Raw genomic sequence first — 69681 nt, forward strand, 5'->3', positions numbered from 1 at the left:
TGATATCTAGAAATTTTCAGAATTTCTTAGCATTAGGATTAGAACATAATTTACCGTTTAGTCACGTGTCAATTGATATCATGGCAGAGTTGGATAAAAGTATTAAAGATGTATTAATTAAAAAAGAAGATAAAAAAACTATAAATGATAAGTTTTCTAATTTGTTTAAAACAAGAATCTAACATAGTGATACCTAAATATATTTGGAATTTCTTAGCATTGGGATTAGAATATAATTTACCGTTTAGTCACGTGTCAATTGATATCACGGCAAAGTTGGATAAAAGTATTAAAGATGTATTAATTAAAAAAGNTTTGGACAATGAACATTTTGCTTTAATAAGCAATACAGAAAATCCTCCTTAACTCGAACTCGAATTGTTCGAAATCCCATTCGTAACTCTTCTTTTGTTCCGTGGATACAGAAATTTACATTATTATCTTCGATCACTTTAATCCTGTCAACAGCTGTTTATGGTGGATCACCAGAATTTGATAATTAAAATAATTGAACAAGTTAATAGTCATAAATATATAGGATTAAATAAAGATCTATATTGTGAAATTGAAAAAGAATTAATTAAAAAAAAATAGATGAAATATGTAATAATAATTACATAAGCGAACAAAATGAAAAGTTCATACTTAATTTTAAAAATAATAGAGTACCTAAATTGAACATCAGGTGAGGAGGAAGAAAAATACAGACCAATAGTTGATTTTCGGTTTACAAAATTGTATAATTTGAAACAATAGAAATAGAATATTCACAATTTTCTGTAAGAAATGCAGATGATGTAATTAATAGAATAAGTAAATTAAAAAAAGGAAATTCAGATAGATTAAGTTTAGATGTTAAAAATGTGTTTCCAATTATAGAATGGAAATGAATAGAAATGAATTTGATTAACTGATTGCCCCTGGATGTCGGCTTCTTATAGAAACACAGCTTCCCTATCATCAAATGTCACGGCACGTCCCTGCTGATGATTATTTAATAATATATGATGAGAAACAAATAAATCAAATAACTATCTTTAACTATGTAAATAAAATTAATAGTGATATGTAGTTTTGTATAAGAACTAGAAAAACACAAAAAATTGAATTATTTAGATATAACCATAGTTAATGGATTAGATAAATTCACTTTGACTTATAAGAAATCATGTAATGTAGATAAAACTATTAATTATAAATCATATTGCCCAGAAAGTATGAAAAGGAATGCTTATATTATGGAATAAAAAATCATATATGTTAGAACGTTTAATGTTAAAGATAGAATTTAAAAATCTGGATATAAAATTTACATTGAGTGATTATCCGAAATTAAAGTTAAGAAAATAACACAAACAATACTTAGATAAGTTTTTGTTATACTTATTATACTAAACAATATAAATAAGAGAAAAAATATCATTCTTAGACAGAATAAGATATGTTTATCCCCATCTCTGACAAATCAAATATCACAAAATATATGTAGGAAAATTGATGCCAGTGATAACACGAATCATAAAAATGATCTGAAAAAGAAGGCACTGTTTACAGGTAAGAATGTACTTGTACTAAACCAGAATTCTATATTGGAGAAACAGGCCATATATTAGAAAAAAGAGTGAAAAGAATATGAAGTGGCAATACATCTCAAATATATTCAATCACCGTGGTATGTGAGCATTCAAATTTAAATAACTGTCAAATTAATAGGAGGTAAACCAATAAATTAGGATTATACTTAAGAGTATTTTAGATGTTTGGTTTATATATATATATATATATATATATAATTCTTTTTTAAGGTATTATATTATTAGTATTTGAGTACTATGTTTGGTATTTTGCCAGAACAACATACAAAGTGTACTTTATGTATACTTCATGTCTTAGGTTGTGTACTGATAGTTTCAAATTGTAATTCTCTCATATATAAGTAACTGTTATTGCAAATTTACATTGTGTAGCACAGTATATCATAATTTATTGTAATGTTTTTTTAAACAGCACTGAAGAGGAGCTAAGATAATACATTAGCCTGAAATGCACATGTTAATTTAAAACATGCCACAAAAATTATACATCATTAAATCTAGATAATGTTTGCTGTGGAAAAAATCAATCTAATTAAAAAGGATTAAAGTGATTGAAGATGATAATATTAATACAGCACCCTTACAAATAAAAGAAAAAAATGGTTATGAATCAACTTTCCAACTTGCTACATGAAAGAGTATATGTCCTGTCATTTTAGGGGTCATTTCTAACCAGTGTGCGGCGAGATGAATTAACAAAAATCAACAAATTTTAAAATTTGTAAAAACAACTATAAAATGTAATTCTACATCTCATCATTAACTATATTTTAGAAGTATTTCTATGAAAGTTTACTGAAATAAAAGTATTAGAGCTTTGAGTCTACTAGTCAATCTAGTAAAATTTAATAATAGTGTGTTCAAATTTCACACAACTCTTAAGAGTACTTGTAAGTTCAAAAAGATTGGAAACCACCATTTTAGGAAAATCAGAGTTGGATCCTCGGGAATTTTGTATAATGGTCTATTCCGTAGAGTTGAGTGGGGTAATTGTAAATTGATTTCCCACTATTTAAATTTTTTGCAACAAAAAGCACAATTGATTTGTTTTAATGGCTTTTTACCCTATAAAAATTAAACTAACAAGGAATGTCAAAAGTTGCTTTATGGCACTTTTTAATAAAGTCAGTAATTATTCACATAAATCATGATTAGTAGCTAATCATTAACAGTAATCTTGTAGATCTTGATATCCTTTATAAGCAGGTAAAGGTGTTCATGTACGTAGATTTTCCTTTTGTATTGCCTGTTTATAAACAGGCAATACAAAAGGAAAATCTACGTACACATGCTTTTCGGGCAAACTAATTACATAAAGGCCAACTGCAGCGTGGTGCGGTCGGTAACACCTGCAGTTCCTGACAGTTCCTTTTTTAAAATATAATAATAAACCTTATTTGATTATATGCAATATAAATTTAAACAAGAAATATAACTTAACAATTCTTTTATTTTGCAGTAGTTTTGTCTCTAGTTAAAATCTAACTTTCTATATTTCTAGGTTTCAAATCTTTGCTAATTTAATTTGTGAATTATCAAAAGTATGCCTACATGTGAAAAAGCAATTAAATACTTGCCAATCTTAGATTATGTAAATGAGATTGACTTGATAGCTAGGGAAGGCTGATTCTGAAATGCAAAAGCCAAGAAATAAAAACACTCTGTAGAAAAATCTTTGACAAAACTTGCAGTATTAATAAGTATTATATAGAAAAGAAATAATTTCTTACACTCCATAGTTTAGAGCAGTGGACCTAAACTTCAGCCTGCCAAATTGTAAAGTTGGCCACAAATATTTAATATATTCCACATAAAAATAGTAGGCCCACTACTATTTGTATATCATTTATAAGTGGTGTGTCAAATGTATTCACAGGCCAGATTTGACCAGGTGTTTGCACTTTGGCACCACTGCCCTAGAGTTTGTGATTTTGTCACGACTTATCCAATTTGAAATCTTTCTCATAATACCAGAGCAGAAAATTTCATATATAGCAATTTTTTAGAAGAAACATTAATTTTTCATAATTTAATCAAAACTTTAAAGCTGCTGTTTAAATTCTCATATATGTGTGGCATATTCTCTGAACTGTAAAACATTGCAGATTGTTAGGACTGCAATGCTATACGTTTGAATGCGCTGGGCTGTGAATAAAGTGCAGATAGAGAGAATGCATATTGCAGAAATGCAAATGTTGAGATAGATGAGTGATGTCACAAGGAAAGATAAGGTGAAGAATAGTTACATCAGGGGAAGCTTGGGCACCACAGAGGTAGAAGAAAACTTGAGTGAGAATCGACTGAAGCAGTTTGGACATATGCAATCCCAACAAGAAACAGCTCCAGTATGAAGTGTCCTGGGAATATCAGTGGAAGGAGTAAGAGCTCTACCTAGAATGACACTCTTAGATGTGATATGGAGGAATGCTGTATCTCTGCAGAAGTTGTTTGGACAGGACAGAATGGAAGAGAAAGGCCACATAGTAGTAGTATGGCAATGTTAATGTTGGAGAGTGGACAATACAAACAAACTTGAATTTTTAGTATTCATTTGTGAAGCTGATACATTTAATGTTATTTCAAAAAAGTAGAGATTTGTTAGCTCAGGCTGACATGCTGACAACTGCTTCCAAAGACAGAGTTGGCAACTATGCAATTATCATTGTTATTTTATCTTGTTAGATGTAAAAATACAAACATGAGATAAAATAAAAAATAAAAATAGTGGATTGGACTTTAACTAGGGAAAATATTAAATTTATAAGAGATTTCTCCTTTACTTATGTCACAGTTTTATTTCAGAATGTCTTAATAGGGTATTAATAGTTAAATAGGCATATTCATGACTGTCACTATAAATACATAAACAGTATGAGATTTGTATTTATAAGTATCATTTACAATTACTCTTTCCTTTGCTTTTATAACGTAGTGTAATTGTAATTGCCAAATTCCGAGTTAGAAACTCGGAATTTGGCATTTACAATTACAATAGATATATAAGAATTCTACCTTAATGTAGTGTTTTACTAATTAATACAAAAATGTGGCACAAAATCTCGCTAATAATGGTAACACGCGCATGAAAAATTCTACCAATCTTCCTAATTTTTAAACCAAAAATATGGATAACTCATGTTTAGTACACAGAACAAAATTTTAAATACAGGACCATAAATAATCTCTTGTACTTTTAAAAAATCTTCACCAGATTTTCAAATTGAGGAGACAAATATATACAAAAATGGCAATGCATACAGAATATGATATTTATAAACTGTCCTCTCTTTAAAATTAATCCCTTCTCCATTATTAAATGCCCTGTAGATCTCAGTGGTCTCCAGATATTTAATGTGTGCCCTAACATAAACCCTGTATAGCAATCATGTCTCCTGTAGACCAACACATACTGTACATTCTCACTTCTGGCATGTGGCTAAGGCCATGGATGAAACTTTCTTTCTGATTGATCTTGAAGCACCAATATACGAACATGAATATACAGCTCTCCCTTGATAGTCCGACGTTTTCTAATCCAACATGCTCAGTAGTTCGACGCACCTACCATCAAGGTACCTGTCCCCGTTACGTGTCTGCTTGCACAGAAGCATGTCGGGAATCTCCCCATCCAATTTTTACACGATGACACATTTCGTGTGTTTTCTGTGAGCAGTTCTGTTCAAATAGTTGGAGTAGGGAATATTGTAAGCTACTGCTAGCAAAACAATGCAAAATATGTAATTATTTGCAGTAATCCAGACACTTTTGGTAATCCAACACCCCTTTGGTCCCATACCTGTCAGACTATTAAGGGAGAGCTGTACTATCAGAAATTACCATTCTCATAAAATGCCTATACACTTGTCTATGTTGATGTCATTGTATTGTTTATGGAGTAGACTCTAGCCTGATAATCTTCCGCTGATATCTTCTGGAAAAAATTAAGAAAACGCAGGCATCAGAATTGGCAGAATGTGTACCATCAGCTTGGAAACAAATCCAAGAAAGAAACTACTGCAGCACTCATTTTAAAAATTCCAGCAAGGAGTTGCATAACTTTCCCAGCAAAAAATTTAAAATTGCTTGTGGCACCATCTGCTAAAAGTTTATTTTAATAAACTCTCGTAATAATATCACTTATTACAAAATAGCAAAATGCTTGATTTTGAGTAGAGATGAGTTTTATAAACAATTCTAAATGCTAATAACAAGTAAAATCTTTAAATCCAACACTACTCGAGATAGAACATGTGACCCCTTCGACCTTTAACCACTAAAATTTAACAGCAATCCCTCCTAATATACAGATCTCCCTGAAAAATTTCAAAAATTTTCAACAAATATATATGAAAACTGTTATTAAATATCAAAACCCTGAAATAATTACTATAAATAATGCAAAATACAATATATCAAAAATCCAAAAAGCAAATATACAAAGCTTTCCCAACAATTGGAGACTTACAAGTTAAACTACAACTGTCTTAGAATTATCTCCACAAAAATCGATAAGCAAAATACCAGAGGATATCGAAAAATCACAATACTCCAAAAGTTTTTTTACCGCAAAGAAAAACCTTCCTCGTTTTGTAATGAGTCATCAGCAGACTGGGTACCAACATTATACATGGGGTATGAGAGTGGCCACAACCCAACTGCATATCAGGAGTGTTATGAAAGAGCACAATCACACAGCCAATTGTAAGATAGTGATGGACCTTTTAAAGATTTTGTAAACTTTCATTTGTGACGTCAAAATCAAATAGTTTATGATGTCACCAAATTTTACTTTAGGCCACGACTCTCGGTCTACAAGAAGATGCCGGCTTTGTACGAATCGGCACCTTGACATAAATGAAACTCTCTCTTCATATAAAGCAGTATCTTATCTTGTCCGACTGCAAGAATACCCTGCCAGAAAAGCATTGTTCATGATAGAAAAATACTGCAGTTGTATTAAGTTTAAATTGAAAAAAAGCTCTGCCAACCTGTACCAATACAACAAACCGCATGCAAGCTAAGCAAGCAGAAGCTAGACCACAAACATGGCGAAGGGACAAAGTAAATGTGCGACCTTGCAACCTCTCTATATACACCTCCAGTACAAACATGGCACAGGAGGTGGAGCGATGACGATTTGGTCACATGAGATGACGTTCGTGTAAATTCTCTATTTAGATGTAAATATGATCCTATTTGAAGGGTGTGGGAATTGTACAAATGCTCCTTAAGTAGAGATGTCCGCTATTCGGAAGTGTCCGTTAATGGATGGTGTAAGAAGTCGACTCCGACCCATTCTATTTTGTTTGAGGAGTATTTTTAGTTCATTATCCTATTTATTTTGGGCACATTTTATTTCATTTGGGATTCTATCATTTCTGGGTTTGAGAGACATCTCAGGAGTGGGAGAATTCCACGGGAAGTTAAAAGAATAATCTCCCATCCCAAATTGGCATCGGAAACACAATAAAAAAAATTATAAAATAACTCATAAGAGCGATGACATGTATTAACAAGACAACATTTCATTCATTCTAGCAATCTAACGATTAAATATGTAAATAAAGTCGAGTGGGCATATGCATGTAAAGTCATCCCAACTGCACTTTAAGGAAGTGAAATTAATGTTGCTCACCAAAATAACATAACTTAGCTATTTGTAAATAAACGATGGAAATTATTGGTTTATATTTTAAAAATACACACCTTTATTTATGTAAATTAGACTGGAAGGACAATTAATTCGAAATTAATTTCTAATTCTTCCACTGCTAAGCGATTACATTCGACCCCCTATAACACTTATGATTTTTCTGTTTTATATGAATTCCATGTTGTACGAGTAACTTAGAGTTTACAAATACATGAGCCGTTCACAGCCCGGCACATGTATCTGTAAAATGTAAGTGACTCGTACAACATGGAATTCATATAAAACAGAAAAATCAACAGTGTTATAGGAGGGTCGACTGTATCTTTGCAAAACACTATTTTTCACCTTTCGTTTTGTTTTCTTATTGTTTGCTTGTAATAAATATACCATAAAGGTTGATAACTAGTAACCAAATGTTATTGCTTACCTGAAATAAAATCTTCCATTGGAATTTTTCTGGTTAATTCTCGAGAGCAATACAAATTGCCTTCGTCGTTAAAGCTCCTCAGTTTGGGGTCCTCGATGATAAATAATGCAGGAAAATAAAAACTGACGTTCCCTTGTTCTCGAGCGAAACAGGCATTACACCAAATTACACAACAATTCACCATAATGCTGTTCGCGACGAATAAACAACACAAGAACTCCAGCTAAAGAGCGCCTAAACACAAATAAAACGTAAACAAACCACAAAGATGGCGCCGGGAAAAACGCGCAAGCGCAACACGTACATCCGGCACTTTAATACGTCACATGCAAGTTGTCTATGTAAATGATGAGGATGTTTGTTTGTTGGTTCGCTATCCACTCCTAAGCCGTTCGACCAATTGCTACGAAATTCGCCTGTTACGTTTACATATTTCTAACCTATATAATGTCGTAATCTCACCCCCAAAATGTCTATTGGATTTATGTAAATGTACACGTAATTACATATAACGCCATCTGTTGATAATTTTTAAAGTAAACTAAATTAAATGTAATATTTTAAAGGTTTATCACACCGAGTGACATTTTAAAAATTCTTTATTCCTTTATTGTACACAATTCAATTTTTATGCGCCGTTTAGAGTGTCCCGTCCAATCCATTTGCTATTATGTATTCAATTAAAATGAGATTTTTACAGTTGAAAGAATAATACAGTATACACTGTATTTATAATTATATGCGCTACGTATACTATATCTCTGATAGAACATGTACCGATGTTGGTGACATCGATATTAAATAAATCAGCAACGAGTTGCTCGACTTTCCCGGCAACATTTAAAATTTTGGTAGCGCCATCTTTTAAAAATATATTTTATTAAGAAAAACTTTATTGGCATTAAGCTCGCCGGGTTGGCAACTCGACCGATTCCATTAACCGGAAGTCGAGTGACGCTACCGGAAGTAGCTAATACACGCGGCGTGTCGCTTCTAAGCGCTTCACGCCATTAATTTATTGCATATGAGAGGAAAAATGTCATAAGACAATCGATATCCACCCCAACTTATTATTCATTTAGTTCATTAATTAGAGAAGAGGAGGAAAATACGTGAAATTCCTACCCCTTAACGAAGTTCGACGAAGTCACGTGTTTGGAAGTCCATACATTCTTACGCTTCCCCATTAAACTCCGTCCAACCCTCGTCTAAGCTAATATTTTTTTTTTTTAAAAGCCACGTGTTTCTCACAAATACAAAACTTTACCGACACGTAGAATACGTGTCAAGGGCACTGCAACCTTGACTTTTTCGGGTATTTTTACAAAAGGGGGAAGGAAACGGGCAAGTATTTTTCATATTTTCTAAACGAAACGTCGACTCGAAATCAGAGCCTACAATTTTGTCGATGAAAAACGACCCGGTTCCGTTTTATCCATTGTTCATCACTCGGGTAATTTGCGGTCGACGAGAAGAAACGTTTATCAAAAACACACGATTTACAGTTTTCCTGTATACGGATCCATTGTTTCTCCTTTACGTAATTGCCGTCTTCTCCCGAACGTTACGAAGGGGGGAGGAAATTAACATGAAGGCATTCTTCCCCTTATTCCCCCTCCAATATACGCGTAATTACCGTATACAGCGCGCCGCCGCGTTTGGGGGTGATTTGCGTTGACCGTTCCCGGTGTCATTCGAGAAAAACGAGTTCCCCACTAGAACGGAGGTTATCGCCCTCGAAAATGGAAGAATATTCCCGAAGTGGAGGTAAACACGTGCGCCTAACCAATACCGTGCCAACGAGTCGCTGCAGGGAGTGATACTGTTGACAGAACGTTACTAAGAACACTACGAAAATATCCGGGACCTTTGATACTCGACCCGTTCGAATAAGGAAAAAAACACAGAAAATTCCCTAACAATACGACCCGATTTCGAGGAATGACCAGACGACCGAAGTGGGCCACTCACGTTCGGTTATGCCCGGCACGTTTCTTTACGAAACACAAATAAAACAATTGGAAAATGGCGGCGCGATTTATTTATTTATTTATTTCTCTGGACGGAAGAGACACACTCGAACGGTTTTTATCATACTTTATTGTTCATCGGTGAGCGAATACGGTACATCGAATCGAAACAAATAAAAAAAAAATGGCGTACGCCACTCCAAATCTTTGGCTGGAAACGTGGTAAAAAGGGGGAGAGCAGGCCAAAGTAGGAACTCCATTTTAAAAAAAGCTCTACAAAAATTAGCGAGACAATCTTCCGAATTCTCGATTTAAAGTACATTCAAAAAATATTTGGTGTAACGTTTCGACATTTAAATACAGACAAACAGACCGATTACGGATAACCAAAGCCAATCGTACATATACTGTATATAATAATAATAATAATTATTTAAAAAAAAATCAAAATGTGATATTGTATATTAAATACTGTATACGAAATTATAAAAGATCAAGCTTTGAGCTATTCAAATTCACACCATGCAATTTGATTTGAGAGAGAATTCTTCCAAAAAACAATGCAATTATATTTATATATATATTTTTTTTCTAACTGGCCGACGGATTAGAAAATTCCCGAAGACTTTCCTCCGGGGGGGTTTCTGATCTTCACGCAGGTGGCTGGATTTTGGGTCACGACGGTTCCTTCTCCCGTGATCGGATTGCCGACGACATCTGAAATACGTCGAACAATACGTCACAATACGGTAACTATACACCCGTGTGGTGTCCGCTGTTAAAAACACTATTCTAATCGTTATTTAAATCTAAAACACGCAAATGAAATTTTAAAAAAGTAAGAAATTTACAAATACAGTCAACACGGCCGCTGATGCCAATATAAAAATGGCCGCCGTTTTTAGAGTTAGTTGTATTTACAATACTAATAATATTCAATACACGGTTAAGCCAGCATTGTGGTATTAAAATGGTAGTAAAACTTCCGCCTTTACTATCATTTTTACTTGTATGCTGGCCTTCTGTATGATATACAGTAACGTGACGTAAAACGGCCCGTTTTATGAAGTTCGAAGATACTAATTACGTCATAAATCGAGGGATATAATCTATATAATAGTAGTAGTCTAAGGAATATAAACTAGTTACGTTAGAGGAGTTATTAATAAAATTTTATTAGCGTTAAGGGGTTGTGTGGAAAACGAACACATACCACCATTTTCGTTTTCGTGACCATTCACACCGTTCTCTTCTTCCTCGTCGTCGTATACTTCGCCAGTGATGGGGTTACGTCGTACTACAAATATATAATTCATGCGCATGCCAAAAAATTAAAACGACAACAAAACGGGTGTTAAACAAAACATAAAATAATTATTTTCAATAAACAAAACAAAAATAAAAACGCCAATTAGTCGCACGAATTAAAACGGGTTAAGAGGAGGTATTAATAATTAAAATTAACGAAATAAAAACTAAAAGAAAGGTGCGAAGGTAAACAATAGAAAAAAGACTCACCCTGTTTCTTAGCGCTATTCGAAGGGCTAGTGTTATTGTGGCCCTCATCGACAAATATATTTGATTTCATTCTATCTACGACTCTTCGAGGACTGGATTCTTCGACCGCCCCTCCGAATAATCTAGCTTGGGTGTCACTATCCCTCCTACCTGTGCAATTATGATTATTGGATGAAGGTTCTTCGTTGGCGAAGATCGAAGAAGACTGTTGGTGTTGCTGTCCTCGTCTCACGTTCTGTTGATTGGGGCTGCTGCACGATCCGAATATGTCGCTGCATTCTCCGCCCGGTGGCTTCAGTACTCTAAAAAAAACCAAAATTTTCACGATTTACAACAATGCAATGTGGCAAATTCATGTATCGAATCGAAATTGACACACAGACCCTTTGGGTACACATGGACAATCTGCTCCAAAGAGGACTACGGAAAATCGACCACTACTTACAGAGAGGGCTCCGGAGAAAGGCCCCAATATGCATTTTACCCCAAGCCTCCCATTAGCCTCAAGGAGGCCCTACATATTTAGATGTTAAACGCGAAGAAAACCCGGAAAATTCCAAGCGACCAAGACATGAACACGCTATCAAACTATCAGGTGTTCAGTGGTTTTATCCACTCGGTTACTGGCGGGGGCTAAGTAAAATTTGGCCAAAACGTCATACATGCCGTGTTTTAGCTGCAAAACATTCCCAAAAAAGGAAACAATGTTTACCTTGAATTAAGGGTGGCATCAGATCGCTTACACAACAAACACCCCGATTGTTTACTAAACAACTAATTTTACAAAATTTTAACACCAAAACTATAATTTAAGGCGAGTATAGATGATAATTCATTTATTTAATTGTTGTATAAGAAAAGAATTATTGGAGTTTGTAAACTTAATTTACATCAAAGCAATGCGCCCCTCCAAAAAAATTCACAATTTAATTATTACACGTGAACAATAAATAAGATAATGCTTAGCTTCGATAATCAGCAAGGCATTAGCATTAAAAATGAAATTGTGTCAAGGTATTTTTTGCCACTGTCTTATTAAGTGGTCGATAAGTCACTCATTTAACACTTCTTTTTTTGTGCCCATTGTTTATTAATTCAAAGAAAGGCACGCTCTAAATTAAGATTAAAAAAGAAATAAATTCAATTTTTGTCGGTTAGACACACTGCAATCGAGCAATATTCTAATTAAATATGCGCATGATTTAGCAACAATACGCACGCCAGACAATTGCAAAACACAGAATGTGCCAATTAGAAAATGTCGGCAAAGGATTCGAAGTTTTTAAACTAGTTCCACTCGATTTAATTTTCGTGCCGCGAGGTCACGAGTTAAATAATTAATCAACGAGAAAATTAAAATCGAATATGCCAAAAAAGGAATGAAAAATATTCTAGAGATGGTGGTGGAGATACGCGGATGTTAAAAATGTGTCGAGACCAATGCCACGGAAGTGGGACGTGGAAGTAAACCTTCACCTTTGGATCTGGCCCAAGAAAAGAATTTCGCATCCCCCTTTTGTACTTTTAAAGGAGGTATTTACAAACACTGCCTTTTCTACGGAATTTTTACCCGAAAATCTTACTTTGCTGAATCAAAACGAAGCGAATCGTGGCGCAGTTTTTGCGAGAGTTCAACGCACAAATAAAAAAAAACAAGCAATGAAATATCTATTGTTAGCGAACAGCACAATTTTTTTTGAACCCATTAAAAGATAAATACGTCACAGTACATTACGGTCCACGGGAGGGCAATAAATAGTCTTTCGCATTGTCATCAATTACAGTTTTATGTGCATTACATACTAATTACACCAGAATTCAAAACTTGGCCCATTGTTAATTCTCGCGTATTGCATCGATGAAATCTCAACTCTGTGCGATGTTCCGAGGGGATGACACCCGGGAGGACTTTCTATAGTATATATAACACCTAAACTGGGCCCAATATGTGGGAAAAAAACTCGTAAAACACGTGGCCAGCCCGCTGTTAGTCAAGAACCCACGACCTGTGTTCATCACTGGTTTTACCATTCGGTCAAACTCTTAACAAACGTTCGTACAAAGTGTGTTAATCGTATTCACATTTCTCGTATGAAATTTAAGTCTCGAAAACAAGTTTTTTTTTTTGTTTGTTTTTATTGGAAAAGAATCGGGTTAAACTGAAATCAATCCTGCCACATATCATATCTTGCGAGTGTAAAAATCCGATCACTGTTAAGAGCAAGGGAAAATATTGTGGATTAGTCACTAACTATACACACTACACCCACGAATGATATCTTCTACGCAACAATAAAGCGTAGTGTTGTCTAATTGTGAGTCATTGACGCGATTGTGAGACAAGGAGGAACTGTGGTGTAACTGCAATTCTCAGAAAAAAAACAAGCGTTACTTTAATGTCGGCAAGCCGATTTAAATGGCGGAAAAAAAAATCACGTAACAAATAAGAATTTCCAAATATTTGGAATCTTATCGAGCAAAACGTGATAAGAAGAAAATTTTATTTTCTAAATATTCTAAAACAACTTGCAGGAAATAATTTCTCATCCTAATTGCATGGCTGATGATCGGTGACTGAGGATAAATGGTCTGCTGCATACTAAACTCGAAAGTTTACAAAAATAAAAAGAAGACAATACATATATATTTTTTTGATTATTTTATAACTGATTTATACAATAAATAAGCGAAATTAGAACGAGAATATTTTTTATAAGTACGGTTTCAAAGTGAAATTAGAAAAGTAAAATGGCGGCACTTTTACAAGAAAACACAGTAGAACTTCCTAACGACGGCCACACGAGAATTTCTATCGATACAACCTCCAAATAGTAGCCACTCCCCGACAATTTACGTGGCCGTCTTACGGAGGTTCGACCGTATAAACTTTCCACGAACGCTGAGTCACCCCGATAAATTCTGAGAGATAAGAAATGACTCATAACTTTAATATTACAAATTCAAAACAATGTCTGGTCGATGATGCAACTAATCCAAGTCCCTTTAAAAATAGAATAAAAGACACAGCCGCGTAGAATAATAAAGTTACCATACCCCCCCACGTATGTTCCTCGTTAAGGACTTTAAAAAAGAAAATCAGAAAGAAAATCACGTGATTAAAACCTCACCTCTTGCCTCGGCCGATGTTATCTGTTTCGACGTGTCTGAAATCTAAGATGGGAGCCATTTGTTCTCTAACGGTAACGCCAGATTCAACTGGACAGCCCTCATCCTACACAAGTTTATATAGGGCGAACTCCGACATCTCTCATTGGTGTGTTTATAAGGCATGACGAGTCTAGTTTCCGCTTAACGTGATGCTGTTAGATCGTTTCCTTCAGCTGACTTTTCCTATCCCCCCTCAAAAAATACCATAACTAGAAGTATAACCTTTTAGCACAGTTTAGAACCGAGTCTCGAACGTAGCCCCCATTTCGGGTTTTCAATTAAAACGAGCGTAACGGAGAAATATGGAGGGGGCCCCTTTTTTCCGGTGCGAACTGGCCCCTCGAGTTACGATTTCCTAAATAGACGGGGGGAGCCCTTTTTTTCGTTACGTACTGACCCGTTACGTCTCCATTAATTCTCTAATCGTAGTTAACCATCTCGCTGCAAAAACTAGAAATCTTGGAGATGGGGCCGTAATCGAACTTCCCCCTCCCCCCGGAACACTCGACACCTTCCATAGATAAGAGGCCCGCGTAGAGGGTAAATTTGGCATGCCTCTCCCTAGAAGGAGAGGTCGAAGAAGTTTGAACTTTGACACGCCACACACGAGGCAGAAGACATAACTCGAAGCGACTTTCTAAATCATCCCCCCTCCCTGCTCTTTCCTCCCGCTTGTTTCGGGGGATAATTAGAATATTAATATTAATTTTCTTCGTGTAATTAGCGCACCGGTGCGTGAGAGCAGCGAGAAACGAAGTGTTTAACCTTGTGTACGATAGAGAGAAATCCTTCGAAAACACTAGGAAAAAAATTATAAAGAATTTTTATTGTTCGTTGCTGCTAATTAATAATCCGTATGCGACCGATTAACCGTACGTAAAATAAGCACGATTCATATAATTCGACGATAAAGTTTCGAGGGTCTTCACAGACCGGTTTTGAAGAATGGTTTACGAGATTAAAGAAAAAGCCACTGACTTAGCCCCTTTTGTTTTCGACCCAAAAAGAGCAACGACCCGAAAAATGCACATGTGAAAGAGGAATTGAAGATTAGGCAATGCCGCGAATTGCTAGCAAGCGACTCAACATCCGGACGGGCACAACCCTACGTGTATATATAAGTGGCACACAAAAAGGAATTTTAAAATTCCGTTTTCGCAGAAGCCCAGCTCGAGAAATGAGTAACGTTATTCCGGAGTCGTCTTCTCGCACGCCGTTTTCTTTTTTTTTTTTTTTTAACCTCGATGTAACGTTTTAAAGCCGGGGTAGGGGGGAAATGCCCGTTTAAACGAGAATGCTGGGAATGGAATCGTCTCGTCGGCGATATCAGAAAGATAAAACCGATACATCGAGCGGGTTTTCAGACAGAGAGACAGACATCTTTTCAATTCTCATAAACACTCCTTCTGTAAGGTGAATAATCGCTGTACAGTCTGCGCAAAGGGGAGGAGAGTGGAGAGACTAGTCATCCGCCGTATATCGTTACAAAATTGTTTATTCGTAACGGAGATTAACGAATGACCGTGACAAAGTCCTCTTTCATTTTGGCATCTGCTCGTTATCAAGAAGTTGGGAGGATTTTTAAAGAAAATCGAATGACACTAGAAAACGAGAACCCCGTAAGAGGGGGGTGGGAGACGGAGATGTGACCTAGTAGCGTGTGTGTGCACGCGCGTGTGAAGCGCGAGCAACAGACGAATGCGTCTCCTCTTTAAATAGATTTGTGACTGATGGATTCGGGATAGAGAACTCGAAGGTGTACAATTTTTCTTTCTCGAATGGACGTTATCGTTTCATCTGTACTTCAACACCGGTTGTCGCGAGTTGCGCGATTGTTTTTCCTCATTTAATGACGACAGCCGATGAGAAAAAGCATATGCTTCGATTGAATTACCCCCAGACAACACTCCATACTAAAAACCTACTGTGTCACACGGGGGTTATCCAATACGAGAAAAAAAAAATCGATGAAATTCGGGTCAAGGTTAACATAGCATTGCTTTAATAATTTTACTATTAACAAGTAATAATTAGCAATTTTAAGAATATGATGAATCACCAACTAATTCTTGCAACACCCATTTTTCTTGTCAATACTCAAATTGACAGGAATACCAGAAAGCAAAAATATGTTTTCTGCTAAAAGATATATAAAAAAAAAAAAAAGGAGGAGGAGGAGGACAGCATAACTGATACTCTGGGTGACAGAAATATTACCGGCAACAAAATTATTTATTTTGTCATGGCAACAGATACCTCAACCAAAATAGAATTAACTAAAAGGGAATAGAAATAACTAAATCTAAAAACCTCTCCCATTAAAATCTATTCTATCAATGCGCATAGAAGTGGGATAAACTGTTAAATCGGGCAATCTGCATGCTGTTTAAATGTAGATAAACTTTAGAAAATACAATTCTACCTTGCAAGAAAGCTATTTCGCCGCTTCGAATGGCAGACATTCCACAGTTTTATAGGAAACAATTATATAAGAACACACTTAAAATACAAACTAACTTAAATTTTTTTGAAAGAGGGAGGAAAATAGCTTTCATCTTTAGAATTTCTAAGAATAGTATGGCTGTGAAATTTAAAGGGATGAAGTTTCTACAAGTTCATACTTTAAGAAGAAAAAAAACTATGAATATTAGAGTAAGAATAAACTTGATTATTCATAATTACAATCAATTAATTTGGCAAATCTTTAAATACATTTTAATTTGTTAAAAATATGCTTTGGTAAATCAATAACTTGACAACTTGAAAAGCAGAATTACTAGTAGATATCAACACCAGTACCTTAACAATACACAATTTGCAATATTCATGCTGTGAGTGACTGACACACCGAATTACATATCTATGTTGTAAAACATGGGTGTATAATTACGAAGGGAATGACCCGTCGGAATAGCGTCAGACGGGCGATTGCTAAACCCCGAATCAACTGCCAGATAAAATTTATTCAAATTATTATCACTGCGAGTGGATTTATAAATTATTATTATTAACACATTTCAAAATTTATCCTTAGAATAATTAATAAGTATTACATATACATTTTTATTGCATATACTACTTTTTCCACACACACAGCAGACTTGTTTGACATAAATTTGTCTTTCTTTTCCCAGATATTTGTCATTCATTTATATAAATAAAATTGCTCCTAAAATTTAAGTTACTTATACCTTTGTTTTGTGGGAAGAAACAATGAATGCGTTATCATAACAAATTGTCTCAATGATTTCAATGCTATACAAATAATTACAATAATAGAACTAAATTTTATCAAGTACAGATTGTTCTATTGGAAAGAAAAAACAATAGATTTTCAGAATGGATTTCAATAAAATTATAAAAACTTGCAAATAAAAAGGTCTTGGACGAGAGAGAAGAAATGATTTATTGTGTTGCTATCTTGTATCGTCAGAAATGTATGACAAACCTCTTTTGAGATCATTATAAAAATCATAAAAGCATTTATCATCTTATTTAATTTGCACCATTGTAAATCTCCGCCGAAATTATGTGGGTGATCTCATCTTTTTTGACATCATAAATTATGTACAATAATAAATGAAGATAATTAACTTAAAAATATAGCATTAAGCAATTAAACTATGCAAGTAATATTGTAGTTTTTTTTCAAATATTTGATGTGACTGATCCAGACATGCGTAACTGTTTGCCGTAAGTGAATCACTACAGTTCCATCAAATGTTTTTCCACATTCCATAAGTAGTCATCATTCAGAGGGAAAAAAAATTTCAGAAGATGCATACAAATGTGGGAAATTAGTCAAATTTATGACATTAACACTACTTAATAAAAAAAAAACACACGACCGGATAGCCAAGACAATTGTCTTAGCCTATAGTTCTCAGGAATCTGGGATTAAAAAAATACCAGGGATTTTTCAGAATCTGACATATTGCCCCAGCAATATGTCAGATTCCATTCCCCACTGTCCCACTGCCCTACGTGGACCCGGCAGGGTTCGACCAAGCAAATTAAATTTAGTGCCCACAGAGCAGAGTAAAAAAAATGCAGCACCTATTCCAGATCCAAGTTTAACTAATTTTCCAAAAAAGTCATTGGCACATTTTCAAATTTGCAGATCTAGAAAACAAAACAGTTAAGTTTGTGAAGTCCTCCATAAATAAACTAAGATATAGGATGTCATAGGTGAACTTACAGCAATTATTATTACTGGCAAGTCAACCTATGACGTCTTAAAATTAGCCAAACATCTTATAACATTACAGATTACGTGATCTCCTAATCTTGAGAGATTCTATTGTAATGACAAGGATAAATGGGAAGAGAAGCAAATGTTAATCATCTTAAGCCTCTTTGTAGCATCCCAAGAAAACAAATTCCAAGAAGGTAAGCACTATGCAGTCAACAAATGGAAATACTACTGAACTGGAATTGTCGGAATAAAAGTTTTATGCCATTAAAACAAACATTTTTATTAAAAAACACCCTCTGTGACGGTATGTTTCTTTACTAGAACTTTGAAGATATTTCTACTGCAAGGAGAGAAACATTTAAAATAAACGATCTTTTTATAAAAGGATGAATTTCGACACACTGTATCCACATATTGCTGTTTTGTTTTGATAATGGCATAACTTAAAACTGTTAATTTTGTAAAGGAAGCTGAAGATGTGTCAGCAACAACAACACTGGCCTATCTGCTCTCTGACAGAGGGACGTAGAAGTACACCATGTAAAAACATGATATAAGTACTCTAAAGGGTTGATTTATTCAAAAACAAGCAAAATCAGTTGTTTTTTTGTTGTGCCACTAATAAAACAAAACAATAATATGTATACAAAATATAAAAAATTTTATTTTTGACGAACTTCTAACCAAATGCATGTGAAACAAAGGAAACTCTACCCATAATCCAGTCTATTTACATACATAGTCAAATCTCCGAACAGTGGCCACCGACAAGAGCATAAAAAAGTTGTGGTCATTGTTCAGGTTATTTTGTGTGCATTTCAAAAGGAAACATTCCTAAAACACTGGCTGCTGTTTATAGGTGGCCATTATTGGAAATTCACCTATATTTTCAAATATATGAAAAATATTTTACATAGCATTTTGATAATATGTGACATGGATAATATTTAATTCCAATGATGATCAATAGACTTTGTTATAATTATAAAAGATATCAGGACAGTTAATTGTAAACTTCTAATATGGCTTATCAATGATTTTTATTATTCTATATATTAAATACTTTTAATTATTAAAACTTTAAATTTATTATTAGCGAAGATAACTAAACCTTCGATACTACAAACTGCAGAAAAATAAGCACTACTTTAAGCTATACACCATACATACATGCATGCATAATACATACTGTATATACACACAATCATGCGTAATACAAGCTGTATATATATATACACACAAACACACACAAATCATCAGTAGAAGTGAGAAAACAGCATTCAGACCTTACATTCCTACACATTCATAAGACTTGTTCTTGAAGTTTGTAGTTCATTCAACCTGTTTTTCAAGTACATCTGCTGTTCTTTAATTCTTCCCCATTTCATTCACTTTGGTAACCACACCTCTTTCAATTTTATTTCTACAATAAACAATTCATATTGCATCTTCAATTATCTTTTAAATTTTTTTTTTTTTGTGTTTGTGTGTGTGATAGCAACCATTTTAAAACTAAATCCGAGATAGCTAATAATGTTATCTCGCAGAATATCTAAGATGTTCATGTTAAAATAAAGGCACTGACACACATTCGGCGAGATGAGATTTTTAGACCAAGGTTTAATGCATTTGATCTCGACCACAATCATTTTCCTCGGTTATCCAGACAATGATTCTGGTAATCTTCGACCAAAGATCTTTTGATACTACCGAAAAATTAAGTTTAATATCACTTATCAATTTTTAAATATAAATTGTTAAATCACCATGAATAAAAAAAAATACTGTTTTTTTTGTAGAAATTTTGCTTTTAATTTTATTATTAAGTGAAATTCTATAATTAAATATAGGTTAAGACTTAGTATGAGATAAAATTGGAGTTGAGTAAGGGGAAAAAAAAAAAAAAAAATCACTCAGTTTCAGGAGCCAAATTATTTTATGAAGCTTTGATTTAAATCTGAAGAAAGGACAAACAGAATATGAATTTTTATAAAAAGATTTATATTTTCTCTGTTTAATTTGGATCTGAAGTATGCTTGCATAGGAATGTAAGGTCTAAATGCTGTTTTCTAATGATTTCTGTATGTATATACTGAACTATAAGATATATATACCATGTAAGCACACATAATATACCTTAAAGTAATGACCCTTTGAGATTTTTACATTTTTGGACTTGGGACCTTCAAAAACATCGAAAAATGCAAAAAAAATTTGGGGTTTTCCCATGTACGTATGGATGCATGTGTGGCACAATTCCGTTTATCCTCTTTGAAGCTTAATAACTCCTATGCTTTTTGTCAAAAACTTCTAAAATTTTGCATGGAGGTTTGTATATTATGGGATTGATGCTATTAAATTTTGGCAGTTAAAGGTCGAAGGAATGGAAAGATGGCGGTCGTGTGTCATATCTTGAGTGGGGTCGGACTTAACAATGATTTTACTTGTTATTAGCATTTACAATTTTTTTTTATAAAACCAATTCCAACTCTTAAATTAAGTTTTTTACCATTTTATTAGAATTAAAAATATATTTTATTAAAAACAAAAACTTTTTATAGCAAATGGCATCACACATGCAGTTTTCAATGTTGCCATGGAGGTTAAGCAACTCATTGCTGGAATTTTTCAATTCGTGTATTGTTGGTTACGTGAAACTTACGATACAAATTTCATATGATATTTGTATTTTGCCCTTTTTATTTGGATCCAAAGAAGGTACATTAAAGCTAGGTTTACATTGTCATATAAATCACTACAAATGAACACTAATAAAAACTTTGTATGCCAAAGGTATACAAACTTTATTTGTTGTTTATTCCTTACAACGTGATTGGTCTCTTGAAACTGAATAAGTAATTTTTAGTTTTCTTAGTATCGAATAAAGGAATGAACAGTCTCTGCATTACACATCAGAAATTATTAAATCACTGTATTAGTCATTAAACAATGATTTAATATAAATTTATTACATTTAGTAGAGTATTTCTATTCATATTGTAATGTTTCATTAAAATTATAAATTTGAAGTTATCTGCTGAATAAATTACATTACATATACTCAGAATTTACTTATTGTAATCATAAATAGTGTTGTTTGCCATTTAATGTTATGTCCCAAAACATGTTAATTAATTAATTAATTAAGTATAATAAAATGTTAATTAATTAACATGTTTTGTAAAACATGTTAATTATTTAAACATGTTAATTATTTAAAACATGTTAATTAATTAATTAAAATGTTTTGTAAAAGTATTTTGTATTAAAGTATTAAAATTTTGTAAAAGTATTTTATTATAATCAAAATTTGGTTATAGATTTAAATTTTGTTAGTAAATTTTAAGCTATAACTTTTGCATTGTTATTAGACTCCATACATAGCTGATAATATTTAACCTTTAGATATTAATTATTTTAATTGTTACTTGCTTTCAGTAATAGTATAAATTTGTATAAATTGTTAGCATTTCTTACTTCAACCATACAGTGAACAAATTACTACTAGGCACAGTTAATACTACTGTCCAAACACGAACACTGTGCATGCTTATGGTAGCAATCATATATCTTTAAAACAAAATCATAGACCATTGATTTTTATTATACTTCTAATTTCCTCAACTCATATATTATATAAAATGACAAAGCTTAATCAACTTTTGAGAATAAACTCAATTCTAAAAATAATATAGAAGAGGTTTTAGTAATGCTTTGCCTCAGTAAATAAGACAATTAAAAGTATATAGCTTGAAGATTTAACATGTTAGTAATACCAGAATTTTCACTAACTGCAACCTTATTTACTTATCCTGCTTAATATTATCGTAGGGTTATTGTTACCAGTATCGACAAATCCAAAAGTGATTACAATAAGTATATTCTAACGTACAAGTACATTGTAAAAATGGTAACATTTTAAGTAATATGAATGTTTACACTGCATAATATTTTTATATTAGGATATTTTAACATCTTTAAATTAGTATACATTTAAGATTTATATTAATTATAGAAAAAGATTTCATCCTATGTAAAATTTCATTAGTTATTAGTTACTTTATGGTGGTATTGTTCTTCCAGATTTGTTTTGGATGTCTGTAAATAAGTGTGTACATATTTTCCTGGTCACGTGTACAATGCATTTATTTGGAAAAAGTTCAGATGTTTAAAAATCCTAAATATAAACATTAACTGATATTCATGTACGGCTTAGCTAAAAGCATGCATTAAGATATTAAAACTACTATTTAAGAGACTAAAAGCTAATAAAATTCATTTCTCTGTTAAAGGTTAGTGTTTATTTTATAGTGCTATAATTCCATAATTAACAATCCTCATTCTAAAAGAATGTTTTAACAATGTGATAGTAAAGTTCAAAATATAATAAAACTTGATTAATTATAATTTGAATGCATACTGCATTTATTGAAATACAATATATTGTACTACCCATTGACAAAAATCATTTATTTCTTTTATAGTAAACAAAATATGGCTCAGGGCCTTATGCTAAAAGACTGAAATTTAAGGCTTTGCAGTGTAAAATTTATTGTTATTTAGTATGGTTGGAAGAGCCTTTTATATGCTATAATTAATGACTATAAATATATTATATAGGATGATTCTAAATTAATGTATCAATTATGCAAAGTTGTTCTAAAGAAACTATTGTTGAAAAACATGTGAGCCATTAATAGATAGAAAAACTCAGTTTATTTACACCACAAAAATTTACAAACATTCTACATAGGAACCACGTCACATCCACACAATAGTCAAGTTCTTGCCATAGGTGAGCCAGCATGTTTGCAACTATGGATTGGATGGCAACAGCAATATGCTGCCATAACTCTGGCAGATTTTATAGCAGAGATAGCACATTGACAGCATCATTCAATATCCTCAAAAGAAAAAAAATCTCAGCACACACTATCCTGAATGCTCACCATTTTGAACAGCAGTGCATCTTATCATGCAAAGAATACATAAACATGTAAAGTACTGATTTAAACTAATAAGTTTTTTATGCATTGATGGCTCTCATATTTTTCTATAATAAACAGTTCCTTTGTATTAATTATGCAAAGTTGTTCCATTCATGTAGAATCACTCTGTATTAAAAAACAAAATTATTCCTATTCAGCCATCACAGTTATAATCTATATTCTACAAATTCTTCATATAAATACTGTATAATTTGGACCACAGTCCAATAGTTACGGAAACAAGAAATAATTTAACAAGATGTTTTCATTATGGAAACAACAAAAACATCTACTCTATTTTACTGTACAATAACTGTATTTTTAAAAGTCAAATCAGTATATTTTTTATTTGGAAGTTAATCTATACTCTACTAACAATGAAACAATAACAAGTTCAACAACATTGGAGGTATAATCTAAATTAAGCATGTTTGCAAGCTTATTACTACAACATATTGTTTTTAATTAATTAAAAATTGATGTAAATAATGTAAAATGTATAAAGAAAATTTATAGAATGCTTAGTGGCTTGAATTTTGATTGTTTTAATGCCTTTAATTTTTTAAAACAAAGTAATCACTCGCTTTGTATGATGTGCAAGATAAATAAATAAAAATAAAATTTCTGAAGTGTGTAAGTGTGTAATATATTTAATTTAAAATATTTACAAGTAATAAGGGTACAGCAATTCATTCCATCTCAATTTAATTCTTTCTTTTATTTAGTTATTTTTCTTCTTTATTTCCAGCTAGTTTCTTTTAACTTGTTGCTTTTTTTTCTTTCACACCAAAGAAGTTATCAGTTACTTTGTCTAGTTCTGACAGTTCCTGATTGCTCTCAATGCATTCCTATTTTTTTCTTTCAACTGAAAAATAAAAGTAACATTAATTATATTTACTTGTCAGAATATCATCTGATAATGTGACTAACATAAGACAGAATATGTCTACACAAATTCTCAATTTTTTCATTATTAAAAGTTTACAAATAATATACTTAGTAACTTGATATATTTCTGATATGATTATAGCTAAGCTAATTTAAAAATATCAATAACTAAATCATATAAAGCTGAACAAAACTTTTTCTTCCTTCCTAATCAAAGTTATAGTAAAAATGATTTGTTCGTAAATTATATTGTAATACACATGATATGATTTGTTCGTAAATTATATTGTAATACACATAATTTTCATGTGTTCTTTCACATTGCTCTATCACAGACGTTACTGGAAGTGGATTCTAATTAACGTCTATTGAAAAAAGTACCCAATTTAAAAAAATGGTTCTAAGAATATACAAAATAAATCCAAGTTTTTAAAAATTAAAAATGTATCACTTGTTACAAGCAGATAATTCATTTCATTTTTCTATTATTTCAAAGAAAAAAACTTTATCAAAGTGTGACGATGCTTTATCAGAAAAACTATTGAAATAATAACCACAACAGTTTCAAATTGTTTTTATAGTATGTTCTATAGATGAGAACTGAAATAATGATGTAGTTATTTTTAAAAACTTATTTTAATAATAAAATAAAGTGTGCATTTAATGTTATGCTGTTATATTTAATTTGATTTGTTTATTTTCCTGTTTTAATTTATTTTTTTATAATTTTAACTTTCTGTATAATTCTAAATTTGAAAAAGTTTGTACATAAGACACATTCTATCTTTCAAATGTATTTGTTCTAACACACTCGATAATTTTCACAGCTGATAACGTATTTATTAAATTAAAAAAGATGAGAGAAAAAATGCTTAACGTTAAAAATTCTGATTATAAGTTGTGTGGATTCTGTTATTTAAATTTACACTAATATAAAACAATGTATTTCATTCATTAAATAACTAATTCTGATATAACTTTATTCCAAAATCTTTTTAGAAGTCATTTATATAAAACATATATGTGAAAACACAGAACTTTACTAACCTGAACACTTAATATTAATGGAAGAACTTTCATTTCCAATTCAAGAGATATAATTAACCCAAATAAAGTTGTTCTTTAGTGAGGAAATTATTTTTTCAATGATTTTCAACTCGTAATAATTTATAAATCAAAACTGTCTTCTTTTCTACCATTTCTTTTTATTTACATATCAGTGCTAATACAAAAAAATCAAATATGATAAATTAACAAAAATTAAAAGCATTTAAATACATAAAAGAATTTTATTATTTATTAATATAATTTTTTCTTCATTCTAAATTTAAAATATTTTATAAAAATGTAAAAAAACTGAATATATTTAAATAAAAACATATACAGTTAAACCTCTAAATAACGGAGATTTTTTCAGAAACTTTTCTTTTTTGAAATTCGTACAGAAAAATGCCCGTTATTTGGAGGTTTTGTTTGACAGTTTGACTGTATAATCAAAACAAACATAAATACAATAAAATAATATTAAACTTACTTTTATTTTATTCCATTATAAATTTTTCGATCCATTCGCATTCGACTTATGACAATTCTTTGCTCTAAATCTGTTCGAACATTGCTTCTTAACTGTTTTCCAGTTCTCCAATGCTTAATTTTATACTTCTTGTCAATAAAAACAATCAGAATTTGTTCTGTTGTTGCCATTATTTGTTTATATTGGATAGGAATTTACAGTAGATATTTTTTACATTTTTTTTTAAATGTTCTTGACCACACAAAGACTTCTGATTACATTTGACTTTACATAAATACTACTGTTATAATTCAATTTTGTCAACGTTGAATTTATTAGCCACAAATCCAAACATCTTTAGCAATGATCAGTATTTAATTTTACAAGATAAATTGTTGTAGACTTTGATATTATATCATGAAGTATGCAAGTGCATCAGAATGTAAACTGTTTCAATTTTAAGTGAGATGAAATTGGTTGTGGTGTGTTAACCAAAATTGTCAGATAGTTTACATAATAAAGTTGATTGACAAAAGATTTTCATTCAAAGTGATATGATACACAGACCTTTCACACTTAAATTCCTTCCTAATCTAATGCTTAGAGAAAATAATCTCTTTGCAGAAAAAACAATTATGGAACAAAGCAAGTATTTTTCTGTTTAACCTTTGAAGCTCCATTTACACTGTCACACAAACGACTATAAATGAATCATAATGAAACGTCGCATCATACTATGTGACACAAATTAAGTTAGGAGATGATTAGTGTTTGAAAGCTTTTTAACCAGTTGTGGAAAGTTGATGGGTCAAATGAACTAAAAGGTTGGCAAAAGTAGATACACACTCAATGAACTGGTCAAATATCATCCAAAGAGGGCAAACTCGCACTTTGTCTGGCAATGCAAACACAGCTTAAACAGAAAAATACTAATCTTTAACTTAAAAGGATAATTTATTAAAGATACTGTTATTGATTCAAATATTTTTGACGCCAGAATAAATGTATTTCAAATTCTTCAAAATGTTTTCATGTATTAAATTAGAATTTCTTAAAATACTATGATATTCATAAAGTTAAACCATTAATGTGAAATAGAAACCATTCAATTCATTATATCAATAGCAAGGTTGAAGTCGAAGTTTTAAACACGAAAACGTGTATGTCGAATGTTCAGTGTCGCTTTCCTGTAAGCCTAGAAGTTTGACAATGGTGTTTGGATAGTCAGTGGAATCATGCTTGACATTCCAAACACCATTGTCAAACTTCTAGGCTTACAGGAAAGCGGCACTGAACGTCCGACATACACGTTTTTGCATTTAAAACTTTGGACCCAACCTCGCTATTTACTTTAATAACTCCTGAAATTAAAGACTATGCAGTATTCTCCCAGGACTTTTATAATGGGTCCTAGGAGAACACTACATTAATTAGCTGAATATTCACTCAGCTAATTAATTTAGCAAATTGACATGACAATAATGAACAAGAATTTAAATATTTATATTTTGTATATATTTAATATATATTTTTTATAAACAAACAAAAAGAAACTAATGTATTTTATGGCATATAAGATGCAACTTAAAAAGCACATTGTCTTATATGTAAAATTGTGATTTTCCATAGGCTAATGAAATACCCAAAGGCTTCAGTAGGCTACAGGTAACTTCTACCTAATCTAACTCTAAACAAAAACATTTTTAATATTCTTCTTAGTCTACCAACAGACTTATTATTATTCCAAACTTATCAAACATTCAATAACAAGGACATAAATAGATTAACTCATAGAAACAACTTAGAAACGTTTGTGTAGAGATGAAGTTCTAGTGAAAAGTAGAGTAGTAAGGAGAAAGAAATTTTCTGCATTTGTAAAGTTATGTAGGAATACTAGTTTAAAAAATGGATTGGTACTAAGGAATTTAATGTGTTTTTATGGTTTTATTGGGTTTTAAAGACCTAATTGTAATGTCTTTAGTTATATGGATTCCAGTTAAAGTTCTTATTACTTTAGTCGACGAAGTGTTTTAATTTTTATAAGGAATGTTATAGAATTCATAAGTAAAACAATTATGATGGTATTTGATAAAAATACACATAAATGACTGCCTTCAGTGTAAATTCCAGCTGATGAGAAGTCAGGAAGACATGAAATGCATATTAGGAAACAAAGCTATTTCTTTGAGTTGATTCACGTATGTCCTTGTTATTGAATGTTTGATAAGACCAGAATAGTAATAGTCTGTTAGTACAGGATATGTTAGATAAACTAAATATATTTTCCTTTAAATATTCTATACTAAAATGAGGTGTCAATCAAAATAAATTATTATACAATGTTGATCATGATTCAGATGGTCTTATTTTAAGTGATTTTGAAATATAGTCTTATCCTACCTATATTAATTATTATAAAGAAACTTCTATCTGCATAAAATATAGTATACGAAACAGCTATTAATTATTTATATATCTGTGTTCCAAGGACCATGAATGCCCGAGTAATCACAAAAAATCCTTCAAATTTTCATGTTAGATGTGCAAAGATTTGTTCATACAGGCAATATGGAAATGCAGATTAAAAATATTTTGTTATTTCCCAATTTGCCATTAATCTTAAAACTTTTAAACTATATCATATAAAAAAAGTCATATTACATATCCATTATAAATGAATGTAAAGATCACATTTCCTTCTCTACAAAAATAGCAGTTTAAAACAGAAAACCACATCTTGAATTCATTAAATTAATATTTTATGTCCTTCATCATACTCTTAAATTTATCACAAGTTTCGTTCTGATCTTATTATGATTAATCACCATTTGTATATGCTTGAATGCTTCCTGAATTATGTTTTAACTTCATATTTAAAAAAAAAAATTGTTGCTAGATAAAAATATCAATGGAAAACTATTTTTTAATTATATACGTTTACAGTCAACCCCCTATAACACTGCTGATTATTCCGTTTTATATGAATTCCATGTTGTACGAGTCACTTAGATTTTACAAATACATGAGCCGTTCACAGCCCAGCACACGTATTTGTAAAATCTAAGTGACTCGTACAACATGGAATTCATATAAAACGGAATAATCAGCAGTGTTATAGGGGGTTGACTGTAAACGTATATAATTAAAAAATAGTTTTCCATTGATATTTTTATCTAGCAACAATTTTTTTTTTTAAATATGAAGTTAAAACATAATTCAGGAAGCATTCAAGCATATACAAATGGTGATTAATCATAATAAGATCAGAACGAAACTTGTGATAAATTTAAGAGTATGATGAAGGACATAAAATATTAATTTAATGAATTCAAGATGTGGTTTTCTGTTTTAAACTGCTATTTTTATAGAGAAGGAAATGTGATCTTTACATTCATTTATAATGGATATGTAATATGACTTTTTTTATATGATATAGTTTAAAAGTTTTAAGATTAATGGCAAATTGGGAAATAACAAAATATTTTTAATCTGCATTTCCATATTGCCTGTATGAACAAATCTTTGCACATCTAACATGAAAATTTGAAGGATTTTTTGTGATTACTCGGGCATTCATGGTCCTTGGAACACAGATATATAAATAATTAATAGCTGTTTCGTATACTATGTTTTATGCAGATAGAAGTTTCTTTATAATAATTAATATAGGTAGGATAAGACTATATTTCANAACTATCATCTGTACAGTATGTAAATTAGCTACCGTAAGTCTAATACATTTGTAATTTAAGTGTAATTTTATACATTTCTTGTAAAAGAGACATTTCTTATTCAACGGCGATAAAAATTCTTTATATTAATGATGTCTCCGAAGTTCAACGAAGTTTTCGCAGAAAAATAAGTTATCAGAAAACTTTCGTCATTGCTAATGCTTGTTTTCGTCGCGGAGGGACGCTCCGTGACGAAAACAAGCATTAGCAATGGCGGTGCACACTCGGTAAGTAATCCTACAATTTTTTGTTTATAGCATAGTTTATACGGATTATTCCCAAAAAAATATACGTATTTTGGAAATGTTGAGTCGGATTAGTCTAGAATCGATTAATTTTATGGAAGAAAATCTTTCAAACAGCCGTAGTCCGTAAACTTGACACGTGTCGGGTTGTGATTGGAAGGATTCGTAAGAAATCGGATTCCTAAAGAATGGAACGTATCTCTATCTTNGATCAGCATATATACATCGTTATCTATGATCTGTGCAAATTTCATGAATTATTTTTGCCGCGAAAATATTTTATGACGATTTATTAATTAGGTAATTAATCGCGCTATTGTTTTTTATGGGAGTTTTTTAATCAAATTAATTAAATAGTTCTAAACTTCTATTTGACTTCGGTAAAATTTTTTAAAACGCTATTGGATGTCTTTTATGAAATCAGCAGGTTTTTTTTTTTGTTTTCTGTTCAATAGAATTTTTTCCCCATACCTTTTTTCGGTTCCCTTATAATTTAATAGCATTAAAATTGACAATATTGTGTTATATTTGAACAGATGCCTAAGTTAGCTCCCCTCTTGCTTTAGAGTTTATACCAATATTCCCGAGACATAAGAACTACCCGGGAAAGCGGACTCCAGCTGTTCTCAAGGTCAACCAGTTTGTAAACAATGTAGACTGCACATGTGAAATTTCAGGCCTTGTTAAACGAAAGAATAACAATCCTTACAGCTATATTTCTCAAATAAAAGCATTTATTTTAAATTATTTTTATTTTTTTATCTACTTTTTTTGTAAAAACACTTTTTGGGGGGCTTTATTTCGCGGGAATTATTTCCCGCGAATAAAAGGAAAGCTGAAGAGAAAGCTATGAAAATGAAAATGAAGACTACAAAGCAACGAAAGAAGAAAATGAGAAAGAAAGAGACATCATCAGAAGATGAAGGTTCTTGGATTCCCTCGGATGGTAGTAGTACAAACAATGTTACGTTAGATGTAAAAGACACTATGGAAGATGAAGAAGAAGAAGACGACATTATGCAGTTTCAGGAAAATATTGAACCCCCTTCAAACGAAACTATTGGACCAAGTTCAGCAATTAAGGAATCAAAAGATACAGAAGAAAGGGGAGAAAGTATTGAAGGGACTTTAAATTGGACTCGGAGGAAGGATATGTCCGAAAGACACAGTCGGAATACCATTGAAAAGGAAAGGGAATCAAACATCCTGCATGAGAATGATTTTGTAGTTGCCACCTTGTCTGGTAAGAAAAGAAAGTACAAATGTGTGTGCAAAATTACCAGTTTAATCAGTGATAATATCGCAGAAGTGATTGTGTTTAATTCCATAAATAGGATGAAAAGCGTATTTGCTAAAAATGAAAAAGATGTACAAACGATAAATATTTCTCAAATTGACTTGAGGCTTCCTAAGCCTCTAATTTTTGGAAGAGAGAGTCACTGTCAATTCTCGAAAGGCATTGACATAGATAAGTAGTTCAACACAAATTAACAATGCAACAATATTTCCTTAAACTATGCTGACGTTAATATTTGAGTTCTCCTAAATGTAACTTAGAACCCAGTTTTATACTATTATTTTTAAGTGTTTAATATTGAGTGTAACAATAATCCATTCCAGTATGTTAAAACTGATCTCATTTATTTCAACATTTGTATTCGTTAAGAATAATGTAACAATAACAAAATAAGAAAGTTTCTTATACTAACTTTGTAATGTTTTATATTTATGTTTCATAATACTTATTAGTTCAATTTTCATATAAACATTACAAACTATACACATGTAATTTACATTTGTACAATTTGATATTTTAATTAATTTAATTAAATTATGAGTTGTCATTATAATTAACACAGTGTTCTTGTTCTTTATAGTAAAGACTGTCAAATTCTGCAAGTTGTGAAAAATAAAAACGATTTCATCTTGAATATAATCATTTCTATATTCCTTGTCCACTACTGGTGCAAATGCCTGTCCATTACTAAATATCTCAATTTTTTCAATGTCCACTACTGAAACATTTTCAACCTTACAAAATAAATTAAATTAAAATGTATTCGACGAGACTGACATAATTAAAATCCTTACAGTGAGTGAAGAAAGATTTTGTCTAACAGACAATATAACTTTTAAGCCATAAGGCTTCCAAATAGGGGTCCAGTTTCAAAAAAGTCGAAAAATTTTCCTTGAAGTGTCCACTACTGGTGCGTTTACCTTATTATAAAATGGCAAAAACCTTAATTTTGAGGGTAGGGATAAGTTTTATAAAAAAGCACAAAATGTTAATAATGAATAAAATCTTCATTAAGTGCTACTCCGAGACACATGACCTTTTCTACCTCCCCACCCTCTCGACCTTTCACCACCAAAATTTAATACATCAATTCCTCTCATATACAAGTCACCATGCAAAATTTTATTTCTTTATCTTCACCCCACCCTGAGATATTAAGCAAAATAGACACCAATGCACACACACGGAATTTTTTTGCCATTTTGGATATGGGAGGTCTCAAAATGTCGAGATTTGCAAAAAATTCTGAGGGTCAAATCTGACACGATTCCAATACTTTCCCTTGTTACGTATACATAATAGCCNATTACTATTAAATGGCAAAAAGCTTAATTTTGAGGGTAGGGATGAGTTTTATAAAAAAAGCACAAATGTTAATAACTAATAAAATCTTCATTAAGTGCTACTCCTTTTCAGATACATGACCTTTTCTACCTCCCAACCCTCTCAACCTTTCACTTCCAAAATTTAATAGCATCAATGTCTCTCATATACAAGTCACCATGCAAAATTTTGTTTCTTTATCTTCACCCCATCCTGAGATATTAAGCAAAATAGACACCAATGCACACACACGGAATTTTTTTGCCATTTTGGATATGGGAGGTCTCAAAATGTCGAGATTTGCAAAAAATTCTGAGGGTCAAATCTGACACGATTCCAATACTTTCCCTTGTTACGTATACATAATAGCCAAGAAAGTAAAAACTACAAAGTTCTATCATTTCTCAATATGAGTTTTAGTAAGTTTCTCTAATTATTTTTATTTTATGGCAAAGCATTAAGTAAATGAATCTTGTGAAAACTATCATACACGGTAAATGGTATAATTATGCTGTCAATGTATTTTAATGCATCAATGTCCCATATGGCTATTCCTCACTACGATCTTGTTGCAATTTGTAACGTAATATCAGTCGGTTAAAGTTCTTATATTTGATTCTTCCAAATAACAGTTGAACATTCTTTAATTTGATATTAAACTCCTGAAGACAGTCTATAAAAAAAACCAAAAATGTTAGTTTTAAAAAAGTATTTTGCTTATTATTTGATATACTTTATTGACTATTCGAACACACAAAGAAAAGTACTCTTTATAATCTGCATTCAATAGTTGTTCGATTAGTGAAGTCTCAGTAAAAGTAATATTTTTCATCTTTGAATTTTAAAATTAAAAAAATATTTGTCATCTTCTTAATTCAGAGAATATTAGATATAATTATAACTTCAGTTTTCTTTTAGTTTTAAGTTACTCGTAATTTCAAAATAGTTTAAAGACATGCATAAAATAATTAAGTTGATGTAAATACTATTATTAAAATTAATGTTCTTTAGATTAACACAAAACAAAGATACAAACAACACAAGCTAAATGAAAAGAAACTAAATTACCCGACAATTTTTCTTATGAAGATAAATCATTAAAGATTATGGTGTGAAACATATTGCTTAGATAAAATGAATTTTGTTTACTTTCTCGTTGTGATTATCAGAACTAACAAGGAAGTTCAATGATACTAAGTTAATAAACACAAATGTTTAAATGATTAAAAATGAAAATATGTGAAAGTAAAGTATTTTTTTTTTTAACTTAACATTTAAATGAATGAATATAACTTCAAAACTTAATTTACAAATCAAATTCCAATGTAATTCAAACAACAGAAGAGCACAAAAGTTACAGATAAAGCTATAAAATTAATAGCTTGTCAACTTTATCTACAATTAATATTTTATTTGTGTCAATGTGCTTATATCAGGTTCCATCCCTTGATAATTAATTTATCAACAGATGGAGGCAATAAGTGCCTACCTCTAGACAAAATTAGCATTTAATTATCAACATTAGCCATATCCTAGCCTGATACAATTTGTTAGTTTGTTTGGCATTTACCACCTTTTCTGTATATACTTCCTTGTCTTACTTTCAAAATTATTAGAAAAATATGTGTATTATCGTAACACCCAAACAATTGCAGATCAAAGTATACTGCATAATTTATTATTATTATATTATAAATTATTTGTTTGTTCTTGTTTCTACAGCATGGTCCAAAGTCATGTCGTCCCAAGTTTATTTGAAGTTGTAGATTTAGATTTCATCATTCGTTTCAAATGGATGACACAAGTTCTATAATAAGGAAGAATAGCTTATTGCAAGTGTATGGGCTCACAAATCTCCATAAACTGTAAAGAGCATGAAACATGCGCAACAGGACTTTATACCAAGATTTAGTAGAGATTCTCCTAAAAACACTGAGAGAATATAAGCTGTTCATGACTCAGTTTTGGATAAGAGGAAAGGATGATCATCTTTGTGACAAGAAATATGCTTTAGTTACGGGATGACGAGACTTTCGGATCACCCCGTATATTAAATTCATCCTAACTGTTATATGCATTAGACATACTAATGCCTAGAATAAAGAAATAAAAACTATTAGAATCATCATCATTTTATCAATTCTATTTATTTTACAAATTTAAATATTTTATATAGGTCTGTATCTAATCAACAAATTTTAGATAAAACATTATCAATTTTATCTAAAATATATTTTACCGAAATCAATTTTGTGATAAATGTCATTATTTACATAGGATTATTAATAGATTTTAAATTAATAATTAAATATTAATAAAATCCAAATTTGTATTGGATTTAAAGTTACACTATTAACTGGACGGAAACTCTTAAGATGTGTCGCCATCTGTTGGTAACATTTATAGATAATTTAAACTGACGAGACAAAAAATAGCTCATAATACAATTCTGACATATATTTGTTTTGATTTTTTTATCAATTAAAAACATCAATTATTTGTAATTAAATCAGCATTATTTGTATCCAAATAATTTCTAATCTAGATACTTTCTAGATATGATAACTGTTGTAGATTTTACAAATATTTAATTAATATTTTAATGTAATTTCATATCAAATTAAGTGAAAAAGCATTACATATTCAAGCTATAAAACATTAAAAAGATCGTAAACAGCCTGAATTATAAATTAAATGATAATGAAGGAGTCATCGGACCATAGCTTGGCTAATTAAATATACGGTAGAAAAAAGTAATTTGTGGAGAGTGGCCAATATGGTTACATCTTCAAAATTAATTAATTTCGATATGAAGATCGGACAGAGGTCCGAGTAGCATAACTGGCAACAATCTCTGCAATTATAAGAGTTTGAGTCTTATCCGGATTGATCTGTTCTACAAGGATACTTTTAGTTAATTAGTTTAATTGTAATTATCAATTTTAACACAAGATTGTGGCTTAATTGCCTCTAACTCAAGTCTAAATTATTTTATATCTATAGTTAATTAGCCAAGTTATTGCCCAATGACTGTTATGATATTAATTAATTGAAAATACCACCATATTGTGATATTGAGAATTGGTATATCTAAGGCGTCAATAATATGAATATTTAAGATTTAATACTTCAATTTTGAGACTGAAATGTTTTTTATTAACAAGATGTCATTCTTAATAATAATAATTTCAACACAGTTACAGTTTTAATTATTGTTTTACGAGATGACACAGTATCTTAATATAAATTATGGAGGAGGAGGATGTTTTAAATATTATTTCAATAAAGTTTATTTTGAACATCTTTGTGTATTGGAAAAAACAGGACAGAAATTAGAAAAGGAGATAAAATAATACATACCAACAACACTTATTGTTAAACTAGGAATGAAGTTTAATATTAGAAATCAAATAGTGTACATATATTATTGTGATGTCGTCTGAATGCTGGGCTGCAATTTTTAAAGAATACGTCTAGCATAGACCAAAAGTTCATATATAGTTAATCAGGGCCCCTGGCCCCCAAGCTTTCGAAGCCCCATCTGATCTCTATTTTCATCTAACTCCATTCTCCAGATTAATGAAGGACAAACAGACAACAGTGAAAATTTATAGGACAATTTAAAACTTTCAGACCAACCAATTAATTAACTATTGGAATTAACAATATAATATAAAAAACTTGAATATAAAGATATGCTTCAGAGAAAAAAAGTTCTGATAGTTGCAAAGAAAAACAACACAGATATTGCAATAATATATGGAGAAGCTATATTAAACACAAACTGAATGAATTTTTATTGGGAAAATCTAAATAGTTTTCATAATGAGTTAGAATGACAAAGAAAAATAAAAAGAATGTTAATTAATATTTTCCATTTTGTAATTGTAATATGAATGGGATTGAATATATCTCAATACTCTTATTAATCAGTTGTGCTTGTTCATTCAGAGATGAGAATTTAATTCATGTGAATATTATGCACAAACAGTATTTCAAGACAAATACTAAAAGTACCCGGCATACTACAGAAGAGGAAGACAACGGATCCAAGTAAAGACCTTTAAATATTAAGGCAGCTATATAACATCCAGTAGCAGAAGTGAGAAAGAGGTAACATTGAATATCTCAAGGATAAAGTGCATTTGATAAAAAGAGTCTGGCATATCCATCAAATACAAAAATATATCATTAAGAATTAGAAATTGGATACTTTGTCAAAAGGAGAAAAATAATTGATTGACCTGTGAATACAAAGCACAAGTCACTCAATTATTGCAACACTGACCACAAATTATACATTGTTATAATCCAGTCATGCATATCATCACAGGCAAGACATTTGGTTGTAGACTACCTTAAACCTACAAGCTAATTGCTAACATGAGTATTTCTCAACAGATGTACAGTACAAGACTGCATAATATTGTTTGTAACCTTGTGACAAACTTCAATTGCTTATAGCCTGCTGTTCAGAAGGAATTAAGATTCTTTGAGAAAGGAATTTAGGGACTAATAGAATATCTTCGACAGGACTAACAGAAATAAGGTTTGGAAATCATTTTATTGGTTAGAATGATTTAATCTTCTTTTTTTTATTCTAACAATCATAAATTAACAATGTTTGTTCATTCAAAACATTCAGTAAAGACTAGATCAATTATTTCATCCCTTAATATATTTTTATAAAAACTATCAATCGAACCAGCTATTGATTTCTTTTATAAAATCCATAGTTAATTTTCTATTCTAGTCTGTTATAAAATTTTAATATTTGATGCATTATGATCTGTCAAAATAACAAATATACAATGGATAAGTTTCGTTCAAGNTATTAATAAAAATACAGTATAATGTAATTACATATTTTTTTTTTGAATGAATTTATTTACAATTAAAAATTAAAAAATAGATTTCACTAATTATCAGTAATTTAGCTGCCCACAGGGCACCCTATATGTCTGTGCCAAAGGTAGCAGTCTGTTCTCCCCTAGTTATGACACAGCTCTTCATGGATGTAACAAGTAACAGTTATAATGATGAAATCTTGTCGGTCCCCTAATGCTCGTTATAATTGAGTTTGACTGTATATAAATAATAAAATGTTATATATGCACGTATAGAATTTGAAATAACAAAAATACCTGAATAGAACCATTACAAGCAATTATTTTATTCTTTAAATCTTCATTCCATATACCCAAATTAGTTAGATCATTCATTAAATGATGATTCACAACCTAAAATAAAAACTGAATATAAAACTTTTTACTTTCTTTAACAAAGGCCAATAAATCAAAATTTGTACCTGAAATTCCCCCGATAAAACTCTTCTTACATAAATATTACTTGTGTAAGGTTCTATCGATTCATTATTACCAAGAATTTGTGCAGTAGAAGCAGTGGGCATTGGTGAAACGAGCAAACTATTTCTTACACCATACCTGAAATATAAATTCATATAGTAACTTTTAATATATATAACATAGACAGCGAGACAAATGTGAATTCAATGTACTACAGTATTCAAAATAGTTCTAAGAAGCAGATAATGTTATTTTCCATTTGAAAATCATTCAATTGAGTGAAGTATTAAGTGAATGATGAAACTCAAATACAATAGCTAATATTTTGGTCATTAACAGGCAAAAATGGACATCAGTTAAAGCTGGTCAGCCTGTTATTTCAGCAAACTGTATGCATTACTAAACATATGACAACTGCCATTTTTAGCCATCAGACAGTCCATAGAATGTCTTTTGATTTGTAAAATTGGATTTTTTGTTTGTTATATTTTGGTGTTTTCTTAACTAAATTTTAAGATTTACATAAAAGTAAATATATATAAATGTAACTAATTTCAAATTAATTTTACAAGTATGTGAACTGTATAATTATAATGTATGGGTAAATATATATATATATTCGCTACGAGCTTAGTTCAGCAGTTGTTTTTGTTTACTTTTACGGCGGGTGGCGAAACACTACGTCACAATTACGTTTATTTTATATCCCCAGTTAGATTATAAACATAAAAATCATTTTTTATTTGCCGAAGGAACGTTGTAGCCCTTATACAGGGGGATTTTGGGGAGCGTAGTGCACCCCTTTCTGGGGTTTTTCTTGAATAAATCCGGGTACCTCGCGTAGTAAAACATTTTGTAAGGCATATTGTTTCCTTTCTGCATCCCTCTAGAGATTTATAGATCTGTATATTAAGTTAATATGGTTTATATTTGTAAACTAGAATACAGTACGACGTACAGTACATAATACAAACTGATAAGTGTGACGTTACGTTCGCGTTACTGTAACTATAAGTGACGTCAAAATATGCACTTTTTTTTATTAAGAAGAAAACGAACACGCCCCGTATTAGACGGGCATGTGTTATAACAGTGAACGTAAGTACGTATCTTTATTTTAAAAACCCTTTCGGGGGGAGTAAACACTCGCGAAGATAAAGGGTAACTAAAAGTTTTGCTGCCGGTATTAAAGGGGAAAACACGGAAATAATGCCATTGTAGAAAGGAGGAAAGTAATTTCGCCACCTTCGATCAATGAAAGCGCAAATTATACTCCACACCCAAAGATAAATATCAATCGCTGCGGTTTAAAATAGATGATAGCCTGCACTTAACGCGGTTTACACGAAAGAATGTATTATATTTTTTAAAGTATAATTTAACAGACGCATCTGTTCAGGTATCCCTTAACGTGTGGATAAAATAAATGACAGTTCTGTCCTTTAAATGTTCAAGTATGCCGGTACACGTGTACTGGTTAAATTTGACTATTTCATCCACACAAAACCTCTCCAAATTATGCCCAGGATAGAGAAAGGAGGACGGCATACTCGCTGGTTGAACCAAAAAAGATTGCAAGGAGGTACCCAACTTGGAGGTTTCGCACGTGTTAGTGATTTATAATCACCAGAACANTAATTAATATTTTAATGTAATTTCATATCAAATTAAGTGAAAAAGCATTACATATTCAAGCTATAAAACATTAAAAAGATCGTAAACAGCCTGAATTATAAATTAAATGATAATGAAGGAGTCATCGGACCATAGCTTGGCTAATTAAATATACGGTAGAAAAAAGTAATTTGTGGAGAGTGGCCAATATGGTTACATCTTCAAAATTAATTAATTTCGATATGAAGATCGGACAGAGGTCCGAGTAGCATAACTGGCAACAATCTCTGCAATTATAAGAGTTTGAGTCTTATCCGGATTGATCTGTTCTACAAGGATACTTTTAGTTAATTAGTTTAATTGTAATTATCAATTTTAACACAAGATTGTGGCTTAATTGCCTCTAACTCAAGTCTAAATTATTTTATATCTATAGTTAATTAGCCAAGTTATTGCCCAATGACTGTTATGATATTAATTAATTGAAAATACCACCATATTGTGATATTGAGAATTGGTATATCTAAGGCGTCAATAATATGAATATTTAAGATTTAATACTTCAATTTTGAGACTGAAATGTTTTTTATTAACAAGATGTCATTCTTAATAATAATAATTTCAACACAGTTACAGTTTTAATTATTGTTTTACGAGATGACACAGTATCTTAATATAAATTATGGAGGAGGAGGATGTTTTAAATATTATTTCAATAAAGTTTATTTTGAACATCTTTGTGTATTGGAAAAAACAGGACAGAAATTAGAAAAGGAGATAAAATAATACATACCAACAACACTTATTGTTAAACTAGGAATGAAGTTTAATATTAGAAATCAAATAGTGTACATATATTATTGTGATGTCGTCTGAATGCTGGGCTGCAATTTTTAAAGAATACGTCTAGCATAGACCAAAAGTTCATATATAGTTAATCAGGGCCCCTGGCCCCCAAGCTTTCGAAGCCCCATCTGATCTCTATTTTCATCTAACTCCATTCTCCAGATTAATGAAGGACAAACAGACAACAGTGAAAATTTATAGGACAATTTAAAACTTTCAGACCAACCAATTAATTAACTATTGGAATTAACAATATAATATAAAAAACTTGAATATAAAGATATGCTTCAGAGAAAAAAAGTTCTGATAGTTGCAAAGAAAAACAACACAGATATTGCAATAATATATGGAGAAGCTATATTAAAGACAAACTGAATGAATTTTTATTGGGAAAATCTAAATAGTTTTCATAATGAGTTAGAATGACAAAGAAAAATAAAAAGAATGTTAATTAATATTTTCCATTTTGTAATTGTAATATGAATGGGATTGAATATATCTCAATACTCTTATTAATCAGTTGTGCTTGTTCATTCAGAGATGAGAATTTAATTCATGTGAATATTATGCACAAACAGTATTTCAAGACATACTAAAAGTACCCAGCATACTACAGAAGAGGAAGACAACGGATCCAAGTAAAGACCTTTAAATATTAAGGCAGCTATATAACATCCAGTAGCAGAAGTGAGAAAGAGGTAACATTGAATATCTCAAGGATAAAGTGCATTTGATAAAAAGAGTCTGGCATATCCATCAAATACAAAAATATATCATTAAGAATTAGAAATTGGATACTTTGTCAAAAGGAGAAAAATAATTGATTGACCTGTGAATACAAAGCACAAGTCACTCAATTATTGCAACACTGACCACAAATTATACATTGTTATAATCCAGTCATGCATATCATCACAGGCAAGACATTTGGTTGTAGACTACCTTAAACCTACAAGCTAATTGCTAACATGAGTATTTCTCAACAGATGTACAGTACAAGACTGCATAATATTGTTTGTAACCTTGTGACAAACTTCAATTGCTTATAGCCTGCTGTTCAGAAGGAATTAAGATTCTTTGAGAAAGGAATTTAGGGACTAATAGAATATCTTCGACAGGACTAACAGAAATAAGGTTTGGAAATCATTTTATTGGTTAGAATGATTTAATCTTCTTTTTTTTATTCTAACAATCATAAATTAACAATGTTTGTTCATTCAAAACATTCAGTAAAGACTAGATCAATTATTTCATCCCTTAATATATTTTTATAAAAACTATCAATCGAACCAGCTATTGATTTCTTTTATAAAATCCATAGTTAATTTTCTATTCTAGTCTGTTATAAAATTTTAATATTTGATGCATTATGATCTGTCAAAATAACAAATATACGATGGATAAGTTTTGTTCAAGATGTGTATTTTTGATAAAGCAAGAAATAAAAAATTTTTAAAAACTAAATTAATTAAGTATTTTCTAGGAAAACAAAACTGAACTATGCAGTGTAGAAAACAGACTACAGAAGAAAAACTAAATATAAAATTAAAAAATGTCATGAAAATCATTTAAATTAACAGCAATTAGAAACTTTATTGACATGTAAACACAACCAGTAATTGGCCCATAGACTTTATACGGCAAGTTTGCCTTGAACATCTCAACCCATAGACTAAATTTCAAAATTCTGACTTCATCATAACATTGGCTTTGCCGAGTTGTACATGTTTGCAAAAGTCATGTTTAGTGGTCATCGCGGTTACTTTAAACTTCGATCACAGACAAAACACTTTCTGACCTACGCATAGCTCCACTCAATTATTAATATCAATCTACTTAGTGTTATAAGCGACCATGTAAAAACAACACACCCACAACCAAAGCCATGTTCAGTAATGAAGAGTTCTTGTTAAATCTATTGTGCTGCTGCAATCCTGAATTTGTTTCTACCCAATTTCTGACTCTCCGTTTCTAATTCAGTCAATATACAAGTTTTTATGTGAAGACACAGGAGCGATGTTATCTTTTCTGTCAACCCTACTCATTTGAAAGATATATTTATACCATCTTAAGTGTATTTAAGCTATGCTTCTTTTACTTCTTCCACCATTTTAAAAGACAACCAGCTGACAACCATTCAAAGATATTCCTAACAATTCTTTACTCCGCCCTCCTATTCAATTAGATTTCTTACTTAGCATTCTTTTTCAGATTAGTTCCAATTAATGGCATGGCTCAGTTTTTACCCTGCCTAAGACTTTGTGACCAACAGCAATTTCATTTATAACATAGAATAAAATGTTGCTTATAATATTTGCAATGAAGTTGATCAGCACAGACAAAAACAATTTGATTCATACTAACTACAATAAATACCAAGGATATGAATTAAATCCAAACAGAGATAGATTTGCATGGTACAGGCTATCTTACCATAGAGGCTTGATACTTTTGAATTATGGCACTGTTATCATATGATAATACCAGAAACAAAAATTAAAAACTTCCATGTGATTCAACAGAAAGCAAAAGTATAATAGACACAATCCAGAAAAATTATGATCGAGTATTTAATATGATATTCAGAATAAATCAAAATAGAAGAGAGAACAAAAGAGAAACTAGGTCAAGAACAAATCAAGACCACTAGACCATAAAATTCTTTCTAAATGGGCAATGAATGTATGTAAATATTATATATGCATTGCTTAAAAATTCAACAAATGTTACACTGAATTTTATATTTATTTTGAAGATAATTCTGTATGCTGAAACAAAACATGTGTTTACCACAAATGTCTTAGCTGATTCATCACTGGCATCAAAAGAAATTAATGTGTTGTTAACTTGACTTAACTAATGATAACCAAATTTAGATAAAATAAAATGATGATAACGTGCGTGTGAAATAAGTCAACAGCAAAGTACAATATATAGACATATGTACAAATATGACTAATTTCAATTCAAATTCATTTTGAGAAGTTTATTGAAACAGAATGAATTAGTCATAAACATACGAGTCCATACAAGACATTATACAAAATCATATACTTCCAATATTACGAAATTTAAACACATCATTCAACTATTAATTTCATTCTATATATATTTATATAAAACTACTTTCCCACACACCATAAACCAAAATGATCAAGTTCCATTCTCATTAAAAGTATAAGAAACCTTTCAAGTCGCAAGCATCAACTAAAATTATTATTGATTGCGAATGATTACGAAGCACTAATAACACATCCCGCTTCTTCGTTTCGATGTACCAAGAAGCGAAACGATTTCTTTCGAATTGAGGGGGAAAAAAAAACTTTTAGAAAAATCAATAAATATTTAAAAATGTATTATACCCGGTGACTCGGCAACAATACCGCAACAGAGATACGAACTCTTTTGTTACAAAACAAAATTAATACGATAAAGCACTTCTCGTCTAGTTTAAAACATATTGGCGAGCTCGATAACAATTAAATTTTAATTTTTTGTATCTTTCTCTATTAATAGGACTTATTATTATACAGGTGTATTACAGACGAAAACAAAGATAATTTGCTTTGTTTTTTCTGAATACATTTTCCTCTATTTGCAAAACTATACTGCACCAGTGTAATCAGTCCTGTTAATAAACAAAGGCAAAAATGAATTAATTTTATCCTTGGATATTAAAATGATTTAAGCTGCTGCAACAACAATATATAAACAAATAGAAGCATTTACTGCATAGTTGTGCTTTACACTGCAAAAATCGATTTAAATGCAAATTTTTTGAATTATTTTAATTATTTTACACAGAGATTTCCTTAAACAATACTCAACTAAAGGGAAACACAACTAAACAATTGAAATGGAACAATTGAAATTTGAATTAGAAATTAATCAATTTCACAAATTTAAAAAGGAAGATGAAAATGCCGGTGCCGATATCGTACTTACTTGCTGGATGACTTCTCACGATCGCTGAAACCTACGCTAAATTCGGTTGAAGTCATTTTTTATTTAAATTAGGAATATGTATATAAATGCCGGATCCGTTGGAGCCGAACCACCTATCCCCACAGAAACCAAAGGAAGAAGCACTTACTCCCCTCTGGTGAGCGAAATGCAAAACGTCGATGACATCACGGGAAAATTTAATGAACACACAAAACAAAAGAAAAATGTCGGCACTGAAATTTGCATATCGTCGACGAAAAGTCGATAGTTTTTTTTTTTTTACTGGTTAAAAAAAATTTAATAATAACAACGATATAAGATTGTAATCGCTCGTATGATATTATCGATTGTACGGTTTGCTATTGAACTCGATACGGTGGAATCGGATAATGACACTGCCCTGTATTTTCGTGTCGCATACATCATCGCCGACCCAGACGTTTTTCTCATTTATATATATATATATATATGTATAAATTTCCCGGATAACCGCGAAATTTTCGCCATTACCGTTTTTAATTTGAACGTTCTCTCGTTTATTATGATTTCACCTTCGGACGTCATCGATTAAATTAATAAATAATGTCGACATGTTGGCCTATTTTCGAATACTGTTTATGTATTTATTACTATTCGGTTAAAAATTAGATTTTCTTCTGTGGTTCGAGAGAAATACTCTTGGCATCAATTCTAATAGTCCGGAACTTCACAAATTTGGATCCCGAACCACATAATTATCCCACTGATGGTCGAGTGGATAAAATCGCTAAACACTGAAGATTTGTGCGAGATTTCTTTCTTTTCTAATACCCAAATATCGCTATTTCCTATAAGTTCGGTGCTACAAAGTAAGATTAATTTCCCGAAACACAATTTAAGCTATGTAACACCGCACTGAAATGACCAATAAAAGTAACAGTTCGTGCGGTCATAATAAAAAATTACAATACGGTAGTCTGTACTGTAATTTTATATTATGACTGTATAATTTTCTATTAAAATACTACTGAAATGTACTTCCAATATTCCTATAAGTATAGTAAGTAATGTACATTTCAGTAGTAAATACGATAGATCCTGGACCAATAGTTCTAAATAACGATTTACTGTACTTCATAAAAGTTCTTCCTCGATGCGTAAATATATTTTTAAAACAATTATAAAATAAATAAGTTGAAATGCGTAAACAAATTTGCCATGCTTATTCATTGAATGCATTACTAATCACATTTTACTCTTTACTTATGAATACTTCGGCCATTTCTACCCTCGCCTTAACTCGTTCATTTTTTCCAAAATGGCGATAAACAATGAACGACTTGAATAGCTCATCCGCAATTTAACCCTATATTTTAATAACAAAGAAACGTACAATTTTAAAAAATTTTGAAATAGTATTATGAGTCACTCGACTCGTTTTTGACTAATGTTGATGAATCAGCATTTTGGCCTGTTGATCCATACACGACAATGGTTAAATTTGACTATTTCATCCACACAAAACCTCTCCAAATTATGCCCCGGATAGAGAAGAGGAAGGCAGCTTTAATAGATACTCGCTGGTTTAACCAAAAAAGATTGCAAGGAGGTACCCAACTTGGAGGTTTCGCACGTGTTAGTGATTTATAATCACCAGAACATGGTTATTTTAATAATTTTCGGTTTTAAAAAGAAAAAGAGGAATTTTTATTCTGTAAGACAAATTCTCCTGAAAAGAAACAAAGAGTTTAAATTAAGCATTTACGCAAGCGGTTCTTGCCCTCCGGAGTGCCAACATTGAACTCTTGCCAAGACAAATTCGGTTCTTGGCATCTACTTGCCATCATTTCTCTTGTTTTTTTTTTGATAATCTTCTCAAAATGGATGTCAACAATTGCTCAACAATTAGTTCGATTCGGGAAATTGTTTTATATTATCTTAATTCTTGGCTAAACTGCCCGTTTCCCGTTTCCTATCCCCTACGTTCGCCCCGACCCGGGTCGATAACTTTCTACTTTTTTTTTCTACTTCTCTCTTGATTAATTATATTTAATATTAGAATTTTTATAGATCCGAACCTACAAAATTTCGATTAGAAGCTGTTAAATTCAATTTTTATGTTTAAATTTTTATATTTAAATCATAAATCACGATCAATTCGAGATATGCAATCGTAAAAATCGAATTAAATAAGAGTCAAAGTATATAAAAATTTTTATAATATTCTACAGCCAAATAGAAAGTTTAATTTACAGAATTTTATTAAAATAATATTAAAGTTTTTATTTAAAAAAAATGGCGCGGTTATTTTTATTTTACCCACTGTACTCGATTTTAATTATATTTTTATCCAGCAGATGGCGATAAGTAATTTTAATTAAGCAAGATGGCCGATTTACAAGGCTATTCGCCCGATATTATAATAAATTAAATATTTAAAAATATATATAAAAATTCCCCCCAAAAAAATGCATTGAAAATAATTATAAGCGCCTATAAATTACATAAAAGTAAATATATATATATATTCGCTACGAGCTTAGTTCAGCAGTTGTTTTTGTTTACTTTTACGGCGGGTGGCGAAACACTACGTCACAATTACGTTTATTTTATACCCCCAGTTAGATTATAAACATAAAAATCATTTTTTATTTGCCGAAGGAACGTTGTAGCCCTTATACAGGGGGATTTTGGGGAGCGTAGTGCACCCCTTTCTGGGGTTTTTCTTGAATAAATCCGGGTACCTCGCGTAGTAAAACATTTTGTAAGGCATATTGTTTCCTTTCTGCATCCCTCTAGAGATTTATAGATCTGTATATTAAGTTAATATGGTTTATATTTGTAAACTAGAATACAGTACGACGTACAGTACATAATACAAACTGATAAGTGTGACGTTACGTTCGCGTTACTGTAACTATAAGTGACGTCAAAATATGCACTTTTTTTTATTAAGAAGAAAACGAACACGCCCCGTATTAGACGGGCATGTGTTATAACAGTGAACGTAAGTACGTATCTTTATTTTAAAAACCCTTTCGGGGGGAGTAAACACTCGCGAAGATAAAGGGTAACTAAAAGTTTTGCTGCCGGTATTAAAGGGGAAAACACGGAAATAATGCCATTGTAGAAAGGAGGAAAGTAATTTCGCCACCTTCGATCAATGAAAGCGCAAATTATACTCCACACCCAAAGATAAATATCAATCGCTGCGGTTTAAAATAGATGATAGCCTGCACTTAACGCGGTTTACACGAAAGAATGTATTATATTTTTTAAAGTATAATTTAACAGACGCATCTGTTCAGGTATCCCTTAACGTGTGGATAAAATAAATGACAGTTCTGTCCTTTAAATGTTCAAGTATGCCGGTACACGTGTACCCGAATTAATACTTTTAGTTGTAATTGTAAACAATGAATCACCAGAATATCCTTGTACCCATGAATTGTGTCCCTAAGCTATAAGAAATTACAGGCCCTTTCCCTCCACACATATAAAAAAACGCGAGGCCCTAAGCTACAGCTTGTTTATCTTATATGCAAATTCGTTTATGGAGCAATACGCAAAGTACTTGTTTATATCGATTTTAACTTAATGAAATTTATTTTCCAATTATTATCCACGTTGTATCGATTACGGGACACGTGTTTGCTGTGTTAATAATACACAGTCATCGTCTTAATCACTGTACAAACCGAAGATATGTATAGCGATACCGACGATATTTTCAGGATAATTGCTACGAAATTTCTTACAAAAGGTAATAACAATTATCTTTTTTATCTCGATAATATACATAATTTCCTCATTCTTATAATAATCTCGTTATATAAATCACTCGCGGCGGGTAACATTCCCGACATTTAACCTTTCGCCCCCATCCCTTTCATTAACTTGCGCCATTTTTTTTTAAAGGAAGAGCGCAGTTAATCCTTTCTTGATCCTAAAGATAATCCTCAGATAATCCTCAGGATCAACCCGGATTTTCTTTAGATGGACGGTGTGTTAAATGCCAATATATCGACGTGACGAATGGCGTGATTCCAGGTTAGCAGGGCGCCATTTTTATTTCCATCCCCCCTTAATTGCTGTAGAGAAGCGACCAACACCCTCATTGGTCGGAATCGAAACTTAACTTGGCATCGTCACACTTTAAAACCAAATACAGTAAACTCCCCGCCCTTTGACTCGTGGGGTTTAGAAGATGCTAAATAGTGTCTTGCCACGAACTCGCGCCATTTAAAGTTCGACAAGTCGTCACGTTTTCGAAATTAAATTTATTTTCCTTTTATTAAATATTATAATTTTCTTAATGGGGTGACTTTATCATAAACACAGACAAAAAAACGATGATGATGAATTAAAAAAAAAATGTCGCCCTTATTTCTAATGGCGCCATCTGTCGCTCGTTTCATAAATCATTTTTCGTAATGTGTTTATTGTAAAAATATACGAAAAGGGGGAGTGAGGGGAGAAAAGAAAACCGGACGGGCCCTTCTCGGCTTGCTCAGAAGATAAATAAATTTCGAGTGTAACCGACGGGGGAGTAGGGTCCCGGCTCTAGATTCCACCCCGCTCGACCTTTGACTCGTATCTGCTTACGTCCATACCACCGCCGTCACCTTTGACCTCCCTAGTGCTAGGCACGAGCGTTGGAAACACCTGCTTTTCCATCACGCCAAGTTTCTAGTTACAAGCGTATTTTCTTAACGAAAATCGCCACAAGCCAGCGATTGTATCTACACCCCAAGCGAAATTTCTTCTCGTCTCCCCCTCTTAGTTACGCAACACAGAACGTAACAATGGAATTTAGACAAGATCCACTTCTTACTAACTTAATTTTGTCGCCTTTCGTCCTACCAAAAACACGTAAACTTAGCTTAAAGAAAGTCAACACCCCCCTCCTTCACGTGCCTGGTGTGTTTCGTCACAATTTAAAAAACACAAAATAAAAAGCGTAACGAAAGGCTCGTACGTCATTCGTACCTTTAACTTAAGAATAGATATACCTGTAGCGAATATCGTTACGCGCATCCCGCATACCTCTAAGACACACCCCTCTCGTGTAACCGCCTCGACCGAACACTACCACCACCCACTCTCACAAATGGAATCTCCTCGACTGGCATGAGGCGCTCGTGTCAGTTTGCAGAAAGTTTGTATCGGGTTATTCGCCGAAATCACCCGTCTTAGCCGGCGACATGAGAACCTGTCGAGTGTCGTTTCTACAGGATTATTACTTCACCCTCTTTTGAAGACCACTCTACCCGATCCTTAACTCTCCATGAAGTTAACAGGTGAGTTTGGTCTCCCTAAACAGGTTATTTTATTTAAAAAAAAAAAAAACATACCTTTCTAGTGTCACCCCGTGTTATTTAATCCGCGGCACGCGCTAACGATCATAATACCATCCCGTGTTAGGAGGCACCACTCTACAATAATGCCGCTTTCTCTAAGGATGGGGGGGGGGGTGCGCGCGTTCGGAAATTCGAAAGGAATACCTTCTTAATCGCCAACCTGTTAGCGATTGTGTGACGTAGAAGCACGTACTGTACCGAACAGGAAACGTAGCTATAAACACTACCCTCTTGTATCGACACAAATCGGAAATTTCTTACGAAATAATAGAAAATGTCACCTTTATTAACTACATAATAATAGTTTGGTAGTGTTAAACACCGTCGTTAAGTGTTAATTAGTGTTCGATGAGGTGGCATTTTTGGCATTCTTAGAATTTACTGGAGTTAAGATAAAAGCTGAGTGTGTGTGTGTGTGTACGTGTGGGAGCTTCTCCACCCCCTTTGATCTGTTAATGGGATTTAACAATATACTTAATAAGCATATTTCGAGCCGACTATTGCTGATTTTCTTTTCTTTTAATAATCGGTAAGCTGAATGTTTGAAGACGTAGAGGGAAGCGTAAATAATACGCGCCTGTGTTCACTGCTTTGTAAATAACGTGCCCATTGAAGCAAGGTGTACTGAGTACACTCTAACCCGGTTTTTGCCCCGCGGTACGGATGAATTGCGTACAGTTTAATTTAAAGACGAGTCGGAATTACCACCCTCCTCCTCCTTTTCCTCCCTTTTTTTCGCGAGAAACAAACTTTTTACGCGCAAAAAGGGTGTAAATTACAATAGTTTATCGCGCGTTAATTAAATTAAACCATTCTATCGAGTACAGCGTTGTAGACAGACGTTCCTGTATTTCAAAATAAGCGTTTAAAAAGGAGGGTAATAAGCGTTAAAAGGGGGTGAAAACAAACGTTATAAAAGTGTATTACCAGTTCGATACTAAAAAAAAAAAAAAATTACCGGCAAATGTCACTGTTTAAACAAGGAGACATTATCCAATATTAAAGTAAAACACGAGTTTCTATGGTAACCATCAAAACATTTGATATACCATTACTAATTTTAGTACCGAGTTGTGTTATGGTCGAAAGAAAAAGACACGTGGGATATCTGGCTTTTTCGATCTAGACCAATGCCCAATTGAGTTTATAAAGTGGATGCCGATCGAGTCCACGTCACTATTTTTGGTAGACGATCGATCGGATTATCAATCACAATACGCGATTATCATTCGGTTACGTAATTGGCCTAGTGTCACACGACTTAGAAAGGTTGCAGATGTTTTTTTCCTTTGACCATTCCGTAATCGAAGACACGAAATTTGAAGAACGTAACGTCACACACAGAAAAATTTTAAAAATATATATATAAAAATGGCCCAATTTTCTAACTGGGTCTAGGTCCGTACTTTGCAGGTTAAAACACCATTTTCTTCTGTTTTTTTTTTTTTTTTTATTCTTTTGAAATTTAAATATCGCTATGGTAACGGATACAAACACAAGTGTATGTATGTATATATATATATATATACTTTTTTTCTCTATTTTTACAGTAACCGATGACGTAACGGATCAATTTCCTTCGTCATGAAGCACTTCGTAGATGGCATTCTCGTTATATTTACGTGTTTCGTCATTGTCTCCCCCCTGCAAGGTAAGTTTAAAATAATAATATGTACGTCACAGTGTTTGCCCCTCTCTTCCTTCGTATCGATGAGTTACGTCCTGCACGCGTTACTTTTAAATTATTTTAAAAATGCGAAATTCAGGAAACACGTGATTCATTTCCTTGTTCTAAAATGCATTTTTTTTTTTTTTCCCCACCCTTTGCTTCGTATAGGATGTTGCAGTTTCTTGTTACGATTTCTACTGTTTTATGTTACGTTATGTACCTAAAAACATTGTCTTTGACTTGACACGGCGAATATTTCGAATACGTTACGTTCAAAGTCATTCTACGAAGTAACCGAACACCTTCGTAAAGCGACCAAAGTAAGCGCAAAGTCCAGTGTCTAAACTGGAGACGACGATATATTTATAAGTCTATTTGGTCTTCGATAAGCTTAATACACATTTAAGTAAACACGTAATAATTTATGGCATTTAGAACACGGCGGTAACAGTAAATGGCGACGATTGTTTTTTATTTTTTTGGTCGTTAAACCCGAAAAAAGTCCAACAGAACATCCTGTAAGTAATACGAATACAAAGTATTAAATCGTTACAGTGTTTTAATAACAAGGGAAACAAGCTCGAATAGTTACGTCACGTTTTTATTAACACAACAAATCTCCCGCTGATTAATCTACTTCGTTATTCTCTCTCCCCCTTCCCTAAAGTGTTAAATTCTCGAAATTTCTAGTATTATAACGAAGATAACACAAAAATCTTTCACCCCTTATTACCCGACTGATAAGAGGATTGTAAAGACGAAGTAACGAAGCAGAACCGACATCTTATTTGTTTTTTTCTTTATTATTATTTACATTTGTTTCCGCGTGTTAACAATGGACCAAACACCAGATCATTGTTAGGATGAGTATTTATTGTTGTAGCCTACTAAAAAAAAAAAATAAACGACAGCCGAGGGCCCACTAATAGCGGAATGAATAAAACCAGTTAACACTAGTCGCGGGTTGGAATTTGCCGTGTTTTCAACATCTAAATAGGACCTCCTTCCTCCTTCCTTGAGTTGTCTTAAGCTGGCCGAACCCACGATCGGTATATAAAAGGGCCCTCTAAATGCCTACGAAGCGGAAAGGGCCTCATAAAACAATAACAATCGGGCGAATCGTTTATACAAATAATCCATACTGGAATTTACACCGTAAATATCGAAATCCTCGTGTTTAATCATTGTGCAATTGTTTAATGCCCTACTTTTTTAAAGAAAATGCGAGATAAATATTTATTTAACAAAAAAATGAGTGTTAGATTTCATTTTATTTACTAAATGCGGGTTTCACTTGTGTAAACGTTACCCTTTTCGTGGTCAATTGTCTCGATTATCGAATGTATTGTCTTTAAAGCATTGTTGACACGTTTATTCGCTGAAATTATTCAATAAATTGGGTTTAAACTTGTTAAATTTTCGATAAATTGTGTGATGAATCACAATAAATATTAACACTAGATTATACTTTTCTAAGATTTTCCATCCGAAAGTACGTACGGAAACACTACAACGGAACTCCCCTGTAATCCGGTAAGCCATTTAAACTCAATTACGTAATTAATTACTAATTTAACATTACTAAATCCCGATTTAATTACAGGAAAGTGGTGGATGCAACACCACAGAAACCGGAGCTAGTAAGTGTCTTTGTAGTGTTTTTTTTTATTTATTTATTTACTGATATTCGTGTAAATTTTTCTGATTTTTCTTAATTAATAGCAGGCCCCGAAACTACTACGTCTAACGTAACAAATACACCACTTTTTGACGAAAACAATACAACGTTATGCCCCGAAAACGGATGCCAAACTGAATCATCTAGTCTAGAAATTACAACAGAGGCCATAGGTTACGACAATGGTACCGTTGTCACGCATGCCAACGTTAATTCGAGTGAACCTATTGAGGAATCGACGACAGTCGTAGGTGGTAACGTAACCGAAGCTGAAACACAATTACCAGACGTCACTAACTCTACCGAATCTCGAAGTACAGTAACAGAAACCAGCACCCAACCTTTAAGTGAAAGCGATTCGTGGGTTAATGTTACGACGTATCCGGACGATTCGTATAATTCTTCTGTTACTGAGGTTGTATCTACGTCTACAGATACAGTAGAAGCGATTAACTCGTCTTTAATCGTAACAAATGTAACGTCCGAAATAGGAAACTACTCTGAAGTTAACGTAACAACAGAAGACTATTCCGAAACGGCTACAGAAATGTCTAACCATACTGAAGATACTACGAACGTTACTTGGACTGATACGCCACTGTTCGATACAAATACCACGTTGCGTAACGCTTCGACAACGGAATTTCCGTTATTTATAAACAGTACAAACGAGACAACGGAAGCTGTTACTGTAGAAACGTCCGAAACTGTCGACGATTTCGGCAACGTTACGAACGAACCTCATGAAATTTCGAACGTAACGACAGTTTCCGACAGTCCGACAACAGAATCCGTTACGAATTACACAACAGTTTACGATCTACCCACCGTGACTCCTCATAGAAATTATCTGACAGTGGAAATCAGGATCAATTGTTCGAGTAATGAAGAACAGAGAGAGATTTCGTCGTCCCTGGCCGAATTCCTGAACACCAGCCTGAAGGATTCGAACGAGTGTTACGTTACGAGAAACGTCACACTGATAGTTCCCAACGATAAGGTGGAATACTTAAAAATCTCTCAATTCCTGATGGAGAAGTACCACACAATCCGACTAGTCAGAATATGGAGTAACGCTAGGGATTTCAACGGGACCTTAGACACTGTTACGGTGGTCGATGACGTAACCGAAAGAGAAGTGGTCCTGTATGTTTCGTTAGGCGTGTGCCTCGGCATCGTCCTTCTATTTGCTGTGGCCATCACGTGCTTCAAGTGTTTTCGAAAGCGATCGAACAAACCGTTGGATCTGGATGTACCACACCTGAACCTCCGCCTTGAAGACTATACGCTAACTCGCATCCCCCGGCCCAACACTGTCTATTTGGATTACTATCGGGGCCCCATCATTAACGATAGGTACTCTTCCGCCCCCCTCGGTAATTCCGTCAATTCTACCAATTCCGAGAGGGGGTTGATCCAGCCTTTCGATACCAGCGTGGTTCCTCTGGAGGACGCCAAGAAACTGGAAGAGCTGAGCGCTCCCGTCACGCGCAACGAAACCAATTGCCCCTCCACCCCCCTGCGTACTTTCGGTAGAAAAGACTGGAAGAACGGAGACGGTCTTATATACGAGAACATTATGTCGTCGTCCACCGAAAAACTACATTCGGATTTTTTTAAGAGCGGGAACAGAGGTCAAGACAACCCCACGTTCGCAGCTTAGGGATCGCCCTCGAAAAACACTAGATCTGTATCATAGTTTATCTCTGTCATTATCCGAGCCAAAGATTATTGGTCCTTTTCGAAGGATACGAGATGCCAACGTTGTTCTTTATCCGTACAAATAATAGTTACTGTGTATTTTGTGAAATAAAGTTACACCGTGGAAAAGTTGCCTGTTTTGACATTTCTATAACCGCGCGTTAAGGAATTTCTAAATGATTTCCCTCCCCAACTGAACACTGGTCGTGGGTACGCGCCTGTTCAACGGGCTGGTCTCATTCAGGTTTCCGGATTTTATTCACGTTAGTAACACCAAAATAGGGGCTAGTTTCCCGTAAAAGGCCTCCCGAGAAACATTCTCCTCAGCCGTATACGAATAAAACCAAACTAAACCACCACTGAAGTCTCCTACCAGTGGATAAACCTCCGAACACTGGTAGTTGATCGCGGGTTCGCGCCTCGCGTGGAATTTTCTACACGTGTTTACACTTAAATATGCTACGTAAACCTCCGATTGTTATTGGAAGACCAGGCCCTCGATGGAGAAATCGAGCCGAAAGGTGGGTAGTTTCATTCAGCACTCGTATTAGTTTCAATAAATTATCAAGTAGTATTTTTAGTTCTTCTTGGTATAGTTCAGTGATCGGTGCCGGATGCCACCAGAAGCGAAGCGTCAAGAAAAAGAAATGATACGCACCAATAATTGATTAAAAAAAAAACTAGAACGGTAACAAAAATCAATTCGGATCCTATTTTACCAGAGCTTTCATTATGCGTATTCAATGCAGTGTTTTCGCGCAATCTTAAAGTAGCAGCGTACAGTACTGTACCTCTCCTGAGGATCGGAAAACCCTGGAATTTTTGGGGGAGGGTCCATCTCGGATATGTGGAATGGATAGTGTAGGAAGTTGTACTGTACCTCAATCCAGATCAGTTAAAGGGTTTGCCCCTTTTCTTCTTCTTAAGATGCCATTGTTGGCATTCACACATACTGTACCCATACAGGTTTCATTTAGATATTTAATCTCCTACCTCTTCAGGGATGCATAAGAGCCCGTTTTTATGTTATAGGATTTCGTTGATTTGTGGAGCACAAAAAATATCGATATAAAACCATAAGTATATATCAGGTGACGTTTTATGGGCGCACATCATCTACATGATGAATCACCGAAGTAGAAAAATGGCATCCAGAACGGCTTTGAATATGCCAATATTTTTGATCGATGGATTTATATTTATTTCGCCTTCAGTATGCAAAAATATTTAATGTCAATTATGCTAATTTTACTGTTTTTTTTTTGGGACACAGAATACGAAACTAAGTCAGTTCTGTTGTGTTTTTAGTACAAGTTCATTGGAAAGTCAAAGTAGTGTAAAAAAAACTTGCTCTAATTCCATTCGGATTTAAATGATTTCAGGACGAACCTGTGAACAACGGCCACCGACAAGAAGGTTGTTTGGAGGTGGCAGCCATTGGGAGTTCGGCTGCAATAATTAACGGAATGATATCATCGTATCTTAATTTAATAATAATTATCTTACTACTGTATTGTAAAAAATGACAATGGACAATCAAAGTTCGGATTACATAAAATAGCGAATAAAAACAATTAGCATTAAAAGTATAAAAATTAATTATAATGCTACAATAGAAAAATATTTACGGGGATTTCTCGTATTTTCATATTGTGAAAGGTTTCTTTCTTCTTTAACTTTTTGAAATTTAGCAAAATATTTAGCTACAACGAATTTTTTTAAGACCCCACGTGGGTTCACACCCCACATCTTGTTGGTGGGATACGACAGTGTTCAGTGATTTTATCCACTTGGCCCTTGGTGGGCTTCATAAGTACCCTTAAGAGTAATATGAGGATCAAAAATATAATTTCAGAACACCACCATTCGAGAAATCGGGGTTCAACTACTGAGCGTAGCAGTTTAATGGTCAAAAATTCGTTTTATCTCTCATATAATCAACTAACAAAATGGAACCATTTTTTTAATACTCGTTTCGCCCTGTGGGCACTAAGAGGACCTCTTATAGCAGGCCCATTATGGGTTTGGCCAGGCCCACAATGGTGCTACCGGATGGTGAGGGACGGGGCCCGACATATCCGAACGGACTACATCCCCGAAAAAATCCTGGGGATTCCTTGACCCGACCGGATTCGATCCCGGGTCCTCCGGAGCGATAGGCTGCCATCTTGACCGCTCGGCCATCTGGCCAAAATGGAACCATTAAAGGCATGGAACCCGTGGTAGTTTTACGCAATGCCCACCCACCTAAATCTGTCTTCTGAAGATTTTTCCTAAGTAAAGCTTGGTATCTCACAGTAAAAGATTTTTAAGGCATATTATTTCCTTTCTGCACCAGTTATTCACAGCAGGATGGAAGAAAACAATGTAAATTTAAAGCAAACAGAAAGAAATATTTAATTAATAAATAAATTAAATACAATAATTTAAAAAAAATATAACATAAAAAAATAGATAAATAACGATTTAAAAACATCGACTCGGAATGAAATCGCGCGTGATAATGCTTGACGATCGATGCACTCGAGATCACCCCGTTATTTGACGGGGAAAGTCGTGCGGATTTGCACTAATTTCATGCTTTGTTCGTTTAAACGTCACATCAAGCGGCATCTGGAAAACCCGGGTTCAATTCTGGACGGGTCGAAAAACCTCAAGAATTTTTCGGGAGGTGGTCCGTTCCGATATGGTCTCGTTCCTGATAACCGGCAGCTCTACTGTAGTCCTGACCGAACCTATAATGGAACTTGCTAAAAAAAAATAAGCCATCTTAGTGCCCACAGAGCGGAAACAGTTGAAAAAACAAACATACCTTGAATGCATTACGTGCTGCAGGATTGCCAGATATTCGAATTAGTTAAGGCGTAAGCTTATGTATCGGGGAACCCGAAATCGAATCCGGATCCCCAGAGCCCGAATTTAAACATGAAATTATCATAGACATTCCACTGTAGCACCACTGGAAAGGGTAGCATTTTAAATGGTAATCCAAGATAACATTATAGTGAATTAAAAGAGTTGTTGAAACTAAACGTATAGTTAACTATATAGTTTAATCACATCCATCTCTAACTATATTATAGTACATATTTTACTTTTTCCACGCTGTGGACACTAAGAGTGCCTTTTTTTTTTCAAGCAAAAGCTCAGACCCATAATGGGGCAATCGATGGTGACACTGATAAAAGATGGAGTCTGATATTCAAGACGGATCACCCCCAAAAATTAATTTTTCAACCTGCACGGATTCGGGTTCTCCAGAGCTAGAGCCATCTTAGTTTCCTCGACCGATACAATAATTTAATAGCATCAGCCTGCACCCGTGAGGAAGTGAAGATTGAGTCTTAAGAATCTTCGTGGGTCTAATTCATGAATATAATCTCTAAACCTGGGTCTAGTTCATGGGTTCGTTTTAAGGGTTCATTTTAACTCTTTCCGCCCTGTGGGCACTCTTAAAGCAAGCCTCTTATGGGTTCGGCCAGGCCGACAACGGGTTCAGGCCAGGCCGAGTGGTGAGGACGGCGGGATCCGACATATCCGAAGTGGACCACCCCGAAAAATTTCTAGGAATTTTTTGACCGTACAGATTCGATCCCGGGTCCCCTAGAGCGGTAGGATGCCACCTCGACTTCTCGGCCATCCGGCCATCGTAGTTCATGGGCTGAAACTAGACCAAAAATGGCGCCGGTATATCACGTGATTGCATTCCATCCAATGGCATATCTTAGCGGTGACGTTATATGATAATTTTCTCCGCTCGGTGGCACTCGTTTGTTAAGAAATCAAGCGTCATTAATTTTTTTAAGAATTTTTTTTTGTCGTGTAAATTTTTAATTTAATTTAAATAAAAATATAAATGACATCATTTAAATTTTAAAATACTTAAATAAAGAAATAATTGTAGTTATTTTAATTTGGAAATATCAGAATAATAACAACTTAGATTAATTTTTCCTAATTTAAGCAATAAATATAAAAATTAACCTTTTACGTCCACCAAATATATAACTTCAAAAACGAATTTCATTTTGAAATACTTAAACGTAAAGGAGTTTCTTCCTTGCTTAATTCTTCTGGCAACACTTATTTAATAAGACATTTCAATTAGTGTTGCCAGATCCTTCCATCAATTTTTGATATTCTAAAAATATTATCAATATTCGAACCAAGTGAAAATTAATAAATAATTATAAATAAAAATATATTTTTTTTTAAATCAATATAAATATAATCTGTTCTTAGTTTAAAATTTACTTTAAAAAATTTAGAAACGTTTCGGCGCGCGTATTCCATATTGTATACATTCAAATTTTAAATTAGTGTTTGGCTTTTAATACATATAACATAAACAAAACTTTGAAACAATAAAAAAAAAAGTTTATTTCCACTAACAAGCGATTACAATATGATAATAATTGAATTGTATGACTAGAAAATTAAAAGTTCGGCCGTACTCTTCACATTACGCCGATTCTAAAAACAGAAGTTACATACAATTTATAAAATATATAAATAATATTTTACAATAATTGTTTATATATAAATCGATTTAAAACTCAAATATAACAATTATAATAAAAATGAATATAAAGAGATAAAAACTTTAATTACGATATAACGATTTATAAATTAAATAAACAATAATACGATTCCTTAAATTTAAAAACTTATTCATGGACAGTATAATCCAGATATGTAGGACCTCATATTCATGCCCATTGCGGGTTCAGTCAGGTCTACAATAGGGAAGCCGGGAAGTCACCAAAGCTCGAAAGGCCCACTGTACCAGGATCGACCGGAAGCCGAGAAACCTATCTACGCTCTGCCCACCCGAAAATCTATCGGAGACGGTTACGGCTTTTCGACTGGATTGCACCACAGAATGTAGAATCTCGAAGGGCCGGCTGCCTCGTCCGTAGTCGAAGTCCCGAAGACCGTCGACGGTGGTGAAAAACCGGGTGGTCTTAGCCCACACTCAATTTTGGGTCAACCGGAGCAACAAGCCGCAGTCATCTTGCCAACAAAGGCCCTCTTAAGATTGGAAAGAGTTAAAAATGAGGGCAAAACACAACAAAATTTAGAAAATACTTGAAGCATTTTTCTCATCAAATCTTGATTTCATTACTTTTCTTAATAATACTTGAGGATACAAAACTAAGAAAAGATAATTCAAGCCATAAAATCCAATAAATTTTAACAAAATTGATGAAGATTTCTAGATTTTTAAACCTAATCTCTTAGCACCATTTACTAAATATTAATTAATAGAAAGGAGAAAAATGGAAGGTTATAGTAAAATAAAAGCAAAAGAATCCAATTAATAAGATTTTCTAAAGTTTCTCTAATTTAAAAAAATATCCAAAGGCACAAAATTCCGAGCATTTGATTTAAGCAACCCTGACAGATTACTAGAAAAATCTATTATTATTTTGATTTGTTCTCATAATTCTAGAACTAGTTTGATATAACTTTATCAATCCAGAAACTAATAATTTCAAAATATAACTTACCAGTCATTATCTTAATAAAATCTTTATATTTTTGGTTATAAAAAATACATTATCTGTAATTTGTATTATAAATTTTCTAATTTGTTCAAGAAAAATTTGATAAGTTTAATGTCTGGTTTGATATGGATCCTGCTACATTAATTTGTATTCAAATATGATATTAAAATTTTATTTACTTTATAAAAACCACCAATCAAAAATTCTGATGTACAGGATAGTCTGAGAAGTCCTGTTGTCTCCATAAGTTTATTTTAAGTTGTATATTTATCATTCATTTCAGTTGGCTGTGTAGTGCGGAAGCATGGCTCCTTGCAAAAATATATGGGCTCGTGAAAACTGATTAAACTGACTCTGAAAAGAGCTCCATAAAACCCATTTGTTCAGATATAAAAATGACATGTTTTGTAGTGTTCTGGTCAATACTCCAAGTTTCACACGCATACATTCATGGGCAAGTAACTCCTCGGGAATTTTTCATGGACAGTGGAGGCCCCGATTGCCACTATGTGCTGCCACTACATGATGGCAATCGGGGCCTCCACTGGAGCATAATCTAGATTACTGGGTCCCCATTTCTCAATTCACTCAATCACCCAACATCACGTCTTTGAACTATTTTCTTTGTAAGACATTAAGGATCGTGTGTATGGTGCAAGGTGCCAAACATGAGATAGCGCACATACGAGAATTACAGATGCCATTAACAGCATGACTTTCAACATGTTGCTTCAGCGTATGTGGTTACTACATTAAATCAGTACGTGATGTACTGATTTAATGTAGTAACCAACATTGTCAGATGCACTGTCTGCAGTACTATGTGCTTTTTCCCGAAATTAATGTATAAAACTAGGGACATTTGAAGGGAACATCCTGTATATCTATTTAGTGCATTATCTTATCTTTATTCTAATGTAATACATTATATGCTTATTATGTTTTATTCAGGTAATGACAAGACTTTCATACTAAGCAACTTTCTTAGCATTAAAAAGGCAGAAATTCTAAAGTGAGAACTCAAATCAAACCATTATAAAACTAATTAAAACATTACTAATCAAACCATTATAATTTATTTTCTTATTTACTAACATAAATGAGGAATATAAAAAGACATAACTAGTAATAACATCTGGAATTTGTCAAGTGGTAATATTTTAAGAAACAGATAAATGTGTTTGCAATTTAACTTATAATGTAATACTTTACCTCTGTAATATGTTGACTGCAGTAGATACTTACTAGCATCGCCTTCTTTGGGAAGCACCCGAAGAAGACGACGTCTCCTCGGTTGATGATCAAAACTCCGGTTTCAAGGAAGCAAAATTTTGGGTACGAGGTTGCAAGTTTTTGAGTTTTAATTAACAGTGTATTTGGTATTGATATCAAATAATACCTATTAACATCTATTACTCATTCTATTACCATTTAATTATTATCACTTGTCATTACGCTATACTTTCTTTTAATTAAGGAGGGAATTTTGTTCAAAGTAACATTTTGATTTGCTCAAAAATTTTTTTCAAATACTAAATGCATTAAAAATGTTTAAATAATTGTATAAATCAATTTTTCTTTCTCATTAAGAAGATATAAAAAATATATACATTATTTATTTAATAGGAAATTGTTTATGTAGTTCATACTGTTTATACAGTGCAAATGAAAAGTCTTTCATTCATGCCCATTGCGGGTTCAGTCAGGTCTACAATAGGGAAGCCTGGAAGTCACCAAAGCTCGAAAGGCCCACTGTACCAGGATCGACCGGAAGCCGAGAAACCTATCTACGCTCTGCCCACCCGAAAATCTATCGGAGACGGTTACGGCTTTTCGACTGGATTGCACCACAGAATGTAGAATCCCGAAGGGCCGGCTGCCTCGTCCGTAGTCGAAGTCCCGAAGACCGTCGACGGTGGTGAAAAACCGGGTGGTCTTAGCCCACACTCAATTTTGGGTCAACCGGAGCAACAAGCNATACTGTTTATACAGTGCAAATGAAAAGTCTTTCTGCAATGATTGTACACTTGTAGTCATGTGCTTCTACTCACATACATCATAATGCATGTATAGTATTTCTCAAGGGGAAAGAATGTGTGTACAAAAATTGACCAAAACCTGTTGTGTACCTCCGACAGAGTACTGCCAACTGTGGGAATTTCGATTGCTTTTGTCTTATTCAAATTGCTGCTATCTTCTTGTAATGAAGGCTGTTGTGTCTTTGTTCTTGTATGACTCGGACAGAAATAAACCCGTATTTAAAACTGCAAACGTGGCTATATCATTTTATCATGGACTAAATACACAACAAAAACAATATAAAAACTGAAGACTGTCATAACTGCCTGAAATCAGTCCATCGTGCAAGATACCCTCAATCAAAAAGAGTTGTTTTGTGTCTACAGAATGATAGAATACACTTCAAACACTTGCTATAACATCAATATAAATCAAAATCAATTAAACTAATACTGTCATACTGCATTACAACCTGTTACATTCATATTATTAAGCACCGAAATTACTGCGGAGGGGGTTTCCGAACACCCCGTCACACAAACAGTTAAAAACACAAAATTTGTGCTATGGAAGAGCAAACAAATTCATATTATAACAAATAATTGCTTAAAATTGTAGTTAAGACCAGCAATAAACTAGTTAAAACTAGAAAATTTAAGCCAAAAAAATATTTACCTATCAACTAGAATTCTCAAAAAAATGATTTAAGATTAATCTAAAATATTCTAAGTTAAATAATTATAGATCTAAAATAAAAAAGGGAGAGTCTGTACATTTTGATTTCATTAATCACAAATTATAAATTTTGAACTTAAAAAAGTAAGAAATAATTATGAATCAGAGCAATTAAAAATAGTTTATAAACTAATAAAATAAATACATACAAACATATATTGAAACAATAACTGACTAAGAATTTTAGATCTTCAGCAAAATTAATATTAAAATTTCAGCTCTGAATTAGGCAGTTAGGACTTTATCACAGCTGTAAACCATGCCTGAAGGAGCAAAAAAAGTCAAAAGGAACTGATGGTCTACATGTGATCCTTCGTGAGATATATCCAGAGCCGGCCCTACCATAGGGCGAAAGGAGCAGCCACTCCAGGCGCTAAGTCCTAGGGAGCGCCTCAGTGGTAAAGAAAATTAAAGGGTATAAATTTGGGGCAACCAAGGGCAGTGGCGTAGTGAGGGGGTGCAAGGGGGTGTATCAAGCACTGGGCGCCACTCGCAGAGGGGCGCCCAAATGGTCTCCAAGACAAACTATGTGTGTTTCTGGAGGGGGCGCCAATAAAGTGTCGTGCCCCGAGCGCCAGTTATGTTCGCTACGCTACTGACCAAGGGGGTGCCATAATAGGATCTCGCTCCATCCTAAAACTTGACTCTAACCTTGATCTGAAAGTAGTAGATACCATAACTGTCTCTAATAAAGTGAAAAACAGTTGACTTTTTGAGGGTCTTCAAAATTCCAGATAGGCTGATTTCTGTTGGTTATATCTTGCAAATGTATAAAACATATAGACCATTGGTTTTTTTGGCTATTTTACTCCTATGGCATGGTCTACAGCTCTAATAATGTCCGAACTGCCTCGTTCAGAGCTGCAATTTTATCAAATTAATTCTAATAATTAAAACTCTGAAGATTTTTAATCAGTTATTTATCAATTGATTTGGCATTAGTCAACATATAAAATTTATATATTAAACAATCACAATATAATTAAATATATATATGAAATTCTCTTCTTAAGCTAAATAAGTTATAAACTTTTTAAAATATAATTAAAAATAATAATATTTTAACATAAAAATGTTCTTTAAATATAAACAAATAGATAAAAATATATTAATGTAATTCTTATTTACTATCTTAATCTACAGTATCTTGAATTTCTGGCAACTTCACTCTTTCATACGTAATACTTTGATATTACTAAATGACTTTTTGCATGTTAAATTCAGACATTTTTAACACATTACACGTGAAAGTTACGGGACCGCCTGTATAACAAATGTTCTAAATAATTTTATTTTAATTATAATTAAATATATAGGATCATCCAAAAAGAATGCTACATATTAAATTATTGTAAATTATTATCCAAGAGCATTGCAATGTATAATAAAACATTGGAAAACTGTCCAAGTTTCATATTTGCTCAATGCGCGCACTTCATGTCATAAGCTCCTATAGATTACTCGTGTTGCACAATGAGAAGTGATTCTGACTTTGAAAACTGCAGAACATAAAATGCTTTCTCTTTTGTGGAGTGACCATTTTTGTTTATAGCACTTCCTAGAGATAATAGACAGACAGTGAGACGTTTGAATACAGCTGGGAGATGAAATTTGGATGGTTACTATATCTATTGGTACTTCTCCAATAGTAATTAACGTAATTACATTAATTTAAACTGATAGAATTCATTTTGAAAGACCCTTTATATATTTTAAAATACTATGACCCCTTTACTTCTAACTTCTACTATCTATTACAGAAAACAACCTGCATAATTAGAAGAGATGAATAGAAGAAGAATATACATCAGCACATATTATTTCATCTTGTACAATTTTTAAAATATATTGAAATATTAACAATAAACATTAAAAGTTATTATATTATAATCAAAAATTTATAAATAAAGAATTGAAAATCAATTGTACTTTTATATTTAAAATATTTTACAATCAAACGTATACTATTTTAGATGCCGACTCAAAACGAGCTCTGCATCTAAATAATATATAAATTCGTATGCACGTCTATTTACTCTTGCTTAATATTTTCTACGTATTTCTGCACTTCATCTTCCAAATCTTTGTTGTCAAATACTTCTAGTGATTTTACAGTGCCTAACTGATCTCCCATTAATGATTTCAAACATTCCCAACATTTTATGTTTGTTCCAATCATTTGTACAATTTCATAAGTTTGAGGAAAGAAACTTGAAAGCAATCTGCAATTGAGGAAACACTTCAATATATAATGAATTATGAAATTGAAAAAAAAAACAATTCCTACAAATTAATCATAACAACAAATACAGGATGTTCGAAAAGTTACCGTGCAGTGGAAAAGGTTTTAATAAAAGTGGTTTTATGTACGATATTGGAGTTCTCCTTCAGCAAATACCGGGACCTCACACCCGAAAATCTGGGGAGTGAGGTCTGGAGACCTAATAGGCCAGATTCCACTAGAAATTATGCAATTGGTTAAGAAGTCTTCCAAAAACTGTATGTCTGTAAACAAGCAATAATGCCATATACTACAAAGTGGAAATGTGTGAGGTACAACTTACGGGTCTTAGATGCAATACTGTACGTATAACTTTAATGTCATTATAGATTTCTTACTGTACAGTAACTTTTCGGATACCCTATATCTTAATTTTCATTTATTTATTTGATTTAATTTGACCAAAATGCTTAGAAAGTTAATGAAGTAAACTGAGCTTCCTTCTAAAAAAACATAATTATTCAAAAATTAATTTTTTTAATATTTAAAAATAGTGTCAGTGCTTTCTTGCTTATACATTTGAAAGGATATAAATGAATATGATGATGATGAACAAATAGAAACTTGTTCCATTTCAGATAGCAACTTAGTGAAGGAAAATACTAATGCTATAATCTATATTCTTGTGAATTTTTATGAGTAGGTCAGATCACAATATCATGCCTTGTATGTCAGCAACACAGCCGAATTACACTAAGGTTTGAATCATCACAATTCAAATTAAACAAATGTGAGGAAGTTCAAGTATTCTGTTGTAAGTTCATGCAGCATTAAAATACAGGATGCAAAGTCCTAATCACTCAAATAACTTTTGAATGAAGATAGCTAGAGCTACAGAAGTGAGGTATTGGTACAGTAAAGCAACAATGCACTATCAGATGATATCAACAGCAATGTCCTAAATGTAAAATTTGGAAGTTAGTGTCCCTATCTCAGAAACTATGAGAAATACAGAAAAAAAGTATGAAATAAACACAAAGTGCAAACTGAAGAACTGGCTGTACAGTACATGCATAACTATGCCACTGGGTCGGTCCCTTCAAGGAAGAGCTGCAACACTACCAGTCTCTCTCAGCCATTGAACAGCTTGATAAATGGTCTATGCAGTCTGATATGGGGCAGCAGGATATCATAAGGTATGTTGCCATGCAACTTCTCTAGCATTTTGTCTACATTCACCATATAGCAGCATCATCTTGCAATGCTCATCACTTATACAGCTTATGATTTTTTTTTTCTACAAATACCTCTCAAAAGACTATCTGATGATCACTGTCTGAATATTACCACATCTAAGATTTTATCTGCAAGAGCAGTGTCATGTCTCAGCCCTCTTTTGTATATTAGTCTACTGCATGTATGCAAATGATAGATAGCACTGTGCATAGAATTTCCAGTCTTCTATTTGCATTACTCTTTTCTATGAAATGATATTATAGGCCTATTTACTACTAATTTGATGATGCTCTGCAATTTTCTCATTTACTTTTTGTTCTTTGTATCTCTTATAGTTTGTGAAACAGAAATGTTAACTTCAAATTTTACCATTACGGGTACTGCCGTCAATCTCATCTGATAATGCAAGGTTATTTTATTGTAACAACAACTCATTTCCAAAGCTCTAGATATCTTTGTTAAAAAATTATTTGGGTGACTTAGGATATTACTATGTACCCTGTATAATCAAATTATGATTATATTCTATATAAAATGCACTATTAAAACTAATTTATTTAGATAATTATTGTTATATATACCAATTTTAATACAACTAAAACAAAACAAAAAGCATTTGGCATGTCCACAACAAAATATTGTGACATATTGTAATGAAATTAGATAATTTTTATACTTATAATTCTGAAAGATTATTTTAAAAATCAAAAGATATGTTGATATCATACTTTGTAGTGTCATAATTATATTTTGTCTGCAGTTTTTAATAAGGTTAACATATTAATTTAAACACAAATATATAAACTTACAGTTTAAACAGAATCTGTTTAAAAACTCTTCAGCAGGGTCGATATCACAAGAGGAACCCAACATTTTATGTGCAGCAACCCATGTTTCCTGATGCTTTGCTTAGAAGCTAATAAACCTTGCAGATAGGTAATACAACAATAAAATGGAAATAATGCCATGAACTATGCATTTATTCTTATAAGTACATTTGCAGACAATCCTCAGACAGACTGAATTGATCGGATTCCAATCAATTCAGCCTGTCTGAGTATAGTTCGAGGATAGCTGTAAGCTATTTAAAGTACAGTACTTATGTTTTTGAATAAAAAGTTATTTTTAACACTATAAAACAGTCAATACTTTACACTATAAGTAGGTTTATAACAGCAAATTTGTACACCACAAATACCACTAAAGTAGACAATGTGTCGACCCGTCCCTCCCCACAGTGTACAGTAATGTACTCTTCATAACCTCTCCATCTTTAAAGTGTACAGTACAAGTAACTAATGGGCAACCCCCATTACTATTAAAAACTGCACTTTGTCACACAATCATTATGAATTAGGAAACAATTTAAATTTTCTACATTGATTGTTGATATTCTACGAATCTATCAAATAATCTTTCTAAAATATATGTCAAGGCCACTTAACCATTAAGTTAAAAATGGAACATTTGAATAAATTTACTATATCAAAATAATATTAAAATATTTGATTATTTATAACTCTTGAAAGCTTACTTATACAATGGAAAGCAAATTCCATTTAGAAAATTAATCTGCAAATCTGGGATACAAGCTCTTTCTCTATCCATCATTTCGACCGGATTAACTCCTATTGATTTTTCCATGTCGCCTTGCAAGAAAAATTCTTGAAAAATTCGTTCCTAAAATAAAATATATTATAACATTAATCATACAATGGAATAATATATTGCTCTTTGTCCTTATTACTATTTAACACTTAGTCTAAATAAATAGACATATACCAATACAGACACATATGTAAAGTTCATATAAAGTTCATTACTAATGTGTTAATTATCATTAAAGAATTTGTGAATTAATCTCATTCACTGGTGTGATAAGCCCATCTGTATATATGTCTATTTATTTAGACTAAGTGTTAAATTAATCATACATTCAAAGAAAATATGCTAATAAATGAAATGCTTAAATGGTTTAATGGCCTTTGTCTATTTTTACGCATATATTGTCTCCAATGATGGGCAGATTGCCCATAACTGGACATTGTTCCAACATTGGAGGAAAAAATTAATAAATTCTTAGCCAGGATGCTTACATTACTTATAGATATACGAATAATAAATAATTAGTTGTAATACAAAACGACTTCTAATAACTTAACACTGCATTAAGTAATAACAATCCACGTTGGTGAAGTTTGTTATGGAGAAAACATTGTTATCAAAAAAAGTTTCGTTGATTGTAATTAGTTGTAATTATCCATAGTTCTTAGAATGATCTTTATCAAAAAACTTCTGGGATTGTGATCACAATCCCTCATCCCTGACCTTTATATTGACCCATATTTTGACCTTTATGTTTTATATTATGAAACATCAGTACTGTTTCATAGGAAAATAAAAAATAATGTTTAAATTCAACTGATAAATGATGATTTCCTATGTAAAATATTATTAGAAATTGAAAAGCTGTCTAACACGGAAATGGAAGACTTTTTTGAATACTAATTGCATAACAGAATCTGAATAAAGCAGAATTTTTTTATGATCACAACTAAACTGTAAACTACAATGTCTGGTTCAAATAATAGCTAATTTCTTGATGACTAGAGTTACAGTCAACAAAAAATCAGACAATGAAAATAAGCAAAGCAAAATAAACCAATATCCAGCACAAAAATGTAAGACGGCTAATGTTTTTTCCTGTGTCAAACTGGCATCTTCAGGCTAACTGACTACCACAGCTATTAAAGAGAATTGCTGTACTGTACATACCAGTGGCATGCCGTGACATTTGATGATAGGGAAGCTGTGTTTCTGTAGGAAGCCAACATCCAGGGGCAATCAGTCAATTGCGCGTCAATGATGGTCTAGGCTCCATTCGTACCGTTTATTCGATAAGCCAGTAAAAACCGTAGACTTCTCTAAATTCATTTTTAATATCACAATTACATTCTGAATTGCTAGCCACGATATAAGGGCTACAATTAAAAATAAAATAATACAAACTTACTTGGTGAAATAAAATGTGTGGTGGATGTACCAGTACATAGCTGGTACAAAATATTCTTCAATTGTATGAATATACTTTTAAAGAAAACTATAATTAAATATAGCTTTGTAAAGAAATGTACATAAAAATATAAAATATTCTTTACTTTTTAAATCTTAAAACAATGCACTTAGTCAAATAGCTCCCTACGAGTGGCTAATGGATGGAATCGAAGACGGTTGCAGAGCGTGCATACACACGGACTGCCAAATCTCCAGAGTGCCGATACCGGTCAATGTCAAATACCTCTTTTGTCGCATCACTAGCATATCTCAAAGGACACGACAGGGCTGTTGTAGATT

The 69681-nt window shown here is 32.5% G+C and overlaps 3 protein-coding genes and 2 long non-coding RNA genes across 13 annotated transcripts in view; 1 reads left to right on the forward strand and 4 right to left on the reverse strand.

Moving 5' to 3' along the window:
• Nucleotides 1–9755: 9755 nt before the first annotated feature.
• Nucleotides 9756–44373, reverse strand: LOC111623454 (microtubule-associated protein Jupiter-like). Of its 3 annotated transcripts, none has more exons than XM_023367100.1 (4): nt 44223–44373; nt 11164–11465; nt 10859–10942; nt 9756–10362 (listed from the first exon to the last, which is right to left on the reverse strand). In XM_023367100.1, the coding sequence occupies exons 1-4, from the start codon at nt 44276–44278 to the stop codon at nt 10253–10255; spliced, it is 552 nt and encodes a 183-aa protein (XP_023222868.1). In that variant the 5' UTR covers nt 44279–44373; the 3' UTR covers nt 9756–10252. The 3 variants fall into 3 exon arrangements, with proteins under 3 accessions (XP_023222868.1, XP_023222178.1, XP_023223568.1); XM_023366410.1 differs by lacking the exon at nt 44223–44373 and adding an exon at nt 14292–14444; XM_023367800.1 differs by lacking the exons at nt 10859–10942; nt 44223–44373 and adding an exon at nt 14292–14446.
• LOC111625936 lies at nt 24150–25607 on the reverse strand. Its single transcript, XR_002756853.1, has 2 exons — nt 25450–25607; nt 24150–24379 (listed from the first exon to the last, which is right to left on the reverse strand). It is a non-coding gene; the product is annotated as an uncharacterized LOC111625936 (long non-coding RNA).
• LOC111625369 lies at nt 37656–37983 on the reverse strand. Its single transcript, XR_002756754.1, has 2 exons — nt 37820–37983; nt 37656–37751 (listed from the first exon to the last, which is right to left on the reverse strand). It is a non-coding gene; the product is annotated as an uncharacterized LOC111625369 (long non-coding RNA).
• A 2813-nt stretch (nt 44374–47186) lies between the features above and the next one.
• On the forward strand, nt 47187–54738 carry LOC111626505. 6 transcript variants are annotated; one of them, XM_023372289.1, is made up of 5 exons: nt 47187–47208; nt 51112–51212; nt 52708–52763; nt 52834–52870; nt 52953–54738. In XM_023372289.1, exons 2-5 carry the CDS (start codon nt 51146–51148, stop codon nt 54569–54571), a joined length of 1779 nt encoding a protein of 592 aa, XP_023228057.1. In that variant the 5' UTR covers nt 47187–47208; nt 51112–51145; the 3' UTR covers nt 54572–54738. The 6 variants fall into 6 exon arrangements, with proteins under 6 accessions (XP_023228057.1, XP_023228718.1, XP_023226709.1 ...); XM_023372950.1 differs by having other exon boundaries at nt 47194–47212; XM_023370941.1 differs by lacking the exon at nt 47187–47208 and adding an exon at nt 47822–47964.
• An 8224-nt stretch (nt 54739–62962) lies between these two features.
• LOC111630220 (cGMP-dependent 3',5'-cyclic phosphodiesterase-like) overlaps nt 62963–69681 on the reverse strand; it is a 39988-nt gene continuing 33269 nt past the window's right edge. For both annotated transcript variants that reach the window (XM_023374634.1, XM_023375302.1), the window contains 2 exons: nt 67862–68007; nt 62963–65092 (listed from right to left, as the gene is read on the reverse strand). In XM_023374634.1, the coding sequence (XP_023230402.1) occupies nt 64903–65092; nt 67862–68007 (336 nt within the window). In that variant the 3' untranslated portion in view covers nt 62963–64902. The remainder of the gene's footprint in view (nt 65093–67861; nt 68008–69681) is intronic.

This window comes from Centruroides sculpturatus, unplaced genomic scaffold (assembly GCF_000671375.1).
Source record: "Centruroides sculpturatus isolate CEXI.00-Female unplaced genomic scaffold, Cexi_2.0 scaffold146, whole genome shotgun sequence".
NCBI classification, from domain to species: Eukaryota; Metazoa; Arthropoda; class Arachnida; order Scorpiones; family Buthidae; genus Centruroides; species Centruroides sculpturatus.

Excerpts from the sequence above, each read along its gene's own strand:
- LOC111626505 (XM_023372289.1), top strand. The coding sequence starts at position 51,146 with ATGAAGCACTTCGTAGATGGCATTCTCGTTATATTTACGTGTTTCGTC. Across the intron at positions 51,213-52,707 it reads CATTGTCTCCCCCCTGCAAG|ATTTTCCATCCGAAAGTACG; the intron begins GTAAGTTTAAAA and ends TACTTTTCTAAG. Across the intron at positions 52,764-52,833 it reads CGGAACTCCCCTGTAATCCG|GAAAGTGGTGGATGCAACAC; the intron begins GTAAGCCATTTA and ends ATTTAATTACAG.
- LOC111623454 (XM_023366410.1), bottom strand. The coding sequence starts at position 14,350 with ATGGCTCCCATCTTAGATTTCAGACACGTCGAAACAGATAACATCGGC. Across the intron at positions 11,466-14,291 it reads AACATCGGCCGAGGCAAGAG|AGTACTGAAGCCACCGGGCG; the intron begins GTGAGGTTTTAA and ends GGTTTTTTTTAG. Across the intron at positions 10,943-11,163 it reads GAATAGCGCTAAGAAACAGG|TACGACGTAACCCCATCACT; the intron begins GTGAGTCTTTTT and ends ATATATTTGTAG.